Source organism: Triticum aestivum, chromosome 3B (genome assembly GCF_018294505.1).
Source record: "Triticum aestivum cultivar Chinese Spring chromosome 3B, IWGSC CS RefSeq v2.1, whole genome shotgun sequence".
NCBI classification, from domain to species: domain Eukaryota; kingdom Viridiplantae; phylum Streptophyta; class Magnoliopsida; order Poales; family Poaceae; genus Triticum; species Triticum aestivum.
The window spans coordinates 695,571,943-695,644,031 of record NC_057801.1 but is presented as its reverse complement, the minus strand read 5'-3'; the positions used below and the strand labels follow the sequence as shown (position 1 = coordinate 695,644,031).

General features: G+C 47.2%; 2 protein-coding genes and 1 pseudogene across 3 annotated transcripts; 1 reads left to right on the top strand and 2 right to left on the bottom strand.

The window, feature by feature from the left end:
• Positions 1 to 15,835: 15,835 nt before the first annotated feature.
• Positions 15,836 to 19,478, bottom strand: LOC123067713 (putative uncharacterized protein DDB_G0271606; annotated as a pseudogene).
• A 975-nt stretch (positions 19,479 to 20,453) lies between these two features.
• On the bottom strand, positions 20,454 to 23,331 carry LOC123066099 (26S proteasome non-ATPase regulatory subunit 8 homolog A). Its single transcript, XM_044489251.1, has 4 exons — positions 23,084 to 23,331; positions 22,856 to 22,934; positions 21,933 to 22,035; positions 20,454 to 21,291 (listed from the first exon to the last, which is right to left on the bottom strand). Exons 1-4 carry the CDS (start codon positions 23,186 to 23,188, stop codon positions 21,087 to 21,089), a joined length of 492 nt encoding a protein of 163 aa, XP_044345186.1. The 5' UTR covers positions 23,189 to 23,331; the 3' UTR covers positions 20,454 to 21,086.
• A 14,944-nt stretch (positions 23,332 to 38,275) lies between these two features.
• LOC123071821 (amino acid permease 3) lies at positions 38,276 to 41,132 on the top strand. 2 transcript variants are annotated; one of them, XM_044495401.1, is made up of 4 exons: positions 38,276 to 38,402; positions 39,108 to 39,248; positions 39,363 to 39,905; positions 40,000 to 41,132. In XM_044495401.1, the coding sequence occupies exons 1-4, from the start codon at positions 38,279 to 38,281 to the stop codon at positions 40,782 to 40,784; spliced, it is 1,593 nt and encodes a 530-aa protein (XP_044351336.1). In that variant the 5' UTR covers positions 38,276 to 38,278; the 3' UTR covers positions 40,785 to 41,132. The 2 variants fall into 2 exon arrangements, with proteins under 2 accessions (XP_044351336.1, XP_044351337.1); XM_044495402.1 differs by having other exon boundaries at positions 38,296 to 38,402; positions 39,105 to 39,248.
• The last annotated feature ends 30,957 nt before the right edge of the window (positions 41,133 to 72,089 follow it).

The window sequence follows — 72,089 nt, the reverse complement described above, 5'->3', positions numbered from 1 at the left end:
TTGACGCCATAGTTCGTCATGGCATGATTGGCAAGCGTCCGAAGACATCCTGCACTTTAGTCTTGTAGAGGATTATATGCACCCAAGTATACCTAGAGTAGTCATCAACAATGACGAAGCCATAGAGGCAAGCAGTAGCATTGAGAGTAGAGTAGTGAGTAGGGCCAAATAAGTCCATGTGTAGCATCTCGAAGGGTTGAGATGTAGTCATGATTGTCTTCGAGGGATGCCTGGCTCTTGTCATATTTCCAGCTTCGTAAGGACCACACACATAAACCTTCTTGAACTTGACGCCTTCGATGCCGACAACATGCTTCTTCTTCATGAGAGTGTGCAAGTTCCTCACGCCAGCATGCCCTAGCCTTCGGCCGATCTTTTCGATATACGGCCATCTGCGGTCCTGCTGAGAAATCTACCATATATAGATCATCTTTTCGATACCCTTCAAAGACTAGAGACTTGTCAGATTCCATCAGTACAAGGCAACGATATTTTCCAAATAGCACAATCATGTTTAAGTCACAAAGCAATGAGACAGACATTAAGTTGAAACCAAGGGAGCATCACTTTATCCATGTGTTGATCCCTTGATATTGCAACTCTACCTAGACCCAATACCTTGCTTTTACCAGTGTCAGCAAATGTGATGTGACTCTTGTCTGATGGACGTAGCGTTGAATCCATAAGAAGACTTCGATCGCCAGTCATGTGATTAGTGAATCCACTGTCCATAATCCATTCTGAAGTACGAGGTGTCGTAGCCTACAGTGCAGTTTGGGGGATAGGCTTCACCAAGCGAGTTGTGAAGCAGAAACATTTGACGAACAAGTGGAACATGGAAATTCAGTTCTTGGTTAGGATAGATAGGATGAGTGTCAAGGAATCCCGGAACGAAATACATAGTAAGACCATTTGGGCATTTTATCCTGCGCCCTACAAGATTTTTAAGGTCTCCAGCATTAGCTTTGGACGCCTTTGATTTTCGGCTAGAGACCTTTCCCTGCAAAAGAGAGTTAAGTTTTCTTAACCACCCACATTTTTAGGGGTGGCTTAGAAGCAATGAGTCTAAGTGCAGCATCTAAGAACTTCGGCTTTGGAGCCCTAGTAAATAGCCTTGCAGGAGGTGAATAATACTCATAGGAATAAGCAGAAAAGTTCTTAGTTCTATGAACATAGCGGTTTGATGAACCACGCTCATATTCATGGGTTTGAGTATGATTTCCCTACAAAACATTAATGTTAGGGTGACTCAGATGAGTCCTCAGTCTGTAAGAAGCTTTTGGACCATATGAAGCCTTTGATATGGGGTTTGTTTTCTTCACAGGTGGTGTCATGATGACATTCACTAGAAGATTTTCAGGATAGCTTTTGGGTACCCATATCTTCTTCATAGGTGGCCCATTCCTGCAGTTAGTACCAATATACCTGGCAAACACTTCGCCATTCTAATTCTTGAACAGTTTATAGTTTGCATCAAAGGATTCATCAATGATAATAGGGTTAGCACAAGTGAAGCCAGATAGGGTGGATGGATCTACTGAAGGTTCCTTTGCAGCAACCCATGTGGTTTTGGGGTACTGCTCAGGCTTCCAGTAAGACCCATCAAAATTCATTTTCCTCTCAAACCCAACACCCTCTTTCCTAGGGTTTCGGTTCAGAATCTGCTTCTCGAGGACATCACATAATGTCTGATGTCCTTTGAGACTTTTGTATATCCCTGTCTCAAGCAGTGTCTTCAACCTAGCATTCTCATCAGCAATAGTAGTGGTGTCCTCAGCAGAGAGGTTAGTTACCACATTAGTAGTTGAAGATATTGCAACAGGGGTAGTAGTAGAACATTCAGCAACAGAGGTAGCGTTATCACGCTCAATGCATTTTAAACATGGTGGTTCAAATCCTTCCTGAGCGGGATTAATCTGTTGAGCGCGGAGTGACTCGTTTTCCTTTTGAAGATCTTCATGAGCCGATCTCAATTTCTCAAGTTCCTGCTTCCTTTGAAGATAATCATAGGAAAGCTTTTCATGAGAGGTTGAGAGCAATTCATGTCGACCTTCAAGTTTCTGGTACTTAACATGAAGATTTTTTATGTCTTCAATTAAGGACTGAGTCTTAGTCATTTCCGCGTCCAACAGGTCATCGCTTTTGTCTAACAATTTTTGAATATGTTCCATAGCTTTTTGTTGTTCGGTTGAAATCTTAGCAAATGTTTTGTAACTAGGTTTGGATTCACCATCAGAGTCATCTTCACTTGATGTTTGAAAGTAAGCATCGCGTGAGTTTACCTTGGCACCACGTGCCATGAAGCAATAGGTGGGAGCCGAGTCGTCCTTGTCATTGTCATTAGTGTTGCTGACGGAGCCATTGTCTTCAGAGTTGAAGATGGACTTGGCGACGTAAGTTGTAGCTAGATCCAGACTCGCAACACCAGAATCGGACTCCTCCTCAGACTCCACCACCGCCTCCTCAGAAGCAGACCCCTCCTCTGAATCCATCTCCTTGCCAACAAAAGCACGAGCCTTGCCAGATGAGCTCTTCTTGTGTGATGAAGACTTGGAAGAAGACTTTGAGGATTTCTTCTTCTTCTTGTCATCGGAATCATATTCTTTGCTCTTCTTCTTCTTCTTCTTCTTTTCATTGTCCCACTGTGGACACTCAGAGATGTAGTGACCAGGTTTCTTGCACTTGTGATGGGTTCTCTTCTTGCTGTCATGGGTGGAAGCTTCATCATTTCTTGAGCTGGATCGTGAAGACTTTTTGAAGCCTTTCTTCTTGGTGAATTCTGGAACTTCTTCACAAGCATAGCAAGCTCCTTTCCAATGTCTTCAGGATCACCAGAACTGCAGTCAGATTCTTCTTCAGACGAGGAAACAGCCTTTGCCTTCAAAGCGCGAGTTAGGCCATAGTTGGGGCCATAGATATCTCATTTCTCAGATAGCTGAAACTCATGTGTGTTGAGCCTCTCAAGTATGTCAGACGGATCGAGAGTCTTGAAGTCAGGGCGTTCTTGTATCATCAGGGCTAAGGTGTCAAATGACGTGTCAAGTGATCTCAGTAGTGTCTTGACAATTTCATGCTTCGTGATCTCAGTGGCGCCGAGTGCTTGAAGCTCATTTGTGATATCAGTGAGGCGGTAAGATGTGAGATGGATGTTTTCATTGTCGTGTCGCTTGAAGCGGTTGAAGAGGTTGCGGAGGACAGTAATCCTTTGATCTCGCTGAGTTGAGACGCCTTCATTGACCTTGGAGAGCCAGTCCTAGACTAGCTTCGAGGTTTCTAGAGCACTCACACGACCATACTGTCCTTTGGTCAGATGACCACATATGATGTTCTTGGCGGTAGAGTCCAGTTGAATGAACCTCTTGACATCAGCAGGAGTGACACCTTCACCAGTCTTGGGAACGCCGTTCTTGACGACATACCACAGATCGACATCAATGGCTTCAAGATGCATGCGTATCTTATTCTTCCAGTAGGGATATTCAGTGCCATCAAAGAGGGGGCACGCAGCGGAGACTTTGATTATCCCTGCAGTCGACATAGCTAAAACTCCAGGTGGTTAAACTGAATCACACAGAACAAGGGAGTACCTTGATCCGATACCAATTGAAAGGGCTAGTTATCGACTAGAGGGGGTGAATAGGCGATTTTTATGAAAGTCTTCAAAACATGGGAGTTTCAAAGACAAACAATAGAAATGACACTATTCGTATGCAGCGGAAGGTAGACTACACTAGACAAGCCATAGTCAAGTATTCAAAAGCACGAAGACTATCAGCAGCTAGGTAGTAAGGATCAAGATGGAAGATATTATGAAGCCAATCAGACCAAGTAGTCATGCAGTGAAGTCAAACAGATAATGCAAGCAAGCAATGACTTCACGAAGACAAATTGTAAGTAAAGAGAAGTGAGAGATAGAACCAGTCGCTTGGAGGAGACAGAGATTTGTTCGACCAGTTCCAGTTGCTGTGACAATTGTACGTATGGTTAGGGAGGCTGAGATTCGACTCAGAAGATCGTGTCTTCACCTTATTCCCCGTGAGCTAAGGACACCCAGTCCCCACCCAATCACCCAGGTAAGTCTTCGAGGTAGACTTCCAAACCTTCACAGACTTCGTTCATTGGCAATCCACAATGACTCTTGGATGCTCAAAACGTGACGCCTAACCGGCTGGAGGATTCACAGTCCTCAAGTGTAACAAGTCTTCAGATCACGCGGACAGAAAGACTTCAGTGATGCCAAACACTCTTTGGGCTCTGGGTGGTTTGGGCTTTGTCCTCGCAAGGATTCTCTCTCACAAGCTTCGCAGGTGGGTTGCTCTCAAATGACAAAAGCCGTGCACTAACTCTGAGAAGCCACCAATTTATACTGTAGGGGGTGGGCTATTTATAGCCACTGGGCAACCCGACCTGATTTGTCCGAAATGACCCTGGGTCACTAAGGAACTAACACGTGTTCCAATGGTCAGATTTCAAACACACGCGACAACTTGACTTGGGCTACAAGTAAAGCCGACTCATCCGACTCTGGATAAGATTTGCTCTCATTGTCTTCGCTCGAAGACATAGAATTTGGTTGAGCATCACTTCAGTCACTCTGACTTTGTTCACTTGGACCCCACTTAATAGTGCGGTGGTTCCTATGACTCAACAAAGAAGAAAAGGAAACAATGAAACAGCTAAGTCTTCACGCTCCATAGTCTTCATGCGATGTCTTCTCATGTCATAGTCTTCAACGTGAATAGCTTCACAGACCACGATTGTCTTCAATGTCTTCACACATTTTTAGGGGTCATCTTCGGTAGGTAAACCGAATCAATGAGGGACTACTACCTGTGTTATCCTGCAAATCTCGCAAACACATTAGTCCCTCAACCAGGTTTGTCGTGAATACTCCAAAACCAACTAGGGGTGACACTAGATGCACTTAGAGTCGGCGTCCTCTCATTGTCTGCCGTGACCCATATGTCGGCCGGCCAACCACCGTTCGTGGTCATAGTAAATGTGCCCACCTACTTCGGGCCTGCTTAGCAGTGGGTGGAAGGGCCGCGTGCCCATCCTTTTACCGAAAAAGGATTTCACCCCGCTTTATAAATAAAGCAACCAACGAGGACAAAGTCCACAAGGTATCATCTGAAACACACACACACCCAGCGCCACTGCGCGAAGGTCTAACACAAATGCACGAAACACAACAGACAACACAGGTTCAGTTGTGGGCACAACACAACAAGCCCAACAAAGCAACAAGGAACGCACAGACAACAAACGGCGGCGGCGTCGATGACGAAGAAGAGCTAATCTGGCTTAGGCGGTGGTGGGGGGAGCGGTGGAGCCATCCGGAGAGCCATCGCGTGAAGCTTGGTGATGATAGAGGTGATGGCGTCTCTCTCCCTGGGGCGGTTAAGCGGCCGCCAAAGCTGCAAGTAACTAGACCATCTGAACAAAGCGTCAGTAGCACGACGAAGAGGGATACGCCGAATCACATGTTTATTCCTAACAGTCCACATCATCCAGGCAAGGACCGTAATGGTCAGCCACCTAATGTGGCGCAACGAGGGGGAGGGGGATCGCGTGGAGTTCGGCAAAGAGAGTAGGGAAGTTGGTATGGTCCCAGCTTCCGCCCACAATCTCGCGGAAACGGCTCCAGAGGAACTGCGCAGACACGTAGGTGAAGAAGATATGGTTCGAATATTCTTCAGGCCCACAGAGCGGGCAATGCCCATCACCAGGGCCATTGTGCTTCAGAACCTCAACGCTAGAAGGGAGGCGGTCGTGAATCCATTGCCACAGGAAGAGCCTAATTTTCAAGTGGAGGCGAATCTCCCAAATGGAGGAAAGAGCCTCATGGTCGAGCGAGGGGGCGATGGCCAGATAGAGAGATTTGGTGGAGAATTGACTGGATGGCTCAAAGCGCCACCTGGCGCGGTCATCGTCAGACGTGAGCTCTGGCTCATGGAGAGCAATACAGTCAAGCAACTCCTGCCAGTCCGCATTCTCAGCAGGACCAAAAGGCCTTCGGAACGCAAGCCGCCCTAAGTCCATAAGGGCGGTCGCCATGGAGATCTGAGGGGCAACCGCGATGGAGAACATGTCCGGGAAGCGGGCCGCCAGGGGCGTGTCACCAGTCCAGCGATCGAACCAGAACAGCGTGGCGGTGCTGGAACCAATCTCGATCGAGATCCCGATCCGGAGGACAGGGAGAAGCTGAATGATGCATTGCCAGAACTGGGAGCCCCCAGATCGCTGACAGAAGACAAGAGGCTAGCCTCAGAGGTATTTCTGCTGAATAATGCATATCCACAGGCCACCATCTCCGTTGCTAATCCTCCAGAGCCACCGAGTCAGAAGGGCAATATTCATGCGTTTGGAGGACATGATCCCAAGGCTGCCCTGGTCGCGAGGTTTGCAGATCTCGGACCACCTGACCATGTGGTATTTCTGCTTATCACCCTCGCCGGCCCAAAAGAAGCGCCCTTGAACGGTTGCAATCTCGTGATGAAGAGTCTCCGGAAGGTTGTATAAGCTCATGATGAATAATAGGAGGCTGGAGAGGGACGAGTTAATGAGCATCGTACGTGCTGCTTTCGAGAGTCACCGACCCTGCCAGGGCTCGACCAGGTGTTGGAGCTTCCCCATCGTGGGGCGTAGCTCGGCCACCATAAGCCTGGCGTCACTAATGGGTATCCCTAGATAAGTCGTGGGGAAGCATTCAAGCTGGCAGTTAAGCCGATCCGCTATGCTCTGTCGCTCGTCTTGGGCGTAGCCCAAGACCATAACCTCACTCTTGTCGAAGTTGATCCTAAGGCCGGACATCTGCTGGAAGCACAATAAGAGGAACTTGAGGTTCGAGATATCACTCTCAGAGCCCTCCACCATGATAATGGTGTCATCTGCATATTGGAGGAGGGAGATCCCGTTGCCTCCAACAAGCTGCAAGACAATCCCCTTAATGTGTCCCGCCGCCTTCCCCTTATTGAGTATGACCGCCAGCGCATCGACAACTATGTTGAACAGGAATGGGGAGAAGGGGTCGCCCTGGAGGACCACACAGAACATGGGGAAGAACGGGCCGATCTCCCCATTAATGTTCACCGCGGTGCAGCCAGAAGAGACCATCTGCATAACTCTGTTCACCCACCTATCATCAAAGCCCTTCCAAAGCAAACATTCCTGAAGGAAGGTCCAGCTGACCGTGTCATAAGCCTTGTGGAAGTCCAGTTTCAGGAAGACTGCCTTGAGGTGTTTGGAGTGCACCTCATGGAGAGCTTCGTGGAACACTAGGACTCCATCAAGGATATAGCGGCCTGGATGAAGGCCGACTGATCAGGGTGAGTGATCCGGTCAGCTATAGGGGCCACCCTAATGGCATACCCCTTGGCGAGGATGCGGAAGATGACGTTAATCACTGTAATTGGCCGAAATTGCCGGATGTCCGAGGCTCCCGTCACCTTAGGGATGAGAGTGATTACCCCATAATTCAGTCGGCCGAGGTCAATGGTCCCAACCATGAACTCGTAGAATAGGGCCATCACCTCAGGTTTGATCACCTCCCAGAAGGTCTGGAAGAACTTCACTGGGAGGCCATCCGGGCCTGGAGCCGAGGAGGGGTTCATGCCCTTAATAGCCGCCCAAACTTCCTCTTCCAAGAATGGGGCCGTGAGGGCCGCGTTATCTGCAGGCGAGACGCAGCAGTGGGCAGGCCAAATGTCTTGCGCAAGGGCATGACCTCCCTGAGGGGAGGTAGAGAATAGGTCTCTGTAGAAGCCATCAACATGCGCCCGGATGTCCTCCTGCCGCTGAAGGAGGGTCGGACCATCCCATAGGAGGGGGATGGAATTACGGAGCCTACGGCCATTAGCAATAGCCTGGAAGTAGGCAGTACTAGCGTCCCCCTTGAGGACCCAATTCTGCGTACCTCGCAAGTGCCAGTAGGCCTCCTCGTCAGTGTACATGACTGTGAGCTGATCTTCCAAGTCGTATCTAAGCATCCATTCGTCTGCCAAAAGACCAGCGGTGTCAGCCCACAGGTCGAGTGCCTGGATGCCCTCAAGGAGAGCCTTCTTCCGGTCACGAATGTCCTGACCCACGTTTGCACCCCACCCTTTCATGAATTGCCGCGACCACTTGGCGCAGAAATGCCAAGAATCGACGGCCGACAGAGCCCTATGGGGGGTGTCCCTTGCCTCACGCCACCTGGCGACCACCGCGACGGTGAAGCCTGGTTGATGCAACTAGAAGGTCTCAAAATGGAAGCATGGCAGCAGAGGGGGGCGCTCATTCTCCGAACAGAGGAGAAGGGGAACATGGTCGGAACCAATCCACGTAATCGCCCGCAGCGATGCTAGGGGACACCGAATGTCCCACTCAGGGGAGGCAAAAACTCGATCAAGGACCGAGCGAGTTGGATCAACTTGGCAGTTAGTCCAAGTGAACCTGGCCCCGACACGATCGAGTTCCCGCATCCCCATATCAGCGATGCAATCATTGAATAATTGCATCCGAGGAAAGTTCACTAGGTTATTGCTCTTGTCTTCTTCCGTCCGGATGAGGTTGAAATCACCGCCCACTACTACCGGAAGCTGGGCCGACGCAACCTTCCTCCGGAGCTCAGCGAGGAAGGTGTCCGACCTGCGGTGGTCGGCCGGACCATAAACCGCAATGATCTCCCATTTAAAACTGAAGGATCTTTCGAAGACCTCCATGCTAACAAAGAACTCGCCCCGGTCCATGCCCCGAACCTCAAGGGTGGCGTCCTTCACACCTAGGAGACGATGCCACCTGAGTGATCCGTACTCCCACTAGAAGGGAGCCAGTGCCAGGCGAACAGGTCAGAGCTCAGATACTCAAGTTCCGACAGGGAGAATTCAGTATGCATCATTTCTTGAATGGCTACAATGTCGATTCACATGTACTCAATGAGTTGGCGGCACCGACCATCTTGGCCGAAATCGTGGATGTTCCAGAATAAGGCTCGCATCACGCATCCATCGGGGGGCTGCTTGACCCCAACACACGTGAGGCGCTCTGGGTGCAGAGGGCGGCGGTACGGGAGCAAGTGCGGCCCTAGATCTCAGCCGGGGCAGCCGACGCACGGGGAGGGGCGCTCAGGGTGGTCCCGAGCGGCGCTCCAGCGGTGGGAGGAGGGCGTGCACGGGCCTCAAGGAGCCGACCATCAAGGATCTCCCGTGCACGGATGGCTTCTATCTGGACTAGCGGGAGGGCAACCTCCCTGCGGAACACTATGGCCGAGTCCGCTGCCACCTTAATGAGGTGGCCAAGCGGAGCCGACTCCAAAGCAGAAAAGGAGCATGTAGCAGAGGTGGTCGGGATGATCATGGTACCTGACTTGAAGTTCCGGGCAGCGGCCCGGAGGGCCGCCAGCTCGGGGATAGGAAGGGTCGAACCACTCGTCGGCCTGGCCGCCTCAATTCAAGCACTGCAGCGCGAAGAGGACACCGGGGTCGAGGTCGAACGACCCCTCCTGGAGTAGGCCGTAGTCCGAGGGGGAGGGGGAGGACCGGCCATCGGAGTGGTCACCACCACTGCTAGGCCCACGGAAGCAGAGCTCGAAGGCGCCAGGAGAGGAGCAGGGGTCGTCACGCAGGGAACGCCAGGGGAGGGAGGTGGGTCTGCAGGTGTCTCACCCACCACGGGCGGACTAACCGGTCGAGCCGGAGAGCTAGGTGCGACCTTCGGAGGCACCGGAAGAGGCGATGTCGGGTCTAGGGCCGAGACCCCCAGCGACGCCAACTGGAGATCGGGCGCGGGGGGGGGGGGGTCGGGTCGAGCAACACCGAGTCGGCCCTGGCTGGAGAGGAGGCGAAGAGTCGAGGGAGATGATGTCGGGGGAGTGGGGCGAAGAAGCCGGAAAGACCTGGAGGCTAGCATCAGAGGGGTCAAGTCCGTCATCGAGGGACGGGGAGCCGCCGCGTGGGTACGACCCGCCCCACCCCCACCCCTGGCGGCTGGCACAGGTGGCTGGTCATGGTGGGGGCTGTCCTCGGAGTCGTCATCATCGTCCGAGCCAGAGGGGTGGCCGTGGCGAGGGTCGCGGTCGCTGCGGTGGCCACCAGCACCACCCCCATCTAGGCCGCCCCCAGGAAGTTGTCGTCGGTGCGAGGGCGGCCAATGTGGTTGGGGGGCTCGGGGGAGACGCGGAGGTCAAATCCCTGGTCATTGAAGAACACTCGGATGGTGGCACGGAGCTTGGAGGAGTCGAGAGATTTGACCTTAACCCGGACCTCCTCCTCCTTGTGGAGGGAGAGCTCATCGACCACTACCACCTTGCCGAGGATGCGAGACATGTTCCGGATGATCCGCTCGGAGCAGGCGATGTCCGGGAGGACACCAATGAGGATACAGGTTGTGTCCAAGACCGCGACCGCCAAGGGGTCCCGCACCGGCACGGAGATGTCCACCACTAACTTGTTGAGAGCTAGGGTGATGTCTCCGCTGCGGGTGCCGTACCCGTGGTTGAACACGTCCAGGAAGACGACCGAGAACTGGCCTCCAAAGAGTAAGGTGACCTACCAATCCCAGGTGCAGTGGTAGAGGTGGTTGAGCACGGCCTCAATCATCTCCGGCGAGGCCACCCCATCCTTCACGGTAACAATGGCCAAGAGCGATGGTGAGGGGGCAGGGATGTCGGGCACCTCGATGTGGAAGTAGCCGAGGCCCTCAATCCCGTGCCCGTACATCATCAGCTCCTCCACCACCGGATGGTCAGGGCAAAGGAAGGCGGGATGGTCCGGGTCCGAGCAGAGGTAGCAACATTGAGGGCGGGTACATGCCACCTGAGAGTGACCAGAGAGGCCGCAGTTGAAGCACTTGACGAGGTCGGAGGAGCGGTCGTTGGGGAGGAGAGCGGTCATAGTCGAGGCGGCGAGATCCCGGGTGGCGCCTTGGCCGGGGCAGTGCCGTTTGCACGTCCAAGATCGCGCTTCTTCTTGCGCTTGCCACCGGGCCGGCCCCGTCCCGCCCCATTGCCGGTCGGGGGGAGACTCGGCTCACCCCAAGGTGGCTGCTAGCAGCGAATCGCGGCGGCAGTGGGAGGGGGGGCCTGCTGCCCATGGGAGCGGCCAGGGGAACAAGCGCGGCCGCCCCGGGCCAGGGAGCGGCTAGCATCCCAACGGTGCGGAGGGGAAGGTGACCAGCGTCGAGCCTCGCGCTGGTCCGCGGCTGGGGGAGGCGAGCGGGAGCGGGAGCGGCCACGGCGGTCCGCACGAGGAGGAGATCGGCGTGAGGGGAGCGGTGGTCGTCCCGGGCAGGAGACCGACACTCGCCGCGGGAGGAGAGCTGTCGGCGGAGCTCGGACTCATGGCGAACCGCGTCGGGGGATGGGTGGGAGGATTCGCACCGCTCCTCCGCACGGGAGGGTTCAGGGCGGCGATCGTCGGCGCACCGCTTGGGGCGCGTCCCAGCATCGTGCCACTCGCGGGTCATGGGGTCCGGCGGCGACGGGGGAGGAAGCGAGGTGTTGGCGGCGAGGGACAGGAGAGCGAGGGTTAGGGCACGGGAGGAATGGGATGGGGGGCGAGGGAAGCCCGCAGGCAGCCAAATAGGCCTGATGGTCGGGCAGGCCGGCCCACCAGGACCGCAACTAAGGCTGGGCCCGGAAGCGGAGCTTCCAGCACAAGCCCATGGCCCAAATCTAGGCCCAACACTAGGGCGGCCCACGACCGGGTGGCCCAGCCAGCGAGACAGGGCAGTAGCGACTAGGGTTTCCCCTAGTGCTGCGGCCACCGGCACGGCCGCGACCGGCGCCGGTGCAGGGGCTCCAGTGTCCATGGGGCGAGGATGAGGGTTGCTGGGCGAATAACGAAGTGAGGAGGTGCCAAAAGCCACAATGAACGGCCGAAACGGCGAGGAGCGGGCGACCACCGGTGGAGATGACGCCGCCGGGAAGGGGGCATGCCGAGAGCCAGAGGAAGCTGCCGCCGAGTGCCATGAGGATTGGGCACGACCCAGGTCGGACCGCCCCGCGACGCACCACGCCGGAGCGCGACGGCGGCGAGCGGTACACGACCGAGGGTCGGCCCTTTGGCCAGGCGTCGGGAGGACGGGGAGCGATATCGGCTGCGAGCATGGAGTGGGGAAGGGACTCCCCGAGTCGGCGCGTCGACCAGCATTGGGCGCAGCACAGCCCGGCGAGCCGGGGGTGTACGCCGGACGGTAGGACGGCCAGCGGCGGAGTCATCATCCTCCACCAAATCCGCCCAGCGCAACGGCATCGACTCCCCGTCGGGGGCGGCAGAGCACGGGGCGGGCGGCCCAGCAGCCAGCATCCGCGAGGCGTCGGGAGGCGGGGGCGTTAGAGATGCCTGGAGCACCACAGGGCGGCGGAGGCGTCGGCGCGGGCATGCCAGCCGCGGCTGGCGCGGTGCCGACAGGGTCGTGGGAGGAGACCACCAGAGCCATCGACTCGACCTATTTGATCGATGGGGTCCGCGCTCGTCCTTTTAATGGAAGCGTGCGAAGGGGCCGGCCTCATCCACTCCCATCGCCCGTCTCCATCTTGCATCGCCTGCTCCCTCGCCGGCGACCAGGAACCCTAGCCATCCATCCAGCAAGCCAACCATGAGGATCTTCAATGAGAAGGGGAAGGGCAAGTGCAGTGTCGACGCCAGCTCTTCCCGCGCGCCTCCTCCAACGCCGCCGCCGACTCTGTTGGGTAAGTTGCATAGAAAACAAAAGAAATCTACGCACATGCAAGATCTACCCATGGAGATGCATAGCTACAAGAGGAGCATCTACATACCCTTGTAGATTGCTAAGCGGAAGTGTTTATCAACGCGGTTGATGCAGTCGTACACCTTCACGATCCGTCCCGATCAAGTATCAAACGTACGGCACCTCCGCGTTCAGCACACGTTCAACTCGATGACGTCCTCACCTTCCGATCCAGCAAGAGAGGCAAAGTAGTATATGAGTTCCGGCAACACGACGGCGTACGTGATGACTGTGGTGGTGAAGAATAATCTTCGCAGGGCTTCGCCAAGCACAACGAAAACTATGACGGAGGATAAACTAGAAGGGGCGGGGTTGTCGACACACGACTTGGTGAATCTTGATGTGTTCCGGGGCTAGCCCTGCCCCTCCATTTATATGTTGAGTCCTGGGGTCGTTTCTTGGAGAAAGAGTCTCCTCAAAGTCGGTTTAGCCTGCAAGGCAAGAGTCCTTCCCGGACTCCAGGACCAGACGCCAGGGTCCTTGGCGTCTGGCCCCTTGCTTCCGCAAAACTGCCTTTTGCACCTTCCTAAAGCCATGTGGGCTTTACCCCATGGCCCAATTAAAGTTTAATCATACCCGAACATTTCGGGAAACATCTGAAACCCCTTCCGTTGAATTCCGGAACCATTCCATAGACCAAACACTATTATCCCATATATCAATATTTACCTCTAGACTATTCCGGAGCTCCTTGTCATGTCCGTGATCTCATCCAGGACTCCGAACAGCATTCAATCACCTCCACCCTGCACTGTGTCCGTTGCATGCCCGTCCATTGCCACAAGCACCACATTCGCATCTGCCGGCCTTCTGCTACTTGAGCGGCGATTTTGTTGTGCCTTATCTTCTAGGCGAACGTGATCGCTGAATCCACCTCCATCGCCGTCTATGGCAACTTCTTGTACGGGTCCATGCATCGGCGGCAACAGGAAATTGGGTGGAGAGCGGCAGGAGGGAAGAGGAGAGTGGTGGATTGTGTTGCGGAAATAGTGCAACTAACTATAAAAGCGCGGGCTCCGGCTTAGTTTTGGGTGGGCCTGGGGTGTCGGATTCATACAGGGCTGGTGTCTGGACTCTCCCAAAGCCACCTGGTTTGGTTCTAGTTTGTGGGAAAACGGCGGTCTGAGAGCAACACCAACGCGACGACCCATTCCATATGCGCGTGTCCGTTTGGGTCGCTGTTACGTCTCCAATGTATCTATAATTTTTTATTATTCCATGCTATTATAGTATCAATCATGGATGTTTTAATGCAACTTTATGCAATTATATATCAGTTTTTGAGACTAACCTATTAACTTAGTGCCTAGTGTTAGTTGTTGTTTTCTGCTTGTTTTTGGATTTTCAGGAAATCGATATCAAACAAAGTCTAGCCGAAGAAAAAACTATGGATTAATTTTTTCTGGACCAGAAGAGACCCTAGAAGGTTCGGGAGAAGATCTGACGAGCCACGAGGGAGCGACAAGCTCGGGAGTTGCACCCTAGGGAGGGCCCCCCGGGCTTGTGGGCCCCTCGTGGCGCCTCTTGACCTAATTCCACCTCTATAAATACTCAAATATTCCCCTGACATCAGAGAGCCACCCGAAATACTTTTTCCCCGCCGCAAATTTCTATCCCACCAGATCTCATATGGAGGCCTTCTCCGGTACTTTGTCGGAGGGGGAATCGGTCACAGAGGGGCTCTACATCAACCTTACTGCCCTTCTAATGATGTGTGAGTAGTTTACCACATACCTACGGGTCCATAGTTGATAGCTAGATGGCTTCTTCTCTTTCTTTAATCTTGAATACTTGGTGCAATTTCCTTGGCATAATGGCTCGCTGGTCTTCCACACGAAGGTTGGTTCGCAGCCGCTGCCGCCAAAGATTATTGCCACATGCCCGGCAGATAAGCTCTACAGCGGCTACCATCTTGAGGAATGCGACTCGCAGATCCTGCTTGTCGGGTATACCGACAGCTCCATGACACACATTTTGATCTACAAACACGAGGACCTCATCTTGTAGAGGTTTGTCCCGGTAACAACCATTGGAGACCGAGCCCTCTTCCTTGAGGATAGGAGCATGAGTGTCCCCTCTAAGGCCTTGTACAATGGGAGATGCTTAGAGGAGGTGCTTAGAGAAATAAACCAGGCTTTTCTTAAGCACCGGTGCTTATTTGTAGAGGATAGACGCTTAACTAAGCGTCTCTCCTGTAGAAATAGGCACCGGTGCTTCAAAAAAACTCGGTTTATTTTCGTAAGCACCTCTCTAAACACCTCTCATTGTACAAGGCCCAAGGCATTGCCAACCATCGTTGCTGCTTGCTGAGACAGTTGTGTATACATATCCAGACATCCAGTGAATGGCCGTTTTGCGCAATACTGTCTCAGTACCGGTGCTTGGTCTCAACCATTCGATGGATATAGTGATGGCTTTAACCCAGGTCCTTATAGCCTCATGCAACATGTCATTAGCTGCTGCATTCGCAATGTTTGGTATGCCAGAGGCCCTATTTTGTGTGTCATCACAATTGTTCCCTGGATCATCTTATTTATTTACTGTGCCATTCTTCTTGTGATCCTTTTAGGAACAAAGGGCTGGTATATTCTGAAAAGGAAACCAGAAAACCTGGATGGCTTTGCTGGAAGGTGAAGAGAAAGCTTCGCATTTGGGTAAATCTTACTCACAATTAATGCTCGGTCTTTTGTACTAACAACATGATAGTTTTAGTTACCACCTCTGCTTTTATTCTCTTATAGTTATAAATAACCAACCAGCCAGCTAGTCACAATAGTTTATGCCCTCGATCAAACCCCAACTGAAAAAGAAACCTCGACAGTCAGAACCGAGATTTTGAATCGTTTAAAATTTCAGGCTCCACGTAGCCAGCCCGGTAACCAAAAATCAACTCTTAGAACCGGAAATTGCCTAGGCAGGATATGTTTCGTACCGTGAAAACACCTGAGCTAATAATAACGTACAAATTACTTAAATCACATCAATTAGTAATTAGTATAAACCTCTTGCATCTACGATTGACAGGCACAGGCTGGTGAAGACAGATGAGATGGAAGACTTGCAAGTACAGCGACCGTACATTTTCATCAGCACAAGGATGGATGGTCTACTTGGGAGATGTGAGTTTGCTGGTGTCGCTGGACGAGTCCCCGCTCACCAGTTCATGGAACGCCTCCACTTTCACAGGTGGCACCCGCATGTCGTACGAGTTCCTACAACACAGCGCGGATCAAGGGATTGAAGCAGTTGATGGCGGCATAAAACCGGCAAAGAACTGGGGATACTTACATCGACTGCGGCGCTTGTTTGAACTGCTGCGCTAGCTGGACTTGGGCGCTCTGGTTTCCAGACATGCCCAGCTGCTGCTGCGCTAGCTGGACTTGGGCGCTCTGGTTTCCAGACATGCCCAGCTGCTGCTGCGCTAGCTGGGCTTCGGTGCTCTGGTTTCCGGACATGCCCAGATGCTGCTGAAGCTGCTGTTGCTGGTGGTGGTGGTGCTGCTGGAGCTGTTGCTGCTGCTGCTGGTGGTGCTGCTGGAGCTGTTGCTGCTGCTGGAGTTGTTATTGCTGCTGCTGCGGCTGGAGCGGCGGCTGCTGCTGCTGTTGCTGGTGGTGTTGTTGAAGCTGCAATACCTGCTGTTGCTGGAGCTGCTTCTGTTGCTGCTGCTGCAGTAGCTGCTGGTGCCTCAGCTACTGCATATGTTGTTGTTGTCTGGTGAGAGATCCGTACGGGCTATCAATTTGTGAATCCATGGTGTTCTCGAGCTTCACGTTTACCAGGGCCTGGGTTTTGTCCGACATCGTAAGAGCGCCGCGGGGGGGCATCATTTGGTTCCGCCTCATCCACTGTTGTTGCTGCAGCAGCTGGTGCTGCTGCTGTGCTGTCAGATTCTGGTTATGGATAGTCATTTGAGGAGTGTACTGCCTCTGGAGCTGCCAATTAAACATATTAACTGTGTGTTAATGTTAGGGGCAGCATGAGAAAATGATGTTATGGTTTCACAGAGAAGACATTTCCGAAAACAGTAATAGTTTCAAGTGTGTGCATAGATGATAAAAAGAATAGCATAGAACTCGCTAGGTCGCAGCGGCGCATCCTGGCTGACCAAGGTTCGAATCCCATCAGGAGCGAATTTGTGGTATCTCACCCGGGTGGGCTCTCTCTTAATATATTGTCCATGGGATCCTCCCCATTGGATCACAATAAAAAGAATAGCAACCATTTGACTAAAAAAATGCTTCAAACAGTGGCTAATCAAACAAACAAATGTAGCAGAAGCAAAATAGTTCCCATCACTGTGATTAGTGACCATTCAAAACCAGCCGGGTGTCACAAAACCAGCTGGTTCAGTGGGCGAATGTAGAGACTGAATTCTAGAACCACTCCCAGTTCAATGGGTAGCCAATCACAGTGAATGGCCATACATGAGTTCTAGGAGTTGGTTCCAAGTTGCAAGAGTTAGCAGAATTTTTCTTTATATGACTGAACAATTAGAAGAATACCCAAATCTCAAAGATACTTGCACTAATTATAATTTGTAAGTGCCTCTAAAAATAGAAGTATCAGCAAGATTACACAGCTGTCGCGATGACCAGCCAGAAACCAATATCCATTCTCATCAAGTGAATTTACTTGTGGGCAGCTTAGCCAAAGAGCTTGTTTACACTACAACACGTTAATAACACAAAACGTTCTGTTCAGGGCGTTTTTATAAACACTTCAGAATAGCATCTAAGAAGGTGTTCTATCAGGTTCGCCCCAAATCATCTCTAGCTTAAGGCATTTCTGGAAAACACTTCGGACTGGATGAAGCTGTCAGGGCATTTTATGCAAATCACCACAAAACACAGCTGTGGAGGCGTTTTCTGGAAGCCTCAAATAGAAAGAGATTTTGAGGCATTTGTAAGAAACGCTGTCAATGGAGGGGACATGCCCGTTTATGTATCAGTAAAAAGGGCATATGGATTTCTTGCCAATAACATTACCTTTCTTGGTCTGGTGGTAAGTGCGCCACAATGTTTTCCAGCCGATGCAGCGTTCGAATCATGCATGCCTCTCTATTTATACAGTTTTTTTTTCTCGCGCGAGGTTGTTTTAGTCCCATACTGCTTGGCGAGAAAGTGTTGGAGGTAGTTAAAAGGGTGCAAACATAAGCAGTGTTTCAGAAATGACAAGTACTGATGCCATTTCCCTCGCTAATGGGCTTGTCTAGTCAGATTTAATTTAAATTCTCAGCCTGGAAAGAAAGATAGATAGCCATTTGGGACAGAAAAGATAAAAAGAGACAAAGAGAAGAAGACCCCATGGTGTTTGTTAGTTCTGTTTTTCGATTTTGATCGAGAAGTTTAGAGCGCTTTAGGAAATTGCCCCGAAACCTCGTTTGTGGCGTCTGTAAAATGCCGCTGAATGCCACATCTTTCAAGGCGTTACTGGAAAACGTCTCAGTTGGCTTTCCCCTTCATGAGCTTCTCTAGCATTTTATAGAAATGCCACACAAAACAATCGGAGGCATTTTTACGTCTTCCAGAGGCGTTTTAGAATGCCGTTGTAATACTATAAATGTTGTGGTGTTAGTTGGTTGAATCCATCAACTTTGGACAATTGTGGGTACATGCTTTTTAAATATAGTAGGATAAACAACTAATCCTTCTGAGGAAGGAAAAATTATGACAGTAGTGTACAGAAATGGTAGAAAAAGAAGGTAAGCAATGTATACACAACATTTAGATACGTTATAACTGAGCATCTTTCCTCCTCTCTCAGGCTATTAGCATTTCTAGCCGTCCGATCAGCACTTTTAAGCGTTTTTAGTCGTCCGATTAAGGGTGAACACCACTTACACTCGGTTCGCTCGCTACGAACGAGCGCTATCGTGACGGCCGCTGCTCTGGCGACAATTTTGGGCGTCCGCTGTTAAATTGGGCCTAATGGGCCTGAGCTGTCTTTGTACATGCATCCAAAAAGCTGGACTCTCCACGGTCCACGCAACCCTCGTTCTGTTCGCAAGGTCCCAACCCTAGCGTGGCGGCGGACGATGGGACGATGCACTACTCCCGTGGCGACGGCGCTGGGCTCCGACGACACAAGGACCTCCTTCATGTCCGACCTCTCATGCCAAGACTATGGCACTCCCACCATTGGTGCCGCTGACCAAAACATCGAGCGACCTCCCAGCGAGATAGAGCTGGATCGGTCGGCCTATTATTGCAGAGGAAGGTCAACGAACTGATTTGAGACAGAGAACAGAGGTAATGGTTCGATCCAGCAAACGCGGGCGAAGTGGGGCCGGTCGGGTGATGCGCTCAGCGAGGCGAGGCGAGGCGAGGCGATGAGAAACTGCCTAATCATGCGGGTAAAGTGCAGTTGATGCAGCAAGGAGTGATGGAAAGCATCAAATACCGCTGTTGAGTAGAAATTTATTTCGATATGCGCCGGCGTGGAAACTGAAGCATCAGTTCTCGGTACCCATTCATGGCAGCTAATGCGCACCTCCCGCCATCTCTTGATATATGTTTGCATCTAATTGGCTTCCAATGATACGGGTGTGCGCATCCCTCCCAACCTCTCCCATCCCCTCCCCCTGCCTATCTACCCATCAACCTTTGAAGATATGTCCACCGGTAGCGGCGAAGACAGTGTGCCAGCGTAAACAACATTACCGATGTTACTCTTGTGGCAGACCTGCTCTTCCTCGCCAGGGCGATGTGCACCATCCAAGTCAGCTGCCGCACAATTCTGCCCACCACCATGGAGAGAATATGGGCTTCCCCCAACCCTGCGATTGCTTGATATATAGGTAAGAGTCAGGCTTGTTTGACTGATAAACAGAGCTGATGCTGGTTTGCTTATCATCTGTATTTTTGCTGATATACGGATCATCATTTCCTACTTGCTGTGACTGTGAACCTGCAAGCTACACATTTTCATATTCCCGGAAATTTGGTCTGTTTTGTGTGATGTATGTCATTGGAGTATTGATGCATGCTGTTTCGTGTTATTTTCAGGGACGGTTATGCTTGTGAGGAGTACACAACTTTGCTTGGCTTGTATCTTCTCTCAACGAAGTATATACTGTTAGTGAGGTTTGTTGCCCCTCTATGGTTTGGCCAATTTTCTATTGTTTATCGCATACATTATCCTTTTCAGTTTGTCCATGTCTTGTTGTAGGTTGCTGATTATACAGACTCAATCACTGATCCTCCAGGTTAAACATATTGGGGGTCTGTGCGATGTAGGACACACAATGGTCGTCTTTGTCTACTACATACATCAAACAATCTGATTCTGTTCAGATGTTGATCCATAGTTCAATCGCTTTGGATTATTTCGATAAGTAATTCATCTTTTGAATTATTCATGTTTGCAGGCTCTGCAGCATAGAGCTTTTGTTATTCCCTGCGAAGTTACATTCACTATTTGTGAAAAGGAAAAGATGAACCGAGAGGTGCAGTCCGTTACTGGGAACATGTGTACATACCAAGTCAAAATGATTCATATGCAGTCTAGCTGTAGGTTACATTGTGATCAGAACTTTCTCTTAGTGCATTTGTATATAAATTGAACCATATATGAGTAGATATATTCTAAAAAAACACTGAGTCTGTGGTATATAGCTCTAGCTTTTATCTGCTCACATTCACACGATGATGATTATAAGGCCTCTATTTTTATCATGTATCTTCTCTCAAATGTAACGTTCTCCCTTTATCAATTACCAACAACATATGCATTTATTTAGCATGTATGATAATTTCTATGTTTGTCCTTGTAGTTATGGAATTCTTATCATTCTATCGCAAAAATAGATGGGCGCGGCAATGCGCGCCAGTAATGGTCTAGTAAAGTATGGTAACCAGCAGCAGTTGCTAACCTGTTGGGCTTGAAGGAGATTATTTTGATTTTGTACTTGTGCATCTTGATGAACTGGGTGGCTAGAACTCCCCATCTTTGTAATCTCCATTAAGGGTCCAATGTTACTAAATGTTACATAAAAAACGAAATCATGAGCTCAACAGTGAGCAGCCTTTCTCATCTTTGGCAATATTTGTCCTAAAACATAGTTGCACTACAAAGAGCAGCAGAACCTAATCTATTGCATCTTTTAAAGTTCCTATGGAAGATCCAATTTCTACAAATCCATCTTTATAAGTAAAGTTCTCGGCCACCCAATATGCTTCGTCCCATACATAGAAAAACTTACAAAAGGCTCCTAACTCTTCAGCACTTAGCAACAGACTGCATAAGGAGTAAATCGGCAGATCACACACGAAGGGGTAGCGACACAAGCCCACTTACCTAACTACTCTTTCGGCTAGAAGGTCCATGAAGTATACATAACTTTCATGCGGCACAGCTTGTCAAGCACTCAGCACGCGGTTGTAAGCGCCCTCCATAAGAGACTGCTCGAGCTCAACCGCGTGCTTGATGCAAGGATTCTCCAGCGCTTTGGTGGGCAGAGGCTCCAGCTCAGTGTGGAACTCCGCAATTCTATTCTGGACCAACAGCCTCAGAAGGTTAAGCCCCATAATTGGGTACTCAACCGGTGATGGAGGAATTATGCCACTGCAAGTATCAGCATGATTTAGTATGATATAGCATAATATCAATCGACATGTTGCAAAAGAGGAAGTGCTAGATGTTTTTAGATAAAATATCAATTGACGTGTCCAGACATTTTGCAACATGTTCTGGACCTGACGAAGCAAACATCTATTGCCGAATAAGATGTGAAAATAAAATAGTCGACACAAAACAATTGCCAGTTTGACAAGGGTATTGCGGCTCACCAGCAGGCGAGAACCTAAAAATTCCATACAAACCCAATCTACATGTATAACTTGGCTTACAGATAATAATTTCCAAGTTCGACTACCCAACTGAACCCAGCAAAATTAGCACCACATAACTCATGCAGGACTAACCCAAAAAACACTTCTGGTTTAACTCATTTAGCAACTTATACCCAAAGAAAACCAATAACACTTTATTTCTTTTGACCTTCCCATGATAATCCAATGGAAGATGAAAACTCATTTAGCAACTTATACCCAAAGAAAACCAATAACACTTTATTTCTTTTGACCTTCCCAATGATAATCCAATGGAAGATGAAAGAGAACAGAGAACGATACATGCATTAGAATGACAGCCTACACAATGCAAAGACAGAGAAAACAATTGCAAAGTGGTAAGAAGAAACTAACCATGTGTCCATGTAATAAGGCTTGAGGTGGCAGAAGTCCCTTTCAAATGCATCTTGATCTTCTGTTTTCACACTGAGAAGAACTGCATGCTCATAAATGTCCCCTGAAAGGTTTCAGATTGATTTAGTAGTTGCTCTGTCAAGGAAAGGATAATTGGAAGGCCAGAGTATAATTCTAATTAGCTGGATCATAACAACATAGACACACATTTTCCTCAAAAATCAGGACACAGGTTACCACAATCGACATAAGAGTTCATGCACAACATAATAGTACTATCAAAATGAACAAATCTTATCATCAAATACAAACATCCAATGCAAAGTCCGAGGTCAAGTCGAGAAAGCACAATTTTTTTCCCAGAGTTCACATTATCACAAGTTCACAACTGACAAGCATCACTAGCGTCAGTCCTAGGATGGGATCATATTCAAAGCATCTATAAATTGATATGGCAGCAACCAGTCAATTGAAACTCCTAAAGGTAAAACTGCATGACCAAGGCAAATCAGATCCAGTGTTAGGCCCATAAAGATCTCCAGTCACATCCTCAAGGTAGTATTACCAAGAAACCAAACGTATCAACTAGTATTACAGATCGATTACACATGGATTGCAGTTAACTGAAGTACTGAACCAAGTTTCAGCTGAGCCAAGGTTAGAGTTGCTGAACGAGTCATATCACGACACAATCTGAGACAGCATTACAGAAACCAGACAACCACAGCATATATCAACCAGAGACTGATCAACAAGATGCAAAGCATCACCGATAGACAAAATCTTCCTGTACCTAAACCATAACATAGCAGCCTACCAAGAAAAATTCCCAACACTTGCACCCTGCTCACACCGTCACACGGATAGAAAGCATCATCGCAACCCCAATGTCTGACCAACTCAACAGAGCAAAGTTATCTTACTCGCAAGTTTGAGCTCCTCCACGGCATTGGGCGTCTGCTGAAACAACGGAGGTAGGCTGGGGAACTTGGTGAGGAGGGCCTGCAAAAGGAGGAAGCTTCACGTGTCAATTCAACCAAAAAGTAATAAAACCTAGAAAATAAAGATTTCGAACCCTCCCGGTCCCGGTTGAAAGAAACATAAGGAAGGGAAAGGAGAAGATTCGAGGCAGCAGGCAAGGGCGGGCGCACCTTGAGCTGCGAGAGGAAGTTGGAGCAGACGTCGAGATCGCTGCGGAGGTAGGCCGCCTTGAAGCGGGCGAACAGCTGCATGACCTCCACCAGCTTTGGATCCATCGGCGGCGGCGGGGGCGGCTAAGCTCGTGCGTCTTCCTGTACCGCGGATTCGAGTCGAGGCCTCGAGGGAGCCGACGATTTGATGGGATTCTAGCGCTCAACGAACTATTTTTTGTTCGCACCGTCAGCCGCCGCCCCGCGAGCGTAACGCGCGTTCCTATACGAGAGCTCAGCCGGATTGCAACATGCCCGTGTGGCCGTGTTGCAGTTGTAAAGGACGGAGAGCTATTCGCAAAATAAAAGAAAGAAAAAAAGACGGAGAGCTTTTCGCAAAGGACACGACTAATGTCCACCCAGTCGGACGTTAAGCAAAAGATGCGGACGATCACATATGCATGCGAGCTTATTAGCTAGCAAATCCCGTGCGTTGCTGGCGAGGAAACACATGCACCCAACCTTGTTAATGATTCTATGCATGCATGCAAACTAAAAGATAAAGCAGATGATGTCAGCAAAGATTTTTCATATTTTGAAACTTCAAAATGTTTTGTGGCTCAAACCATTGGTCAGCTTGATAAACTGTATTCACATAAAAGATTCGCCGCGACGAGACCTCCGGAACTAGATCTCATGTTGGTATGTTTCGATGACTATTTTTTTCGGGTGAAAAGTTATCAGGCTTAGCCTAATAAGTTATCACCTATGTGGTACGCTAGTTACCATTATATTTGCATGGAAATTACCGGGGCATAAAAATGGCTCCTCCAACATTCTCTCCACATGCAAAAACAGTAGAGCACAGGAAACCTGATGTCATTGTAAATTCTCGCTAATTTGAAGATGTAAAATATTTTATAGCTCATACTGTCGTTTTTATTGAAAAATTGTTTTCACATAAAAAAATCATCACGATGAGAACTTCAAAACTAGATCTCATATTGATATGTTTTGATCACTTTTTTGGTCAAAGGTTACTGTAAAGTTATCAGTTAGGTTATATGTATATTAACATGTTATTTATAAAGAAGTGGCCGGAGACGTGTTTTCAACGACTTCTTTTCCCCGGGTCAAATTTACCGTGGTATTTATATCTAAGTTATCAGCTCCAGATGCATACATTACCGTGCTATTTGCAAGAAGTAACCGGGTTATGTTTCAATAACTTTTTTTCGGGTCTAAAGTTACCTCGTTGTTTATACATATGTTATGAGGTCTATAATGTGTGAGTTGCCATGATATTGACAAAAAAGTTACAAGAGGTATATTTCATCAACAACCCTCCCCCACCCCTCACCACTGTCGCCAAAGTTATCAGGATTGGGGCACATAAGTTATCAGGTCTGTCATGTGTGAGTTATCATGTTATTCACATAAAAAGTTGCCAAGGGTATATTTCATCAACCACCCTTCCCTTACCAGGTCACCAAATTTACCAAAAAGACTGGGGTACATTAGTTATCAAGACTATGATGTGTGATCATTTACCGTGCTATTCACATAAAAGTTATCGGGGGTACATATTATTAACCCCCCCCCCCCCCCCCGCCAAAGTTTTCTGGTCCGGGTACAAATTATCAGCCTGCGATGTGTGAGTTATCATACTATTCATATAAAAGTTACCAGGGGAATATTTCATCACCCCCCCCCCCCCCCGGCCAAAGTTATCAGGACCGGGTCACATAAGTTATCAGATCTACGATGTGTGAGTTACCATGCTATTCACACAATAGTTAACGGGTGATATATTTCGTCAACCCCCCTCACCCCATGTCAAAATTATCAGGACCGGGGTACATAATTATCAGGTGTGTGATGTGTGAATACCATGCTATTCACAAAAAAATACTGGCATAAACCCCCACCCCCACCCCCCGCGTGACAAAATTACCACAGTGTGATCAAGTTGAGATGAGTTGATAAAAATCTTCATGGAACTAGATATCATGATGATTGTATGTGAGTTATCAGAGAAATTCAAGAAAAGAACTAGAAAAACTTCCATTTTTTTGCTTATATAGTAATAAAAAGGTTCAAATACCTTGTTGCTTTCTTTCAAACAACAACTAATAGTTGGTGAGATGGTAAGGGTGATGGGTATAAACTTTGGAGGTGCTGGGTTCGATTCCCACACCAAGCACTTATATTTTTCGCACCAAGATTTTCAAGAGGAAAAAAAAGTAGGCGGATTACGGTAGTTAAGTCGGGAAAGTCCCAGTCATGATTGGGAAGTCAACTAATCATGCGGGATTGGATTACAACCAGTCGGGAAAGTCCCAGTCACGATTGGAAACTCAACTAATCATGCGGGATTACAGCGATTAAGTCGGGAAAGTGCAACGTGATCGCCAGCACCGTTTGATCGAGAATGGACGTGATCCACATCGTGCGGATCTGTTGCAAATTTACAGTCGGCAGAAATTTAGCTTTGTCGTTTCGCAAAATAAAAGAAAGGAAAAAAGACGGAGAGCAGCAGAGGAACACAGACTACGAAATCACTAATTAAGGAGTACTCCTTGCGGAGATCACTCCAATTTCCCCAGGGTGCGACAAGTGGCGCGCTGCATGTGCGCCACTTGTCGCAACCTGGGAGTTTTTCCTTTTTTCGTAGATCCGTTTATTCAAAATGTTTTATCTCTTAAACCGTGCGTCCAAATCTCGAACCGCTTTCGTCATTGGATTCCTCGCGTGGAGATCTTCAAAACTAGATCCCATGTTGATAGGTTTTGACGAACTTTTTTTTCAGAAAAAACCGGATAAAAAAACCGACGAGAAAACTGAACCGGGAACAAGGGTTTTTTTCCTTTCCGAAAGAGGCACACCCGTGCCTCTGACGAAATCACAACCGTGCTTCTCGTGGAAACAAAACCGTGTCTCTCACGAAAGAAAAAAAAACAGAAAACGCGTTTTTTTTCTTTTCCGAAAGAGGCACGCCCGTGCCTCTGGCGGAAGCAACATCGTGCCTCTCGCAGAAGTAAAACCGTGCCTCTCGCAAAAAAAATAGAAAACACATTTTTTTTCGTTTTAAAGAGGCACTCGCGAAAGCACAACCGTGCCTCTTGTGAAAACAAAATCGTGACTCTCGCGAAAAAAAATGCATTTTTTTGCGCAAAAAAAAATCTGTTGAAAAGCTAGGGAAGACCGGTAAAAACCAAAACGTAAAAAAAAAACCCCCAAAAAAACCTTTTAAAAAGCCGAAAACGCATGCTTAAAAATAGAAAAAAAAACAAAATCCATAGGGAGCGTCCAGAGGGCGACACGTGGCGAATGGCTGTAAGCGCGCCAAATGGCGCTGATCGTTGCGAGGCTCCCGAAGGAGCGCTCGTTAATTAGTTGCTCCCCACAGACGACGTTGCAACGAAAATATTTTGTTTTTTCATGTGAACCATTGAAAACGGTCCGTCGGAGCGCAACACGACTCGTGTTCCAACGCCCCGAATGTAAAAGAGCCATGTTGTGAACTGCTGGGCGTACATCTCATGCGAACAACCATTTCTCATCGATCTGAGTGATATCCTTTACAACGAGCGACCCATAACTATTTTTTTGCGGGTATCTAGCGACCCAACCAACCCCGCACCACAACATCAAATTGTACGACTATGTTAGGCCAAAGAAATACTTTGTCAAATGTGGAGGTAAGTAGATGGTTGGCTCAATGGATTTCTAAGGTTGATGATGAACAGAGAGAAATGATGATGCATAGAGTTTATGGGCCTTGGCTTGCGAGGAATAATGCAAGGGATGCCAAGAAGATTCAATCTCCACATGAAATATCCTATTCGGTCTCAAAGCTTTTGGATGAGTGGTATGAGGTTGTGCAACGAAAATCAAGAACTGTTGTGCGACCACCACTTGAGAAATGGACACCACCTGAACAAGGGTGGATTCTAGCGAATGTTGATGGAACGGTGTCAAAGAATGGATGTGAGGGAGGAGAAGGGGTGGTCTTGCGTGACCATGATGGTACCTTTCGGGGTGCTGCAACTCAATTCTTTTCGTATGATTCAAAACCGGAGTTTGTAGAATTGAAGGCATGTAGAAAAGCGCTCCAATTTGGGCGTGATTTGAGCATCTCAAAGATTCAAGTTGAAATGGATTGCAACCAGGCTGCGAGGATGATAAAAAGTGTTTGCAAAAATTTCTCGGCGGCTGGGCCATGTTGAGGATATTAAGTGTCTGATGCACGGATGGCAGTGTTGTAAAATTTCATGGAGAAGAAGAACTGCAAATCAAACTGCACATATTTTTGCTAAGTTAGCTGTTAGTGAACAAGTATCTCATGAATGGCGTGTTGTGACTCCTGAGTGTATTCTGCATGTACTAGGGGCGGAGATTCCGAAAGCTTTTTAATTAATGAAGTTTGTTATTCTCAAAAAAAAAAACTTTGTCGACCACACCTATGAGAAGCAACACTGGCACACATCATCCACACGACATGTCGGTATTGAAAGGGATGCAAATCTTCATCGATTTCTACGGCACGACATGACATTGACACTTTGTCACCACAAAGGGACACTTCCAAGCGATGTGTCATCCTCGTCAGGCCGCCGCAATGCCGTAGCCGATACTTCATCACCAAAGTCTTTGTCAACGTGATCTTCACCAATATCTTCGTCAACACACCTATGCCACCTCTTCCACATGATGTCACCTTCGACGTCCTCTGATAGACTCTTTTGCAAGACGCATCATCCGCAACGACATTTATCGCCTCAATAATGGCATCGACTGCTTCCTCTACGACGACACGACTGTATTGACATAACATCACCCTAGTGGTGACCTTCACGGCCATACGGTCCTGAAACTACTGTATGCTCAATGGATTTTCTTCCATGGCAAAATCGGTGGTCTCATCACGAACAATACCCTCTAACATCTTCAAGGGATATCGCACGACTGCAACTCCGTCATAGCGCTTTTTCGCGCCTCCGACTTTGTGTGGCTTTATCATCCATGGTGACTGAGGGAGTCCCAGATTAGGGGGTGTCCGGATGGCCGGACTATGACCTTTGGCCGGACTCCCGGACTATGAAGATACAAGATTGAAGACTTCGTCCCGTGTCCGGATGAGACTTTTCTTGGCGTGGAAGGCAAGCTTGGCGATACGGATATGTAGATCTCCTCCCATTGTAACCGACTCTGTGTAACCCTAACCCTCTCTGGTGTCTATATAAACCGGAGGGTTTTAGTCCGTAGGACGAACAACAATCATACCATAGGCTAGCTTCTAGGGTTTAGCCTCTCTGATCTCGTGGTAGATCTACTCTTGTACTACCCATATCATCAATATTAATCAAGCAGGAGTAGGGTTTTACCTCCATCAAGAGGGCCCGAACCTGGGTAAAAACATCGTGTCCCTCGTCTCATGTTACCATCCGCCTAGACGCACAGTTCGGGACCCCCTACCCGAGATCCGCCGGTTTTGACACCGACATTGGTGCTTTCATTGAGAGTTCCTCCGTGTCGTCACCTTTAGGCCCGATGGCTCCTTCGATCATCAACAACGATGCGGGCTAGGGCGAGACTTTTCTCCCCGGACAGATCTTCGTATCCGGCGGCTTTGCACTGCGGGCCAATTCATTTGGCCATCTGGAGCAGATCGAAAGCTACGCCCCTGGCCATCAGGTCAGATTTGGAAGTTTGAACTACACGACTGACATCTGCGGAGACCTGATCTTCGACGTATTCGAGCCACAGCCGAGCGCGCCGCACTGTCACGACGGGCATGATCTAGCTCTGCCGCCGGACAGTGCCCAGAAGGCCGCTCAGGTGTCCGCTCCGACCCTTAGTTCGGAGCCGACTGCGCCGATCGAGGACGGGTGGCTGGACACCGCCTCGGGGGCTGCAATCTCTACGGCGATCAAGCCAAACACCAGCCTTGTCCTTTGCGAAGCTTGTGACTCCAAGGTGCCGGACTCCTCTTCAGACTCCGGATCTTCCGCACCCCTTCCGATCGAACCCAATTGGGCTCCGATCATGGAGTTCACCGCCGCGGACATATTTCAGCACTCGTCCTTCAGCGACATCCCGAGTTCACTAAAGTCTCTCTCTTTATCAGGAGAGCCCTGGCCGGGCTATGGTCAGCAAAGTTGGGATGCGGACAATGAAGAAATTCGAAACCCACCCACCATCCACTTCGTAGCCACTATCGATGATTTAACCGACATGCTCGACTTCGACTCCGAAGACATCGACAGTATGGACGCCGATGAAGGAGACGACCAAGAACCAGCGTCTATAGGGCACTGGACAACCACCTCATCCCACGATGTATGCATGGTGGACACACCTAAAAGAAACGACGACGAGGATCAAAAGGGCGCAACGAGGGATCGTTCCCTCGAAAAGCAATCAAAACGGCGGCGTAAGCACCGCACCAAACCCCACCTCGACGGAGACCTAGCCATAGAGCAGGGAGAACCGGCGGACGACGAACATGCCGTCGAGAAACCGTCCGAACAGGGCAACTTGGATAAACAAACCGAACAACCCGTCCCCGGCGAAGATAATAGTCCGGACGACCTCACGCCGGACAAGTTGCTGGAGCAGAAGAACCTCCACCAAAGGCTCGTCGCCACTACGCGTAGCCTGAAAAAGCAGAAGCCGAAGCTCAAAACAGCGGAAGATGCACTCAGAATCAAATGGGGCAAAGTACTCAACACCTCACACAAGTACGGCGACAGTCACCACACAAAGAGCTATCCGAAGCGAAAATTACTACCGGAATTTGATGAGGAGGCCTTAGAGTCCCCACAGTCAAAAAACAAGGAAGCCACCAGGTCGGATAGACGACCCCATGACCGACATAGAGCGGCAAAGGGCGCCGCACTCAATCCGGCACGCGATCCGCACAAGGATTCGCATCAAAAAGACGGCCCAACCAGATCTATCTACGGGCCAAGAAAGCAAGCTCTAGTAAGCAATGCAACGCAACAAATATCCGAACATCGCGGCACACCCAAATACAGGGGCGCCGCACATCCCCTATGTTTCACCGATGAGGTGCTGGACCATGAATTTCCAGCGGGATTCAAGCCCGTAAACATAGAGGCATACGACGGAACAACAGACCCTGGAGTCTGGATTGAGGATTATATCCTCCACATACACATGGCTAGAGGAGATGACCTCCACGCCATAAAATACTTACCCCTCAAGCTCAAAGGGCCAGCCCGGCATTGGCTTAAAAGCCTTCCCGAAAACACCATAGGAAGTTGGGAAGAGCTCGAGGATGCTTTTCGGGCAAATTTTCAAGGGACCTATGTCCGACCTCCGGATGCAGACGATCTAAGTCATATAACTCAACAACCCGGAGAGTCAGCCCGGAAACTCTGGAACAGATTTCTTACTAAAAAGAATCAGATAGTCGACTGTCCGGACGCCGAAGCCCTAGCAGCTTTCAAACATAGCGTTCGAGACGAATGGCTCGCCAGACACCTCGGCCAAGAAAAGCCAAGAACAATGGCCGCATTGACAAGCCTCATGACCCGCTTTTGCGCAGGAGAGGATAGCTGGTTGGCAAGAAGCAGCACCAGCGACCCAAGTACATCCGAAGTCAGAGATGGAAACGGGAAACCGCGCCGTAGCAAGGAACACGCCGGATCAAGGATAACAGCCCGAAGAGCACGACAGTCAACGCCGGATTCAAAAGCTCTCGGCAGAATCAGAAAAAGCCGCCCCCCAAAGATAATAGGGACGAGCTATCTAACCTCAACAAAATCTTGGACAAAATATGCCAAATCCACAGTACTCCCGGGAGGCCTGCAAACCACACCCACAGAGATTGTTGGGTCTTCAAGCAATCCGGCAAACTCAACGCCGAACACAAGGGGCTCGACATACCAAGCGAGGATGACGACGAACCCCACAAGCAGAGCACCGGAGAACAAAAGAAGTTCCCGCAAGAAGTCAAAACAGTAAATTCACTTCATGTGACAAAAGGGAAAAACAGAGTGGCGCCTATGGAGATACGCGCCATACGGCCTGTCCCAGAGGAGTCCCGCCACTGGTTGTTACAACCAATCACCTTCGATCATCAGGATTACTCTAGAGGTATCCGGAACGCAGGCTGGACTGCCTTGGTCTTAGATCCGATAATTGACGGACTCCACTTTACACAAGTCCTAATGGACGGCGGCAGTGATCTAAACCTGCTATATCAGGACACAATCCGCAAAATGGGGATAAACCCAGCAATAATTCGCCATGGCAACACTTCCTTTCAAGGGGTCACGCCAGGCCCAGATACCCATTGTATGGGTTCCCTCTTGTTAGAAGTTATGTTCGGCTCCCCCGACAACTTCCGAAGCGAAAAGCTAACCTTCCACATCGCCCCATTCATAAGTAGCTATCAAGCACTACTGGGACGCGAAGCTTTCGCCCGCTTTAACGCAATACCGCATTATGCATCCCTTACACTCAAAATGCCCGGTCCACGAGGCATCATCTCATTAAAGGGAAATATCGAGTGTTCCTCGAGCGCGGACGATGGTGCGGCTGCCTTGACAGCCGCACACTAAACCAGCTTTACTAGTTAGAGCACCTAAACAGGTCGTTCAAGACCCCGGACATGGCTCGACGAGTCCGGCGTAAACATACAAAGGCTTAATAGCCGCATACCCCTGTACAAGGGGCTCCGCGCGTTTACACCAAGAGACAATAAAGCTCAATTCTACCCATTTTCTGTATTATACTTTGTTTATTTTAACATAGATTTCTCGCACGATTGTTTTCAACTAAGTTCCTCTCTTTTACAGACGAACACCGTGCTACACCCGTCCAGGATACGGCACAACGGAGACACAGGCGCAGACGTGCAGTAGGGACCCGTTTCAAGGATTCTTTTCAGATTAAGACCCTGCGTAAACCTTTTTTACTGTCTCTTGTTGATAACATCCCCCGGTTTTTTGCTATAACCGAGGAGGAGGCTGGCGTCTTGGCATGTGGCCACGCCAGAATTTTGCGCGTACCTGGACACCAGGGGCTTCTTACCAAGGGCTTTTGTTCAGCCCGTTTTCATAAAGACCGAATACCTTAGGGAGTGTTCGGCGTCGCGAGTTTGGCCTTATATGCATCAGCTCCGAATCATGTCTTTGGTCAAATGTTGGGTTTGCCCGGCTCCTGTGTTTTGCTGCCTTACGTTCCGCTCTATCGGCTAAGGCGGCACCAGGAGAACTACTGCGATTGTGCCCCGGTTCGGCCAGGCGAGCACCTCAGTAGAGAAAGCCGAAAACTGACTGTCATGATATAGCGAGAGACTGGTCAACCACTCGATGACTTGCCGGAATCTTTAGGATTCCTCCGCATTAACGAAGGGCCGTTTCCCGGTCAGGCACACACGCGCCCCGAATTCGGGCGAGCGCGGTGCCCCTAGGGGCTATTCAGTAGCCCCACTGTCAAACTCCTATGGCTAAGTGAAAGTGATAAAGCATTATAGTCCGGTTGCCTAGTTCGCTGCGCTATCACCTCCTTTATAGGACCAAGACGTTGGATCAAGTGTGAAAATGCGCCTTCTGCGAACACCCCCGCATTATATGCGCGGGGGCTGAAGCCAACGACTGCCATCTTTCAGGTTATATACACATATGCATTAACGGCCGCATAGGAGGTATTCTAATTCTTGAAAGCACAAGTATAAAAAGCTTTTATATTCCATCAAAACATTGTTTTACAATAATACACGTTATTCGAACATAACATCCTTCGAGCACTGCGTCTCTATTAAACGAGCGCCCTGCAGAACTTCCTCAAAATAGTGCTCGGCAGGTACTCGGCTTTCGTCCGAATCTTGGCAGGTACTTCGAGCACTGGCCTTCATCTCCGCCCAGTATGTCTTGACACGGATAAGAGACATCTGTGCATCCTCTATGCACGCTGACCTCTTCATTACATCAATGTGCGGCACCGCACCAAGGAACTGCTGCACCAAGCTAAAATAACTCTTCGGCTCGGGCCCTTTCGGCCACAGATGACTCACGACATGCTTCATGGCGAGTCTGGATAACCTGTTCAGCTCCGCCCACACGGCCAAACGATCGGATACCGAAAGTGGGCGCTCTGGATTGTGGAACTGCGACCAAAAAAGTTCTTCCAATTCGTGGTCATTTAGACCCCGGAAGTGTTCGTTCGCGTCCGCGGCACTCGCCGCCACATCCAGATAAGTGTTCGCCGCACTCCACTTCCGGTCCAACGGAGCATACTTAGGATCCCCGAACTTCATCCGCAGCATATAGGGCTTTCCAACCATGATATCTCCGGCCTGACGTAGCTCCTCCTTCATAGCTCTCATTGCAGAGCGAGTGTCCTTGGCCTCGGCAGTGACCTTTTCTAGGTCCTTCTGTGCCACCTATCTTCTTTTTCAAGAAGCTTGCAACGGTCGGCAGCATTCTTCAATTTTACAGCCATCTCGGCCATTTCCTTCTTGCTCTGGCAGTGAGCATCCTGTTCGGCTTTTAGCTCTTCAGTCGCCTTTAAGGTAGCCGCATCGCTTTTTCTGGCTTGCTCCTTGGCTCGGGCAAGTTCCGCCCGAAGGTTCTCCATGGCAACGGCACCATCTGCATTAAGCACACATGTTATAAGGTACGAGCATCAAGCTCCTCTTACCAGATGTCTTCGGAGACATTACATACCTTGTGCCTCGTCCAGCCGCTCGTTGACAAGCGCGATGTCGGCATCTGCCACGTCAAGTTGCCGCTTTAGCTCAGCAAATTCAATAGTCCGGCTAGCCACCGAACTCTCAGCCACCTACATAGGAAAGGCGACATATTATACCTGGGATTATGATCCTTCGTGCGCCATCATTTTTTACAACGCACAGAGTCTCAGGGGCTACTATCTATACAGGGCGCATTTTATATATGCGGATCTGTCAAAAGGTACATCATTTTGCGTACCTCAAAACCTGTCAGTAAACTCCTGGCGGCCTCGTACAATCCGCTTTCCGCGGATGAAATCCTTCTAATCACCATATTCATCAACACATGGTGTTCTTCTGAGATAGACGCTCGCTCGAGCAGACCCTTCAGCTCCTCCGACCGTGCACCAGACGGTGTCGGACTCGTCCGAAGACCTTTTTCGAAGGCCAGATTCGAAAAAACCCTCCGAGACGACACCTCGGGGTCGCCCGCCTCGCAAGACGGTACAGCTGGGGGAGGTGTTCCACTCTCCATCATCTCCGGACGAAGATTCCCTGAAGATGAGCTCTGCTGAGAAGGGTTGAGATCTGAACTACAAGGTAAAATTTCGGTTATCTTCCTTAGAAATAAAACAGGGATGTCTCTCATTTTAAAACCCCTCTCTTTACTTACAGCTCGGTGGAGAGCTGATCCCCTTGGGGGCGCAATGCGGCCGGGGCACCCTCCGACGCCGGACCCTCTGACGAAGATTTCTTCCCCCGCTTTGAGGCCATCGCCTCCGGGTCTTCATAGGCGGTCCTCTTCTTTCCCTGAATAGAGGAATTCTTGATTCCTCCTTTCCTGACAGCCTCCTTCACGGAGGCGGTAGCTTCCTTGTTCCCCTCTTCGCCTTCTTCCAAAGGTGCAATCTCCAGCATCCTGGTCAACACGGGACTCGGCGTGGTCTCAGGGAGGGGGGCCGGACACCTGATAAGCTTTGCTTTCGCTATCCACTCCTGTTTAAAGGATAGCTCTTTTAAGGGTAGTTTTATGATAAATGTACGGATAGCGTGTCCAGGTACAGGGCTACTTACTTGAGTATCCGGGCAATTGCAGCTCAGACCTGCATCCTCGGACAAGTCCGGACACATTGCTTGTGATCCGAAGAACAATTTGTACATCTCCATGGTCGTCGTGCCCATAAAATTTTGGAGAGCTCGTGGTCCTTACGGATTAAACTCCCACAGACGGAGGGGACGATGTTTGCAGGGCAGGATGCGGCGAATCAACATAACCTGCGTCACTACAGCCAAATTGATATCTCTTTCTAGGAGATCTCGAATGCGGCCCTGCAACAAGGGTGCGTCCTTGGACGGCCCCCAGTTAAACCCTTTATTGACCCATGACGCTAGCCGTGGTGGGGGACCCGAGCGAAAAGCAGGTGGCGCCACCCATGTGGTGCCCTTGGGAGCTGTGATGTAAAACCACTCTCGTTGCCATAAGCCGAACTCCTCTTGAAAAGAGCCTTCGGGCCATGGAGCGTCGGCAATCTTGCTTATAATAGCACCTCCGCACTCAGCGTGCTGCCCCTCGATCATCTTCGGTTCTACCTTGAAGGTCTTAAGCCACAGTCCGAAGTGAGGAGTAATATGGAGGAAGGCCTCACACACGACAATGAACGATGAGATTTGGAGGATGGACTCCGGAGCTAAGTCGTGAAATTCCAGCCCGTAATAAAACATGAGCCCCCTCACGAAGGGATCAATCGGGAAGCCTAGCCCCCGAAGGAAGTGAGATGTGAACACCACGCTCTCACCGGGCTGGGGAGTGGGAATAGCCTGCCCTTGAGCAGGCAGCCTATGCGAGATTTCGCCGGTTAGATACCTGGCATCTCTCAGCTTTCGCACGTCTTCTTCCGTAACGGAGGAAGGCATCCACCGGCCTTGGAGGTCGGAGCCGGACATCATCGAAGGTCCGAAGCGCCTGAATCTGGAGCTTTGGGTGTTGGAACTCGAGGCGAGAGGCGGATTTGATTGGATTGAAAGAAAGGAGTCGAGCCTTGGTCTCTTTATAAAGAGGTTGAATACCAAGAGCCCTCCCCGTGACCGTTTGGGACTCACTTTCAATTAAGAAGTCATACCAATGGCACGGTTGGGTTACCCACGCCCGTATTGATGAGAATCCCGGAATAAGGGGACACGATCTCTGCTTTGACAAGACGTGCCAAGGGAAACCGCCTCGCTAAACGCGCTGAGGTGGGACAGTAAAACGATTCGAATAAAGGCTTGGCCGTGGCATGATGTCACGCTACGGAATACGTCAGCAGATTAGATTTGTGTAAATATTATTCTCTCTACGGTGGTATGTGGAACTTATTTTGCAGAGCCGGACACTATCCTTGTGTTCAAACATCTTCTATGAAGTATTCGGAGGAGGAACCCGCCTTGCAATGCCGAAGACAATTTGCGCGCCGGACTCGTCGTCATTGAAGCCTGGTTCAGGGGCTACTGAGGGAGTCCTGGATTAGGGGGTGTCCGGATGGCCGGACTATGACCTTTGGCCGGACTCCCGGACTATGAAGATACAAGATTGAAGACTTCGTCCCGTGTCCGGATGGGACTTTCCTTGGCGTGGAAGGCAAGCTTGGCGATACGGATATGTAGATCTCCTCCCATTGTAACCGACTCTGTGTAACCCTAACCCTCTCCGGTGTCTATATAAACCGGAGGATTTTAGTCCGTAGGACGAACAACAATCATACCATAGGCTAGCTTCTAGGGTTTAGCCTCTGTGATCTCGTGGTAGATCTACTCTTGTACTACCCATATCATCAATATTAATCAAGCAGGAGTAGGGTTTTACCTCCATCGAGAGGGCCCGAACCTGGGTAAAAACATCGTGTCCCTCGTCTCCTGTTACCATCCGCCTAGACGCACAGTTCGGGACCCCCTACCCGAGATCCCCCGGTTTTGACACCGACAGTGACTACTACATCACCATGATCAGTTACGTTGACATCAACATCAAGGACTACGTCTACAACTACTCATCGGAACCAACTCTACTCAACAGCGTCCACATTATCAGTGGCATGTACGATACCCTGTCATGAACGCGGAAGGGGATAAGAGAGAGAGAGAGAGAGAGAGAGAGAGAGAGAGAGAGAGAGAGAGAGAGTGAAGACACTACAAGGGGACTCAATCACCGTTCTAGGTGCCGACCCATCAAGCATTAGAGATGTAGTTGATGATGACGAAGTGGAGAAAATAACAGAAGTACAAGACTTCAAAAAAAAATATTCAGCCTCATTCGTCCCCTTGGCTCCCTCTATGACTGAGGTGGTTGTTAGGAGTATAATTGGATTTGCATATAGAGATAAGTGGATTTTTTTTTTTTTTTGAAAACAAGGGTTGCCCCCGGCCTCTGCATCAAGCGATGCACACATATAAGTGGATAGAGATAAAATTAAGTTTTAAGTACACACGACTTGTCTTGTACTTCAAGTCTTTATATATACCCTCACGAGGGTCGGATCAATAACATGGGAAAATATTTAGGCTTGTATAATTTTCCCCAAAACATTCCTTGGCATGTGATCCTGTGATGCACACACCCAAGCTTACAAATAAATCAGAACGAAGGTTAGCTTGCCTAGCCTTCGCTAGTGGGTTTTAAAAATACAAACTCTACGATGTACAGCCGATCACCGAACTATAGTTAATTTGGCCTTCACACTTTGACAGATCTAGCAGACCGCCCAACCCTCGCTCGTGGATAACCAAAAATACAAGCTAGCAAGCCGCTCCCTGGACTAGTTAATTTAGCCTTCACAGAGCATGTCCAGTTTTGTTATCTTGAAATATAGTCATGCCACTCGAGTACAGCTATACGGGCACAAATGCTGGTCAGGACAAAAAGAGGCCCGGCCAGGGACAGTTCCAGCCGCTGCTCTTCTTTCTCTGAACCAAAAGTCATTGTCGACCCACACACGATTAGATGATACTGAACTAATTTAAACGCTGCTTGTCTGGCCATCATCATATCACGCGATTCCTAGACCGAGCAACCGCTCATGTTAACTACGAGTAGTATTTAGTCTAGAAAATGTGTAGCATGTTCACGTTCAAACGGGGATTAGCTAATTAATTCATACACACGCGAACCTCTGCCGCGAAAAGGAACGGCTCTCCGGGCCTCCGTCGCAAAGGAAATGTTCGTCGCCTGTCGTCCACAGGTTCTGGTTGCTTTGTAATACAAAGGGAGGGGAGACCCTTTTTCGTAAAAACCGGACGCAGTGAGTGATTCCACGAACCGGGCATCAACTTCGAGCACTGAAAAATCATGGTACTGCAGTCATAAAGAATTCGTGATACGACGACGCAGAGCCATCCAACGGACCTTCGCCGGACCACTTTGGGATCTATGCGATGCGAGTGGGCGGACAAAGGAAGAGATGCCCAAGGGAAAAGGATGGACCCGAAATGCTGGCGCCGCACGTACAGCCTCTCCCCTATAAAACACCCAGCCGTCGATGCAGACGGAGCACCACCACCGCAGCAGCAACGAGCGATCAGCTCTCGCCGAGCCCTCTCGACCGGCCGTGCTCGCCTCCGGTGCTGCGCCCTGCTTGGTCGAGCAGTTCCCTGCAGAGAAAGGTAACTGATTTAACTCGAAATGTATTCGCCAGGGTCGAGCGAGCTAGCCAGTTAGTTGCTCGCACTGCTGCGATCTTATCATCACTTATCATATCTAGCGATCGTTCGTGCATCGTGCTAGAGCACTGTGGAGAGGTAGGTATACTCTGTTTCACCATTGACTGGCTGAAAAAGTTACGGGTGGTGGGCTTAGGTATGATCGTCAGTCGGCTGTGAGCAATTAGCATGTGCCTGCTCTGTTGACTGCTGTGCCGACGAGGTAGGGCAAAAGGTGATGGTTGGCTCCTTCTCGGAAGACTACCCTGTCATGTGATCATGTCCACCACCACCACCATGCTTAGCAAATGCTTAGGTTACGACGTCAACTCTAGTTTTCAAAGAGGGTTTGGATTTCCAGCCCGCGCACTAGCAGCAGCTTCCCGCGTCCACCGGGCAGCGGCGGCCCCAGGTCGAGCCCGGCAGCCGGCACCCACTTTGCTCAGTGCGCAGGCTCCTCCTATAAATTGCACCGGTACCCCGGGCACCCAGAGGCAGGCCAGGCACTCACCACCACCTCGCGCTCTCCATTTACTCGTTCTCTGCAGCAGATCACGCTGCACAAGATCGGATCTCTAGCGCGCAGAGTGCACTGCACTTACTGTGGTCTGGCCTCCTCCTAATTAGTTCTCACCTGCACGCCTACTCTCTCTGTTCTGTTGGCAGCAGTTAACCCTAGAGAGAGGTCGATGGGGATGGCGGACAACGTCGTGGCCACCTACTACTACCCGCCGATGGAGGTAGCCGCCGCCGAGCTCGGCCAGACCGCCGGGTCCAAGCTCGACGACGATGGTCGCAACAAGCGCACTGGTATGTAGTAAAACCCTGCCTCATCTCATGGCGTACGTGCGTACAGCGTACAGTACTTGATTCATTGTTGGTCCCTCACTCTGACGGAGTATGTACCGACGCCGATGTGTGCAGGCACGATGTGGACGGCGAGCTCGCACATCATCACGGCGGTGATCGGCTCCGGGGTGCTGTCGCTGGGCTGGGCCATTGCGCAGCTCGGCTGGGTGGCCGGCCCCGCCGTCATGCTCCTCTTCTCCCTCGTCACCTACTTCACCTCCTCACTGCTCGCCGACTGCTACCGCTCCGGCGACCAGAGCACCGGCAAGCGCAACTACACCTACATGGACGCCGTCAACGCCAACCTCAGCGGCATCAAGGTGCAGATCTGCGGGGTGCTTCAGTATGCTAACATCGTCGGGGTGTCCATCGGCTACACCATCGCCGCCTCAATCAGCATGCTCGCCATCAAGAGGGCTAACTGCTTCCACGGCAACGGCCACGCCGACCCCTGCAAGGTCTCCAGCGTGCCCTACATGATCATCTTCGGCGTGGCTCAGGTCTTCTTCTCCCAGATCCCCGACTTCGACCAGATCTCCTGGCTCTCCATGCTCGCCGCAGCCATGTCCTTCACCTACTCCTCCATCGGCCTCGGCCTCGGCATCGTCCAAGTCATAGGTAGGGGACTCTTATACACATTGATAGATCAACGAAAGCAATCCCTAGATCATGTTGAGCAATGTGTTAACCAATGATGTCTGCATGCATGCAGCAAACGGAGGCGTGAAGGGCAGCCTGACCGGCATCAGCATCGGCACGGTGACGCCGATGCAGAAGGTGTGGCGCAGCACGCAGGCGTTTGGGGACATTGCGTTCGCCTACTCCTACTCGCTCATCCTCATCGAAATCCAGGACACCATCCGGGCGCCGCCACCGTCGGAGTCGACGGTCATGAAGCGCGCCACCATGGTCAGCGTCGCGGTGACCACGGTCTTCTACATGCTCTGCGGCTGCATGGGCTACGCGGCCTTCGGCGACGCCGCGCCGGGGAACCTCCTCACGGGGTTCGGGTTCTACGAGCCATTCTGGCTCCTCGACGTGGCCAATGCCGCCATCGTCGTCCACCTCGTCGGCGCGTACCAGGTGTACTGCCAGCCCCTGTTTGCCTTCGTCGAGAAATGGGCGGCGAAGAGGTGGCCGGATTCCACGTTTGTCACCAGCGAGGTCGAGGTCCCGCTCTTCAGGACGTACAAGGTGAACATGTTCCGGGCGACGTGGCGGACGGCGTTCGTGGTGGCGACGACGGTGGTGTCCATGATGCTGCCCTTCTTCAACGACGTGGTGGGGTTCTTGGGCGCGCTGGGGTTCTGGCCGCTCACCGTCTACTTTCCGGTGGAGATGTACGTGGTCCAGAAGAAGGTGCCCAAGTGGAGCACGCAGTGGGTGTGCCTCCAGATGCTCAGCCTAGGATGCCTCGCCATCTCCCTTGCCGCCGCCGCAGGGTCCATCGCCGGCGTCAAGTCCGACCTCAAGGTGTACCACCCATTCAAGACATAATTGACATTTCAGATCGTGCACGCACAAACAATACCTCAAGGGGTAGGATTCAAGAAAAGGAAGTTATTGGCCTTTCAAACAAATCAAAGAAGATACATCCTGGATGGAGTGTGGTACTTCATGAAGTAGATTCCGAAACAGTGTATGATAAGACTAACTAGTCTTTCTTTACAATTTGTATTTCAGAAAATAATAATTCCTGATAGGTATATTATCTGGGTGATGCAGACTGTAACTTCTGGTAAAGTAGCTGTAATGGTCAATGACCACATGTAAGAAAAAATGGTCAATGACCACGTGTCAATTAAAAAATGGACAATGACCAGATAGGTCCTTTTTTCCCTACTACAACCGGATATGACAAATATGGCCCTCAAACGCTCGGGGATACGCCCGGACGCGTCCGTGGACAGTGAACGAGCACTCCTCAAATCAATATAATTGCATCCGGACATCTCATACTAGATTCTTAAATCCATACAAAAGCATGCAAACTTAAAAACCTACGTATTACGTAGGTACTCCTCGTCGGAGATGTCGACAATCTCCGTGCCCGGCTCCGGGTACATGGGCCTCCTCCTCCTCTATCTCTGCGTCGAGTTCGGCGAAGAGCACGTCGGCCGCCGCCTATTCCTACCGGAGGAACTGCCAGTTGGCCTCCACATAGGCCTCATCCTGGATATAATCCAGGATGGCCTGCTGCTTCGCCATCTCCGCGGCTTGGGCGACGGCGAACTCCGCCTCTGCCTCCGCCAAGGTGGACCCCCCGTAGCAGGCTGCTTTGCTTCCTCCTACTCCGGATCCGCCACCTCCATCGGCTCCGGCAGCAGCTCTCCCTCCTCCTCCTCCTCCAGCTGCTGCTCCTCGTCCTCCTCCGGCTCCGGCAAGTCCGAAGGCAGCCCGACAGCGATGCGGGCGGCGCGTCTTGCCTGGATCTTCTCCGCGATCTACCTCCGGCGCTCCAGCATGAGTATAGCGTACGTGGTGATCAGCCACCGGACCATGGCGATGCCGGAGAGCATGGGAGAGCGGGGGAGAGGACGCGGATGGGCTCGGGTGGTGGCGCAGAGAGGGGGGAGGTGGATGGGCTAGGGTTGGGGACGCCGGCCGGCTTAAATAGCCGACTTTGGCCTCGAGCGGCAAGTCAGAGCGACGCCATGCCGCGTTCACACCATGACAACGAAGGGGGCGTCCATCGGACCATCGGGTTTTCAGGCATTTCCGCGTGGGACCCCGTCATCAGTCCTACGTGGCGGGCGCCCGGGCACCCCTCCATATTTGGGCTGGATGAGGGGCACCAGTCATCTCAGGCGTTTGAGACCCGTTCGAGGCACCCGTCCGGGTCACATTTTCGTGACCGGTCAGTGATCGGGGGGGGGGGGGGGGGGCGCCCGGGCGTTTGAGGCCTGGTTGGGGCGACCGGCTGTAGATGCTCTAATAAAGGTCTTAGACATGGGGATCCATTATGGCCTATATTGTTCAATATAGTCATAAATATGCTGAAGGTTTTATTAGATAAAGCTCAAGAAGCTGGATTAATTATTGGTTTCCAAACCTGGTAGAGGGTGGCATATGTATGCTACAGTATGCAAATGATACAGATCTTTCTGTTCCAAGAAGATCTGAAAAGGACGTGAAATCTAAAGTTTATATTATGTTTGTTTCAACAATTTTTTGGATTATAAGTGAACTTTCATAAGGGTGAAGTGATGTGTTCTGGTGCAGCTAGAGATAAACAAATAGAATATGCTACAATCAGTACTTGTATTGTGGTTTTTTTAAGAAAGGAAGCCATCGCTCGGCTTTATAAATTAATAAAGCCATTACAACGACCGTTACAACACTACAACAACAACAACAACAACAACAACAACAACAACAACAATGACGACGATGATGACAATGACGACAACAACAACAACGACGATGACAACAAAATGGTAAGATACAATGGTGTTAAGGACCAGTAACAGAACCTCAGAAGACTACACGAAAACATGGGTGGGACAATGAAGCACTGCTTGAAGTCAGCAAGGCCCTCATCCGCAATCAAGCAATTGGGGTAAGAACAAGGCTAACTCGAGAAGTGGACTAGTCGTCAAGGAAAGCCATGTCATCGCTATCACCTAGGCACCAAGCAACAACCCCATCCAGCTACATCACCGAAAGGAGGTCACCTGCCCCTCGCCCTAGCTCGAAGGGCCCCATACCGGATGAGGCCGCCCACCTAGCTTCTGGATGGACACTAACATTGGGACCACATGGGAGGATTCCGAGCACAACCGCTCGACGAACTAACACGCCTGGAGATCGCCATCACAGAGACCACAACCCCATCAATGCGAAGAGGATATTGCCGTCTACGAACACACCAACGCTACTGGAAACAGAGAATTTGCCATCAGTCAGCTCTTTGCCGTCTGCTAGCGGACGAAAAAGAAGGCCTTTCTCGTCAGCTTATAAAAAACGGACGACAGAGAACTGGCTGACGACAAAGATCCTATTTGCCATAAGCCAACTCTTTGCCGTCTGCTGGCGGACGACAAAGAATCTTTGGCGTCCGCTAGCAGACGGCAAAGAGGTGGGTGGGGTCTAGTGAAGGCCTAAACCCTAACGACCCACCGGCCCCACCTCTTTGCCGTCTGCTAGCGGACGACAAAGAATCTTTGCCGTCTGCCAGCAGACGACAAAGAATTGAGTATGTAACGGTCGTTGCCCCCGCCTCCTCTGTTTCTGTTCTCTCTCTCCCTAACCCCCGCACCCGAGCCCAACCGCCGCCGGCCACCGCGCCCCTGACCCCCACCGTGCCCCCGACCACACCACGCCGCCTCGCACCCTGCCGCCGCCCCCAATCGCATCCCACCCCCGCCCCTGACCACACGCGGCCCCAGCCCGCCGCCCATTGCTACCACCGCTCCCCCCTCCACTCCTGCACGCTGACCGGCCCCTCTGATGTTCCGCCGCCTTGGGCTGCCCGACCTCCCTGATGCCCCCCCCGCCCGCCGCCCGGCCTCCCTGCCGCCCCCCGCTCGAGCCGCCGGCGTCGGCCTCCTCCACCTCCTCCACTCCGATGAGCCCCCTCCTCCTCTTTTTTCTACTGTTTAGTGTAGTTTAGATTTAGTTTAGTTTTTTTCCTGTTTTTTTAGGTTTAGTTTTTTTCTTCTGTTTTTTAGGTTTAGGTTTATATTTAGTTTAGTTTAGGTTTTTTTCTTATGTTTTTTTGGTTTAGGTTTATATTTAGTTTAGTTTAGGTTTAGTTAAGAAGAAAGATGAAAGATGAAAAAAAAGAAAAGAAGAAGAAGAAGAAGAAGAGGAAGAAGAAGATGAGGAAGAAGAAGAAGTAGAAGAAGAAGAGGAGGAGGAGGAGGAGGAGGAGGAGGAGGAGGAGGAGGAGGAGGAGGAGGAGGAAGAAGAAGAAGAAGAAGAAGAAGAAGAAGAACAAGAAGAAGAAGAAGAAGAAGAAGAAGAAGAAGAAGAAGAAGAAGAAGAAGAAGAAGAAGAAGAAGAAGAAGAAGAAGAAGAAGAAGAAGAAGGAGGAGGAGGAGGAGGAGGAGGAGGAGGAGAAGAAGAAGAATAAGAAGAAGAAGAAGGAAAAAAGGAGAAGAGGAGAAGAATAAGAGGAAAAAAGGAAAACCGGGTTGAGGATCGCCAATGGGGTGCGTCCACGCCGACTGGTCCGCTTCTTCTTCTTCTTCTTCTTCTTCTTCTTCTGTTTCTTTTCATTCTTCTTCTTCTTCTCGGTCGAGGGGTCGAGGGTCTAGGGGTTGATGGTCAAGGATCTTCCGGTCCGAGTGCTGACCGACGGGTGTCGTAGCTTAAGATGAGAACGTCCCTGAGCTGAAGGTCATGAGCGTGGGTGAACTGATTCCATCCGTGCGCGAAGAACAGATGGAAGCAGTTTCCCGCGCTGATGACCTTCAACTCGGGCATGTCCGCATCTTAAGCTACGACAACAGCCGCCCAATGCTCAGAATGAAGGGGTCGAAGGTCGCCAGGGGTCGACGATTGCCGAGGGGTTCCTAAGTTTTGTTGTACTTGATGATGATACACTAGCTAGTACTAATATACGCATATTATTATTCATGTCGGTATTAAAAAAATTATGTTGTACTAATTTCATTTACTCTATGTCATGGCATGTGTTGAAAGATGGTGGGCACGGGTAAGGAGCGCTCCGAGGATCGTACTTCGTCGGCGCATTGTGGGATCGGTACTTCCATTCCACCCCAGACTCCCCGGAGAGTGTTGGACGAGAGTATGAAGACACCGGTGGGCGCTTCTTCATCGGTGTCATTGCCCACCGGGGGAGGACGTCGGGGAGGGAAGAAGAGAGGAGCAGGCCAGGGAAGACGTCGTCGTGGGAGAGGTAGGCAGGCTCCTACGCCTTCCTCGCCACCATCCCTAGTTGATTCACCCGAGCATAGGACTGCTAGGGTGAACACGTCTGAGGAGGATGCTACGTGGACTCCGATCCACGAGCCTCGGGTCGATGGGCCTTTGGCCCATGAGACTTGGCACTACGAGACTTCATCCCCGGAGACGTCCGGATGGGGTACCTGGACGGGTCCGCCTGAGGGGACGAGTGGCCATGCTGATGGTTGCGGGGATCCGACTGATAGCGAGGGCGAGGTGGTTGAGGAGGCCACCGTCTACTGGTGTGGTTGTACACGGCTCCCGTCCGTGCCGGCGACCCGCGAGCAGAGGTGGTTGATTCCCTGATGGGGAGAAGTAAGTGCATATTTACTCTTTTTGTACCATTTGCCTTCACGTTTCTTCATATATCTAATGCATTGGCCTTGTCATACTGCAGGGTTTGGCACCACCCTGATGATTGATACGTCTCCGTCATATCTACTTTTCCAAACACTTTTGCCCTTGTTTTGGACTTTAACTTGTATGATTTGAATGGAACTAACCCGGACTGACGCTATTTTCAGCAGAATTGCCATGGTGTTGTTTTATGTGCAGAAAATAAAAGTTCTCGGAACGACCTGAAACTCCACGGAATATCTTAGGATAATTAATAAAAAATCCTCGCCAAAGATGAAGACCAGGGGGCCCACACCCTGTCCATGAGGGTGGGCCCCCCTCAGGCGCGCCCCCCTACCTCGTGGCCCCCCTGGTGGCCCTCCGACGCCAACTCCAACTCCATATATTGGCTTTCGGGGAGAAAAAATCAAGGAGAAGAAATCATCATGTTTTACGATACGGAGCCGCCACCAAGCCCTAATCTCTCTCGGGAGGGCTGATCTGGAGTCCGTTCGGGGCTCCGGAGAGGGGGATTCGTCGCCGTCGTCATCATCAACCATCCTCCATCACCAATTTCATGATGCTCACCGCTGTGCGTGAGTAATTCCATCGTAGGCTTGCTGGACGGTGATGGGTTGGATGAGATTTATCATGTAATCGAGTTAGTTTTGTTAGGGTTTGATCCATAGTATCCACTATGTTCTGAGATTGATGTTGCTATGACTTTGCTATGCTTAATGCTTGTCACTAGGGCCCGAGTGCCATGATTTCAGATCTGAACCTATTATGTTTTCATGAATATATGTGAGTTCTTGATCTTATCTTGCAAGTCTATAGTCACCTACTATGTGTTATGATCCGGCAACCCCGAAGTGACAATAATCGGAACCACTCCCAGTGATGACCTTAGTTTGAGGAGTTCATGTATTCACTATGTGCTAATGCTTTGTTCCGGTTCTCTATTAAAAGGAGGGCTTAATATCCCTTAGTTTCCAATAGGACCCCGCTGCCACGGGAGGGTAGGACAAAAGATGTCATGCAAGTTCTTTTCCATAAGCACGTATGACTATATTCGGAATACATGCCTACATTACATTGATGAACTGGAGCTAATTCTGTGTCACCCTATGTTATGACTGTTACATGATGAACCACATCTGGCATAATTATACATCATTGATCCGGTGCCTATGAGTTTTCCATATACTGGTTCTCGCTTATTTACTTTTCCGTTGTTACTGTTACAATCACTACAAAAATACCAAAAACATTACTTTTGCTGTCTTTACTTTTTTTACCGTTACCACCACTATCATATTACTTTGCTACTAAACACTTTGCTGCAGATACTAAGTTTCCAGGTGTGGTTGAATTGACAACTCAGTTGCTAATACTTGAGAATATTCTTTGGCTCCCATTGTGTCGAATCAATAAATTTGGGTTGAATACTCTACCCTCGAAAACTGTTGCGATCCCCTATACTTGTGGGTTATCAATACCTTTTTCTGGCACCGTTGCCGTGGAGCATAGCTTTATTCTTTGAGTCACTTGGGATTTATATCTGCTGGACACTATGAAGAACTTAAAAGATGCTAAGACCAAGATTTTGCCCTCAACTATGAGGGGAGGTAAGGAACTCCCATCTAGCCTTGCACTAGATTCTCCTTCTGTTATAAGTAAGCTTGCGACACCTAAACCTGCTACTGATATGAATTCTGATATGTCGCATGTTATTGATGATGCCACTTCTGCTATGCATGATACTTATGATGAAACTACTTCTATGCTTGATACTACTGTGCCCCTTGCTGAATTTCTTGATGAGCAAATTGCTAGGTCTAGAGAAAGAGAAATTATTACACCTGAATACAATGATGAGAGTGATGATGAAAATATGCCTCCTATTCCTGAAGGTTATCTTTTTGATGCAGAATCTTCTGCCGCTATTTTTGCTTGCCAGGATAGATATGAACTTAAGAGGTTGCTAGTTAAATGGAGTAAAGAATCTTTTAGAGATAGAATGAGACCCGACCCTGCTTTTGCTACTTCATCTATTTGTGTTGCCGATAAGGATTATTATGATTTTTCTGTTGATCCAGATATAATTACTTTGGTTGAATCTGATCCTTTCTATGGCTATGAATCTGAAACTGTTGTGGCACATCTTACTAAGTTGAATGATATAGCTGCCCTATTTACTAATAATGAGAGATCACGCTACCTTTATTTACTCAAAATATTTCCATTCTCATTAAAGGGTGATGCTAAGATATGGTTTAATTCTCTTGATCCTGGTTGTGTGCAAAGTCCCTATGATTTATTACTTCTCTGCTAAATATTTCCCTGCTCATAAGAAACAAGCAGCCTTGAGGGAAATATATAACTTTGTGCAAATTGAAGAAGAGAGTCTCCCACAAGCTTGGGGGAGGCTTCTCAAGTTACTTAATGCTTTGCCTGATCATCCTCTTAAGAAACCTGAAACACTTGACATCTTTTATAATGGACTAACTGATGCTTCCAGAGATTACCTGGATAGTTGTGCTGGTTCTCTTTTCAGGTAAAGAACACCGGATGAAGCTAAAATTCTATTGAACAATATGTTGACAAATGAAAATAATTGGGCACCTCCTTGGCCAGCTCCTGAGCCAATTTCTGAGCCAATTATTGAGCCTATTCCTAAACCAACTCCGAAGAAGAGAGGTGTTCTATTTCTCAGTCCTGAAGATATGCAAGAGGCAAGAAATGTATGAAAGAAAAAGGTATTAAAGCTGAAGATGTTAAGAATTTACCCCTATTGAAGAAATACACGGTCTTAATTTACCGCCTGTTGAAGAAGTATATGATCTCAATTACTTATTTACTGAAGAACCTCCCGATATCCCGACACAGGTAGTAAAGGTAAATTCTCTCTATACCTACTAAAATTGCTAGTCAGTGCTTGGATGAGTTTGATAACTTTATGTTTAAGCAAGATGACTTTAATGCTTATTTTGGTAGACAATTAAAACAAGATGCATATATGATTAAACGCTTGGGTGATTATATGGCTGATATTAGAGGTGAACTTAAACTTGTTAGCAAACATGCTTCTATGGTTACCACTCAAGTAGAACAAGTACTTAAAGCTCAAAAAGAAGCACTTGATGAAATGAATAGTAAGAAAAATGATTATGCTGTTAGAGTGGCTACTAGAACCGGTAGAATGACTCAGGAACCTTTGTATCCTGAAGGCCACCCTAAGAGAATCGAGCAAGATTCTCAGAGAAATGATATTGATGTACCTAGTTCTTCTAAAAGGAAGAAAAATAAAAATGATAGGACTTTGCAAACTTCTAGTGAACCTATTGCTGAGCCACCTGAGAATCCAAATGATATTTCTATTTCTGATCCTGAAACACAATCAGGTGATGAACATGAACCTAGTGATAATGTTAATGATAATGTTCATGTTGATGCTCAACCTAGTAATGATAATGATGTAGAAGCTAAACCTGCTGTTGATCTTGATAACCCACAATCAAGGAATCAATGTTATGATAAAAGAGACTTCGTTGCTAGGAAACATGGTAAAGAAAGGGAACCATGGGTTCAGAAACCCATGCCTTTTCCTCTGAAACCATCCAAGAAAAAGGATGATGAGGATTTTGAGCACTTTGCTGAAATGATTAGACCTATCTTTTTGCGTATGCGATTAACTCATGTGCTCAAAACAAATCCTTATTCTAAGTATATGAAGGATATTATTACTAATAAAAGAAAGATACCTGAAGCTGAAATTTCCACCATGCTTGCTAATTATACTTTTAAAGGTGGAATACCAAAGAAACTTGGAGATCCCGGAGTACCTACTATACCATGCTCCATTAAGAGAAATTATGTTAAAATTGCTTTATGTGATCTTGGAGCCGGTGTTAGTGTTATGCCTCTCTCTTTATATCATAGGCTTGACTTGAATAAGTTGACACCTACTAAAATATCTTTGCAAATGGCTGATAAATCAACTGCTATACCTGTCGGTATTTGTGAGGATGTGCCTGTTGTGGTTGCAAACGTTACTATTTTAATGGACTTTGTTATTCTTGATATTCCTGAGGATGATAGTATGTCTATTATTCTTGGAAGACCTTTCCTTAATACTGCAGGGGCTGTTATTGATTGCAACAAAGGCAATGTCACTTTTCATATGAATGGCAATGAGCACACGGTACACTTTCCAAGGAAACAACCTCAGGCTCACAGTATCAACTCTATTGGAAAAAATCCATTGGTTATATTCGGAGGTTTTGAATTTCCTCTCTCTACTGTCAAGAAAAAGTATGATATTCTTATTGTTGGGGATTTTCTTATCCCCGTTGAGGTAACTTAGTGCTATTCAAAATTTCTCCGGTTCCGTGTTAATCGGAATGAGCTCGTTAACAAGACTTGATCAACCTTGTCAGTGGATTCTTTTTGATGAACATGAGATGGATGAAACTAGAAGCACAACCTTCTGTACCCTCTTTATATTTTCTGTTATTTAGTAGAAATAAAGTAAAATAGTATTTTTCTGTCTGTTTCCTGACTTATCCGTGCAATATAAAAATATCCCGAAAATAAAAGTTGTCAGAATGCCATGCCAATTTAATATGATTTTTTCGGGAATATTTAAGAATTTACTGTGCAAAAATCACCGCGGGGGGAGCTACAACCTGGTCACGAGGGTGGAGGGCGCGCCCTACCCCCCGGGCGCGCCCCCTGCCTCGTGGGCCCATGGTGGCCCTCCTCCACTTATCCCTACACACTTCTTCTTCCTCTGTCTCACACAAACACGAAAAACCAAGCACGAGTTCCAGCCCCCGTTGCTGTGATTTTCGATCTCCTTGCTCAAGCACCTCTCGCAAAACTGCTTGGGGAGATTGTCCCTTGGTATGTGACTCCTCCATTGGTCCAATTAGTTTTTGTTCTAGTGCTTTATTCATTGCAAATTTGTGCTGCATAGGTGACCATGTTCTTGAGCTTGCATGTCAAATTTATATGGTTCCAAGTAGTTCCAATGCTTTATATAGGCTCTAGGCACTTGTAGGAGTTGTTGCTATCAATTTCATTGAAGTTGGTTCACTTTTATTTAAACAACAACAACAACAAAGCCTTTAGTCCCAAACAAGTTGGGGTAGGCTAGAGGTGAAACCCATAAGATCTCGCAACCAACTCATGGCTCTGGCACATGGATAACAAGCTTCCATGCACCCCTGTCCATAGCTAGCTCTTTGTCGATACTCCAATCCTTCAGGTCTCTCTTAACGGACTCCTCCCATGTCAAATTCGATCGACCCCTCCCTCTCTTGACATTCTCTGCACGCTTTAGCCATCCTCTATGCACTGGAGCTTCTGGAGGCCTGCGCTGAATATGCCCAAACCATCTCAAACGATGTTGGACAAGCTTCTCCTCAATTGGTGCTACCCCAACTCTATCTCGTATATCATCATTTTGGACTCGATCCTTCCTCGTGTGGCCACACATCCATCTCAACATACGCATCTCCGCCACACCTAACTGTTGAACATGTCGCCTTTTAGTCGGCCAACACTCCGCGCCATACAACATTGCGGGTCGAACCGCCGTCGTGTAGAACTTGCCTTTTAGCTTTTGTGGCACTCTCTTGTCACAGAGAATGCCAAAAGCTTGGCGCCACTTCATCCATCCGTCTTTGATTCGATGGTTCACATCTTCATCAATACCCCCATCCTCCTGCAACATTGACCCCAAATACCGAAAGGTGTCCTTTCGAGGTACCACCTGGCCATCAAGGCTAACCTCCTCCTCCTCACACCTAGTAGTACTGAAACCGCACATCATGTACTCGGTTTTAGTTCTACTAAGCCTAAACCCTTTCGATTCCAAGGTTTGCCTCCATAACTCTAACTTCCTATTTACCCCCGTCCGACTATCGTCAACTAGCACCACATCATCCGCAAAGAGCATACACCATCGGATATCTCCTTGTATACCCCTTGTGACCTCATCCATCACCAATGCAAAAAGATAAGGGCTCAAAGCTGACCCCTGATGCAGTCCTATCTTAATCGGGAAGTCATCGGTGTCGACATCACTTGTTCGAACACTTGTCACAACATTATTGTACATGTCCTTGATGAGGGTAATGTACTTTGCTGGGACTTTGTGTTTCTCCAAGGCCCACCACATGACATTCCGTGGTATCTTATCGTAGGCCTTCTCCAAGTCAATGAACACCATATGCAAGTCCTTCTTTTGCTCCCTATATCTCTCCATAAGTTGTCGTACCAAGAAAATGGCTTCCATGGTCGACCTCCCAGGCATGAAACCAAACTGATTTTTGGTCACGCTTGTCATTCTTCTTAAGCGGTGCTCAATGACTCTCTCCCATAGCTTCATTGTATGGCTCATCAACTTAATTCCATGGTAATTAGTACAACTCTGAACATCCCCCTTGTTCTTGAAGATTGGTACTAATATACTCTGTCTCCATTCTTCTGGCATCTTGTTTGCCCGAAAAATGAGGTTGAAAAGCTTGGTTAGCCATACTATCACTATGTCCCCGAGACCTTTCCACACCTCAATGGGGATACAATCAGGGCCCGTCGCCTTGCCTCCTTTCATCCTTTTTAAAGCCTCCTTCACCTCAGACTCCTGGATGCGCCACACAAAACGCATGCTGGTCTCATCAAAGGAGTCGTCCAGTTCAATGGTAGAACTCTCATTCTCCCCATTGAACAGCTTGTCGAAGTACTCCCGCCATCTATGCTTAATCTCTTCGTCCTTTACCAAGAGTTGGCCTGCTCCGTCCTTGATGCATTTGACTTGGCCAATATCCCTCGTCTTCCTCTCCCGGATCTTAGCCATCTTATAGATGTCCCTTTCACCTTCCTTCGTGCCTAACCGTTGGTAGAGGTCCTCATATGCCCGACCCCTTGCTTCACCAACAGCTCGCTTTGCGGCCTTCTTCGCCATCTTGTACTTCTCTATGTTGTCTGCACTCCTATCCAGGTATAGGCGTCTGAAGCAATCTTTCTTCTCTTTAATCGCCTTCTGGACATCATCATTCCACCACCAGGTATCCTTATCTTCGCTTCTCCTTCCCCTGGACACTCCAAACTCCTCCGAGGCCACCTTACGAATGCAAGTCACCATCTTCATCCACACATTGTCCGCATCCCCTCCTTCCTCCCAAGGGCCCTCCTTAATTACCCTCTCCTTGAACACCTGAGCTACCTCCCCCTTGAGCTTCCACCACTTCGTTCTAGCGACCTTGGCACGCTTATCCCGCTGGACACGAATCCGAAAGCAGAAGTCAGCAACTACCAGCTTATGCTGGGGTACAACACTCTCCCCAGGTATCACCTTACAGTCTAGGCACGCACGCCTATCTTCTCTTCTCGAGAGGATAAAATCAATCTGGCTAGAGTGTTGGCCACTACTAAAAGTCACCAGATGTGATTCTCTCTTTCTAAAGAGGGTGTTAGCTACAATCATGTTGTAGGCTAGAGCAAACCTTAACACATCTTCTCCTTCTTGATTCCTGATGCCATAGCCAAAGCCCCCATGCGCCCCTTCAAAACTTGTGTTAGATGTACCCACGTGGCCGTTGAGGTCTCCTCCTATGAAGAGCTTCTCACCAATCGGTACACTCCTAACCATGTATTCCAAGCCTTCACTTTTATTTGAAGTTACTAAAAATTTCAGATTGTTTCAGAAAATAATGAAGAGACTTTTGATGGGCTCGTCGAGCCGAAGCTCTAAGGAAAAACAAAAGGGAGAAGAACAGAAGCCCAAATTTAATTTGCCTCGCACCGCAGAGGTCCGGCCGTGTGAATGGCCTTCCGATGACTTCTTGAGGAGAGCCGGGATTTATGAAGATTTCTATTTATTAATTGAGAATGTTGGCCTCACCGACTTCCTCCGCGACCAACGTCATCAGTATCTCTTACTCACAAATACTTTTGTGCAAAATTTCTAGTTTTTCCCTAAGAGTTCACCTCCATCGGTAGAATTTCATTTATATGACGTTGTTAAGAGGATGCCATTAGCTGAATTTTGCGAGGTTTGCAAAATACCTTTTGAGGGCACCTTGGATGAACCACACCGTAATGAAGTAGAAGCTTTTATTAACACTATCACGGTGGGAGAAACCAGGAAGGTTTCTGATGCAAGAATCACTAGCATACATTTTCCTGTTTTACGCTACTTTGCCTTATTTGCTAGTCGTTGCTTGATAGGTCGCGGAAACTGTGGAAACCTTAGTATCCCTGATGTGATCATTTTGTTCCATGGTTATACCGAAATAACTTTGTTAGTATGGGTGGAATTGTTGCTAGACGGTTAAGTCTGAACCGTACTAAAGGCTCCATCTTTGGAGGCATTTATGCCTCATGCGTAGCTGAACATTTTGAAATACCTATTAGGCATGAGGAGAAAGAGGAAACATTGTTGCCCCGTGCTTATTTAGATTATAGGTGTATGATAGCACATGACTTTCTTGTTAAAAGCCGCGAAGGGGAGCTCAAATATAAATTGTACTTTGATAAACATCACCCTGAGACTATTAATTTGCCTGCTCCCTCTTTGTTTAACTTGTCTGCAGGTCCCCATACCGTTCCATGGGCGGCCATTCAAGCCTATCGAAATCCTGCACCCGCCCCGGAACCGGACCCACAGGATGAGCCTCCACGACTATCTGTTTATTCTTGGGATCCAGAGGAGGTTGACAGCCAGTGGCAGCCGGAGCCTTCTTCGTCACAGTATGACCCCAGCTTCACTTACGAGTATCCGCCGGGCCATCCCTCGCAATAGACCAACTTAGGCCAAAAGCCTAAGCTTGGGGGAGTACGTATTTCCCACCGACATTACATTTATGTTCACACACACTCATTGCCAGATGTCGATGTTCATACTCTTTCACTGTAATATCCATGCTAGATTATTTTCTTTTTTCTGCTTTCTTCTTGTGTGTTTAATAAACATTAAGAAAACAAAAAAAAATTAGTAGTAGTTTATTTCTTTGCTGTAGTAATTAAAAAGGAAAACCCAAAAATATTTCCCGTTCTTATTTTGCTTGTTGGGAGCTTTCCCGTGTAAATAGTTTTTCTTTTCCTTTCTTTGGTGGTCGAGAAGACCATATTGAAAATGCTAAGTGGCTCTTATATGCATGATTGTTTATTTAACTTAGAGCCCATATTACTTGTCTTCTCTCTTGAGTTGAATGCTTGCAGATTCCAGCTTAGTCCAATACACGTGCACTCTTACTATTATACACTTTGTTCGGTCGTGCAAGTGAAAGGCAATAATGATGATATATGATGGACTTATTGGGATGAGAAAAGCTGGTATGAACTCGACCTCTCTTGTTTTTGTAAATATGATGATTCATCATTCCTGAGTTAGCTATTATGAAGTAAGCATATTTGCAATGACATTTAGAGATTATAGTTGCTTGTGCCATGCTTGATTAGCTATGAGTTATAATGGTTTACCTTGCGTGCTAACATGCTATTAGAATGATCATGATGTGGTATGATGGGATGGTATCCTCCTTTAAATGAATTGAGTGACTAGACTTGGCACATGTTCACGCATGTAGTTGAATCAAATCAACATAGCCTTCATGATATTTATGTTCATGGTAGATTATATCCTACTCATGCTTGTATTCGGTGTAAATTAATTTTAATGCATGTTTACGACTGTTGTCGCTCTCCCAGTTGGTCGCTTCCCAGTCTTTTGCTAGCCTTCACCTGTACTAAGCGGGAATACTGCTTGTGCATCCAAACTCCTTTAAACCCCAAAGTTGTTCCATATGAGTCCACTATACCTTCCTATATGCGGTATTTACCTGCCGTTCCAAGTAAATTTGTATGTGCCAAACTCCAAACCTTCAAATGAAATTCTGTTTTATATACTCGAGCAGCTCATGTTCCAACTAGGGATGTCCTTATCTTCCATGTTAGACGGTTATTCTCAAGAGGAGTGGACCCCGTTCCTCATTCACGAGAAAATGGCTAGTCACGGGATGCCAGTCCCATGCTTTATGCAAACTAAATCAAAATAATTGCAAACAAAACTCCCCTTGGGACCCGTTGAATGTTGGAGGCACTCGTTGTTTCGAGCAAGCCATGGATTGATGCTTGTGGAGGAGGGGGAGTATAAACTTTACCATTCTGTTTGGGAACCGCCTATAATTTGTTTAGCATGGAAGATATCGTCATCTCATAGTTGTTGCGTTGACAGCAAAAGTATGCCGCTCAAAATGTTATTCAATCTCTATTTTATAACCGAGCTTTGGCACCTCTACAAATCCCTGCTTTCCTCTACGAAGGGCTTATCTATTTACTTTTATGTTGAGTCATTACCCTTCTTATTAAAAAGCACCCGCTGGAGAGCACACTGTCGTTTGCATTCATTGTTATTGGTTTATATTGGGTATGACTTGAGTGGATCTCTTTTACCATGAATTACAATGTTTAGTCAGTCCTTGATCTTTGAAGGTACTCTGCATTTATGTTTTGCGGTCTCAGAAAGGGCTAGCGAGATACCATTTCGTTATATCATGCTATGATTATTTTGAGAAAGTGTTGTCATCCGAGTTTTGTTATTATAGCTCGCTAGCTGATTATGGTATTGATATGAGTAATTGTGAGACCTTTGTGTTATTGTTAGTATGGTTAGTCCATAATATTTACTGAAACTTGAATGCTGGCTTTTCATGTTTGTAAAAGTTTTTCTTTTTCTCTTTTAGTTTGTCAACTGAATTGCTTGAGGACAAGCAAGGGTTTAAGCTTGGGGGAGTTGATACGTCTCCGTCGTATCTACTTTTCTAAACACTTTTGCCCTTGTTTTGGACTCTAACTTGTATGATTTGAATGGAACTAACCCGGACTGACGCTGTTTTCAGCATAATTGCCATGGTGTTGTTTTATGTGCAGAAAATAAAAGTTCTTGGAACGACCTGAAACTCCACGGAATATCTTAGGATAATTAATAAAAAATCCTCGCCAAAGATGAAGACTAGGGGGCCCACACCCTGTCCACGAGGGTGGGGGCACGCCCCCCTGGGCGCGCCCCCTACCTCGTGGGCCCCCTGGTGGCCCTCCGACGCCAACTCCAACTCCATATATTGGCTTTCGGAGAGAAAAAGGTCAGGGAGAAGAAATCATCGTGTTTTACGATACGGAGCCGCCGCCAAGCCCTAATCTCTCTCGGGAGGGCTGATCTGGAGTCCGTTCGGGGCTCCGGAGAGGGGGATTCGTCGTTGTCGTCATCATCAACCATCCTCCATCACCAATTTCATGATGCTCACCGCCGTGCGTGAGTAATTCCATCATAGGCTTGCTGGATGATGATGGATTGGATGAGATTTATCATGTAATCGAGTTAGTTTTGTTAGGGTTTGATTCCTAGTATCCACTATGTTCTGAGATTGATGTTGCTATGACTTTGCTATGCTTAATGCTTGTCACTAGGGCCTGAGTGCCATGATTTCAGAACTGAACCTATTATGTTTTCATGAATATATGTGAGTTCTTGCAAGTCTATAGTCACCTACTATGTGTTATGATCCGACAACCCCGAAGTGACAATAATCGGAACCACTCCCGGTGATAACCTTAGTTTGAGGAGTTCATGTATTCACTATGTGCTAATGCTTTGTTCCGGTTCTCTATTAAAAGGAGGCCTTAATGTCCCTTAGTTTCCAATAGGACCCCGCTGCCACGGGAGGGTAGGACAAAAGATGTCATGCAAGTTCTTTTCCATAAGCACGTATGACTATATTCGGAATACATGCCTACATTACATTGATGAACTGGAGCTAGTTCTGTGTCACCCTATGTTATGACTGTTACATGATGAACCACATCCGACATAATTATCCATCATTGATCCGGTGCCTACGAGTTTTCCATATACTGGTTCTCGCTTATTTACTTTTCTGTTGTTACTGTTACAATCACTACAAAAATACCAAAAACATTACTTTTGCTGTCTTTACTTTTGTTACCGTTACCACCACTATCATATTACTTTGCTACTAAACACTTTGCTGCAGATACTAAGTTTCCAGGTGTGGTTGAATTGACAACTCAGCTGCTAATACTTGAGAATATTCTTTGGCTCCCCTTGTGTCGAATCAATAAATTTGGGTTGAATACTCTACCCTCGAAAACTGTTGCGATCCCCTATACTTGTGGGTTATCAATGATGTGCGCAGGCCCAACTCCGTCCTTAGTGTGCTTTTCCGGCAAAACTTCTCGGGTTTTGTCACGTTGCCCTGTGAGGGTCAGGTTCCGGAGCTAGGATTGAGCTGGGAGCACTAGTTGGTTGCTCCGGCCCCATCGCTGGTGATGATCGACGGTGTCTTGTGCCACACGAGGGTAGAGATGGTGATCAGAAGCTTTTGGGTAATTTCTCCTTTACACAATTAAAATTCTTAAAATAGCTAGTTATTGTACTAATCAATTTTGTCTCATTTGATTGCAGACCTTCTACAGGTGTGACAAGGGATGCGAGGAGGCCGCGGCAAAGGTTATCGACACCGAGTGCAGGCGCATACTATAGAACTTACGGCACGAGGCTCGGGTGCAGGCTATTCGAGACTACTACGCTTTGCGTGGTATTAAGAATCCCAAGCTGGCGTGCCGTGAGAAGTTTCTGTAGAAGGAGCAGTACATGACGGTAATTACCTATTCTTAAGGCCTTGTACTTAGTTTCCTTGATTTGATTCGTAGGCGTAGCGCTCAAGTTTCTCTTTACTAACTTAGGTGCCCCCGAGATGGTGTGCGGATCAGATGGACTGTTGGGAGCTGTTGGCCACTGAGTGGTGCTCAAAGGAATGGCTCGCCCAGCACAACAATGCCAAGGACAAGAGTGCCCAAATGGTAGGTGTGCCACACCATCAAGGCAGCACCAACTTATTTTAGTTTGGCGGAACTGGGTATGTGGTTTCCTTCATAATGCATGCAATTCATTCTGCATGCTAGCTTGAGACCTTTAATTACAAATTTACTCCATTTCTCTCTTTCAGGCAAAACACAATAAGGCGTAGGTGCCAGAGGTGTTCGACCTCTATGCCATGGCCCATACTGGGCCATACAAGAAGGCCAAGGCATTCGAGCCATCTGACCTCGATAATCCAAAGAACTTCACCAACATCTCCTCCCACAACAAACTCGGGAAGTACAGAGATGAGGGGAAGGCGAGGAAAGGGGGGGACTTTAACCCAAGCGGGCACTTTGATCCGGAGCTGGTGATGATATCTGGTGGCTGGAGGTCCCGTGGCTCGATCGCCATTGGAGCTGGACTTATCCGTTGTCCTCACACTCTCCCGAAGATAAAGGCGCGCAAGGCGAGCTCCGCTCCTGATATGAGGCCTCATTAATGGCTAGTCGAGCTCGCCTTCCAGGTCAGTTATATAGACTTAGCTATCTTTTCTCCATTACATTGTGTGTGCGGCCATCGATGATTACAATGCTAACGAGGAGTGGTGTTGCAGGTTACTCTTCAGAGTGAGAGAGAAAGAACCCAGGCGCTTCTAGCGGAGAGGGGCCAGGAGGCCTAGGAGAAGCAGTGGGAGTTGGAGGAGAAGACTATAAGGCTAATGGAGGAGGAGAGGGCACAGAATGACATGCAGAACCGGGCCATGTACGAGCTCCTTGTGGTAAGTTTCTTCTGCATATTAGCCCAATCATTCACGTAATGTTCCTTTCATTACTAACTAGTATGACTGACCCATCAAAACCAAATGTGCAGTATGTGTGCCAGAAGGCTGGCCAGACTCCTCCGCCGATGCCAGAGATTGCTCCGGGGACCACGGTGAGTTTAATTTGAATGGTCATTAGTTACTAGTATTAATATTTGAGTGTCGTCATGCTAACGAGACATTGCAAATGATCTTTGGTGTAGCGTGCCTCCAGACAAGCATCACACAATCCCTCTCCACGTGGTGGTACCGACACGAGCCACGCCGGTGCTTCACCTCTGTGATGATGGTAATTTTTCTCTAGTGTTTTGCTTAAGAAATTCATAAAGACCTAGACTTAGCTTTATTTCCTCCAAAATGCTTACCATAATGACCTAGACTTAGCTTATTTTCCTCCAAAATGACATAATTAGCTTACTTAGCTCCAAAATGATCTATACTTAGCTTTGTTTCCTCCAAAATGACATAAGTTAGCTCTAATATGCTAAGTTATCTCTAATATGCTTAGTTACCTAGGTTCGCTCAATAACGACATACACTTAGCTTACTGATACGTCTCCAACGTATCTATAATTTTTGATTGTTCCATCCTGTTATGTTACCATTCTTGGATGTTTTACAATCATTTTATAGTCATTTTATATCATTTTTTGGTACTAACCTATTGACATAGTGCCTAGTGCCAGTTGCTGTTTTCTGCTTGTTTTTTACATCGTAGGAAATCAATACCAAACGGAGCCCAAACGTAGCGAAACTTTTTGTGGATTTTTTGGACCAGAAGACATCCAGTGGGCCAAGAAAGTACTTGAGGGGAGCTCTGAGGTGAGCACAACCCACTTGTGCCCACCTTGTTGGCCTCCCGCACCGCCTCTTTGCTCTATAAATACCCCAATATTCCACAAACCCTCGGGTAGTCGACGAAAATCAATTCCATCCGCCGCAAGTTCCAGAAACACTAGATCCAATCTAGACACCATCACGGAGGGGTTCATCATGTCCATTGGTGCCTCTCCGATGATGTGTGAGTAGTTCTTTATAGACCTACGAGTCCGTAGTTAGTAGCTAGATGGCTTCCTCTCTCGCTCTCTTGATTCTCAATACAATGGTCTCTTGGATATCCATATGATGTAAGTCTTTTTGCGGTGTGTTTGTTGGGATCCGATGAACTTTAAGTTTATGATCAGATCTATGTTTTTATCCATGAAAGTTATTTGAGTCTTCTTTGATCTCTTATATGCATGATTGATTATAGCCTCGTATTTCTTCTCTGATATTTGGGTTTTGTTTTGCCAACTTGATCTATTTATCTTGCAATGGGAAGAGGTGATTTGTGATGGTTCGATCTTACGGTGCTTGATCCCAGTGACAGAAGGGGAAACGACACATATGTATCGTTGCTATTAAGGATAACAAGATGGGATCTATTTCTACATAAATAGATCTTGTCTACATCATGTCATCGTTCTTATTGCATTACTCCATTTTTCCATGAACTTAATACACTAGATGCATGCTCGATAGCGGTTGATGTGTGGAGTAATAGTAGTAGATGCAGGCAGGAGTCGGTCTACCAATCTTGGACGTGATGCCTATATAATGATCATTGCCTGGATATCGTCATGATTATTTGAAGTTCTATCAATTGCCCAACAGTTATTGTTTTCCCACCATTTGCTCATTTTCTCGAGAGAAGCCACTAGTGGAACCTACGGCCCCGGGGTCTCTTTTCATCATATTTGCCTTTGCGATCTATTTTTCTTTGCTTTTATTTTTAGATCTATTAAACCAAAAATACAAAAATACCTTTCTGCACTCTATTTATTTTGTGATCTATTTATCCTATCTATCACAACTTTATCACGTCTTCTCACCAATTTGAGGCACCGTTACCCAAAAGGGATTGACAACCCCTTTAACATGTCGGGTTGCGAGTATTTGTTATTTGTGTGTAGGGGCTGTTTACGTTGTGTTGCTTGGTTCTCCTACTGGTTCGATAACCTTGGTCTCATCACTGAGGGAAATACCTACCGTCGTTGTGCTGCATCATCCCTTCCTCTTTGGGGAAATACCAACATAGTTCAAGCAGGAATCAAAATGAATTTCCGAGGTGTTGCCGGGGAGGATCATCAACATCAACCAGGTTCCTAATCACAAATCTCATCTCCTCGCAATTTACATTATTTTCCATTTGCCTCTCGTTTTCCTCTCCCCCACTTCACAAAAAATTGCCATTTTGTTCGCCCTCTTTTTTGTTCGCCGTTTTCTCGTTAGATCTGTTTTTGAGTGCAATCTTGTTGTGAAGTCACCATGAGTGATTTGTTTTGTGAGTGGAATCTTGTTGTGAAGTCACCATGAGTGATTTTGGTATGGTATAAACTGATGATGGCCTAACTCCTAAAATGGAGCGTACGGGTAATCTGGATGCCAAAACTTTTGTCTTGGTGCAAGGGAATTTTATGGGAAAAGAACATATCCAGGAATTTTTCAATTTTGTCGAAAAATTAAGTCTTGATGATATTCCTATACTTAAAAGGACTAAATCTTATGCGGAAGCTATTTCAGCACTTATTTTGAAACTTGAAACTAGATTGATCTGTACTCATCCTACCTTGCAAAGATTGTTCTATGAGTTGCTCATTATAAAGAATCCTAAAGCTAAAACGTTAGCCACCCTTGTCCTCATGAATTAATTTGACTACATAATACGGGAAGCTAGGGAAATCTTTGATTTTTATAGTATGAATCATGGAAAACCCGTGATTGATGAAATTCTTTATAATAGTGATTATGCATTGAGACATTTTCTTGGAGATAACCAAATCTTTGATGAGAATCTTAAAAAGCAAGTCCTTGTTTTAGACATGAGCCAACAAGTTTTCAATGATGTTAATCAACACTATTCTTGGATTACTGCCGGAAATCAAAAGGGTTATGATAAAAAGTAGCTTGATAGTGCTAAGGTTTCCATGGATAATGTGTTTTATGTTCTATTTGCAAAACCACCGGACTCAAATACCTCCAAGGAAAACAAGAACAAAGATGACAACACTTAGATCCTACGCGTTATGCCTAGCTAGGGGCGTAAAACGATAGCACAGTTGGGAGGCAACCCAACTTGTATCTTTTTGCTTTTTGGTTTTCTTGCTGTTTTCAATAAAATACACAATTATGCCTCTGATTAGATTTGTTTTGTGGTTTAAATTAGTGTTTGTGCCAAGCAAGGCCTTTGGAATGATTTGGGTGAGAGTTGATTTGATCTTGCTGAAATACATAAACTTTTGTGCTCACGAAATTAATTTTAGTTTTTATCTTAAGAGTGATTTTGAGTTGATTCTTTTTGCATAAGATTAATAAACAAATTATTCACGTCGTACTAATTTTTCATAATTTTTGGAGTTACGGAAGTATTCAAAGTAGTCAGATTGCTACACACTGTTCTCTTTTTGACAGATTCTGTTTTCTTTGCGTTGTCTGCTTGTTTTGATGATTCTATGGTTTTCTTTGAAGAGTTTTTGCAATATAAAAGTTGGAATACAATAGATATAATGCAAAAATAAAATATGAATGGGTTTGCAATAGTACTTATATTAGTGGTTTGCTTTCTTATACTAACGGATCTCACGAAGGTTTTGTTGAGTTTTGTGTAATTAAAGTTTTCAAGTTTTGGGTGATCTTACGATGGATGAAGGAATAAGGATTAGTAAAAGGCTAAGCTTGGGGATGCCCGAGGCACCCCAAGATAATATTCAAGAAGTAGCAAGCAACTAAGCTTGGGGGTGCCCCCGAGTGGCATCCCCTCTTTCTTCTAACAACCATCAGTATTTTACTTGTAATTATATTTTTATTTGTCACATATTATGAGTTTTTCTTGGAGCGTATTGTATGATATGAGTCTTTGCTTGTTTTGCTTTGTGTTTTAAGTCTTGAGCCTAGCTGGACACACCTTTTTGGGAGAGCCAAAAAATTATTCTATGCTTGCTCCTATGCTTCACTTAAATTTTTAGAGCGATGGAATTACTCTAGTGCTTCACTTATATATTTTTTAGCATGGTGTGCTTTGTTATTTTTGAAGAAATGCTCTCATTGAAGGAAATATGCCCTAGAGGCAATAATAAAGTTATTATTTATTTCCTTATTTCATGATAAACGTTTATTATTCATGCTAGAATTGTATTAACCAGAAAATTTGTACATGTGTGAATACATAGACAAACAGAGTGTCACTAGTATGCCTCTACTTGACTAGCTCGTTGAATCAAAGATGGTTAAGTTTCCTAGCCATAGACATGAGTTGTCATTTGATTAACGGGATCACATCATTAGAGAATGATGTGATTGACTTGACCCATTCCATTAGCTTAGCACTTGATCGTTTAGTATATTGCTATTGCTTTCTTCATGACGTATACATGTTCCTATGACTATGAGATTATGCAACTCCCGAATACCGGAGGAACACTTTGTGTGCTACCAAACGCCACAATGTAACTGGGTGATTATAAAGGTGCTCTACAAGTGTCTCCGATGGTACTTGTTGAGTTGGCATAGATCGAGATTAGGATTTGTCACTCCGATTGTTGGAGAGGTATCTCTGGGCCCTCTCGGTAATGCACATCACTATAAGCCTTGCAAGCAATGTGATTAATGAGTTAGTTGTGGGATTATGCATTACGGAACGAGTAAAGAGACTTGCCTGTAACGAGATTGAACTAGGTATTGAGATATCGACGATCGAATCTTGGGCAAGTAACATACCGATGACAAAGGGAACAACGTATGTTGTTATGCGGTTTGACCGATAAAGATATTCATAGAATATGTAGGAGCCAATATGAGCATCCAGGTTCCGCTGTTGGTTATTGACCGGAGACGTGTCTCGGTCATGTCTACATAGTTCTCGAACCCATAGGGTCCGCACGCTTAACGTTCAGTGACGATCGGTATTATGAGTTTATGTGTCTTGATGTACCGAAGATAGTTCGGAGTCCCGGATATGATCACAGACATGACGAGGAATCTCGAAATGGTCGAGACATAAAGACTGATATATTGGATGACTATGTTTGGACTTCGGAAGGGTTCCGGGCAAGTTCGGACATATACCGGAGTACCGGGGGGTTACCGGAACCCCCCGGGGAGTGTAATGGGCCTGTTGGGCCTTGGTGGAGAAGAGGAGGGGTGGCCAAGGCAGGCCGCGCACCCCTCCCCCTCTAGTCTGAATTGGACAAGGAGGGGGGCGGCACCACCCTTTCCTTCCTCCTTTCTCCTTCCCTTCCCCCTTCTCCTACTCCTACTAGGAAAGAAGGAGTCCTACTCCCGGTGGGAGTAGGACTCCCCCCTTGGCGCGCCCTCCTCCTTGGCCGTCCGCCTCCCCCCTAGATCCTTTATATACGGGGGTAGGGGGGCACCCCAAGACACACAAGTTGATCATTGATCTTTAGCCGTGTGCGGTGCCCCCTCCACCATAATCCACCTCGGTCATATCGTAGTGGTGCTTAGGCAAAACCCTGCGTCGGTAGCTTCATCAACACCGTCATCATGCCGTCGTGCTGACAGAACTCTCCCTCGAAGCTCTACTGAATTGTGAGTTCATGGGACGTCACCGAGCTGAACGTGTGCAGATCGCGGAGGTGTCGTACGTTCAGTACTAGGATTGGTCGATCGTGAAGACGTACGACTACATCAACCGCGTTGTCATAATGCTTCCGCTTATGGTCTACGAGGGTACGTGTATGACACTCTCCCCTCTTGTTGCTATGCATCATCATCATCTTGCGTGTGCGTAGGAAATTTTTGAAATTACCGCGTTCCCCAAGAGTGGCATCAGAGCCAGGTTTATGCGTAGATGTTATATGCACGAGTAGAACACAAGTAAGTTGTGGGTGATAATAGTCCTACTGCTTACCAGCATGTCATACTTTGATTCGGCGGTATTGTTGGATGAAGCGGCCCAGACCGACATTACGCGTACGCTTACGCGAGACTGGTTCTACCGACGTGCTTCACACATAGGTGGCTGGCGGGTGTCAGTTTCTCCAACTTTAGTTGAATCGAGTGTGGCTACGCCCGGTCCTTGTTGAAGGTTAAAACAACACATACTTGACGAAAAATCATTGAGGTTTTGATGCGTAGGTAAGAACGGTTCTTGCTCAGCCCATAGCAGCCACGTAAAACTTGCAACAATAAAGTAGAGGACGTCTAACTTGTTTTTGTAGGGCATGTTGTGATGTGATACGGTCAAGACGTGATGAGATATAAATTTTTGTATGAGATAATCATGTTTTGTTCAAGTTATCGACAACAGGCAGGAGCCTTATGGTTGTCTCTTTATTGCATAAGATGAAAGCGCCATGTGATTGCTTTACTTTATCGCTATGCGATAGCAATAGTTGCAAAAGCAATAGTTGGCGAGACGACCATGTGACGACACATTGATAAAGATCAAGATGATGGAGATCATCGTATCATGCCAGTGACAATGGAGACCATAACGGTACTTTGTAGATGGAGATCAAATGCACAAGATGATGATGGCCATATCATGTCACATAATTGGATTGCATGTGATGTTTATCTTTTATACATCTTATTTTGCTTAGTTCGGCGGTAGCTTTATAAGATGATACCTTAATAAAAATTTCAAGGTATAAGTGTTCTCCCTGAGTATAAACCGTTGTGACAGTTCTTCGTGCCGAGACACCACGTGATGATCGGGTGTGATAAGCTCTACATTCACATACAACGGGTGCAAGACAGTTTCGCACACGCAGAATACTCGGGTTAAACTTGACGAGCCTAGCATATGCAGATATGGCCTCGGAACACTGGAGACCGAAAGGTCGAGCGTGAATCATATAGTAGATATGATCAACATAGTGATGTTCACTATTGAAAACTACTCCATCTCACGTGATGATCGGACATGGTTTAGTTGATTTGGATCACGTGATCACTTATATGATTAGAGGGATGTCTATCTAAGTTGGAGTGCTTAAGTAATCTCATTGAACTTTAATTTATCATGAACTTAGTCCTGATAGTATTTGCATAACTATGTTGTAGATCAATAGCTCGTGCTGTTGCTTCCCTATGTTTTTATATGTGTTCCTAGAGAAAACTAAGTTCGAAGATGATAGTAGCAATGATGTGGACTTGGTCCATGATCTGAGGTTTATCCTCATTGCTGCACAGAAGAATTATGTCCTTAATGCACCACTAGGTGACAAACCTATGGCAGGAGCATATGCAGACGTTATGAACGTTTGGCTAGCTCAATATGATGACTACTTGATAGTTTAGTGCACCATGCTTTACGGCTTAGAACCGGGAATTCAAAGACGTTTTGAACATCATGCACCATATGAGATGTTCCAAGAGTTGAAGTTAATATTTCAAGCAAATACCCGAGTTGAGAGATATGAAGTATCCAACAAGTTCTATAGCTAAAATATGGAGGAGAATAGCTCAAGCAGTGAGGATGTGCTTAGATTGTCTGGGTACTACAATCGCTTGAATCAAGTGGGAGTTAATCTTCCAGATAAGATAGTGATCGACAGAGTTCTCTAGTCACCATCACCAAGTTACTGGAACTTTGTGATGAACTATAGTATGCAAGGGATGACGAAAACGATTCCCGAGCTCTTCGTGATGCTGACATCGACGGAGGTAGAAATAAAAAAACAACATCAAGTGTTGATGATTGACAAGCCCACTAGTTTCAAGAAAAGGGCAAAGGGAAAGAAAGGGAACTTCAAGCAGAATGGCAAGCAAGTCGTCACTCCCGTGAAGGAGCCCAAAGCTGGACCAAAGCCTGAAACTGAGTGCTTCTACTGCAAAGGAAATGGTCACTAGAAGCGGAAATACCCTGAATATTTGGTAGATAAGAAGGATGGCAAAGTGAACAAGGGTATATTTGATATACATGTTATTGATGTGTACCTTACTAGTGTTTAGGGTAACCCCTGGGTATTTGATACTTGTTCGGTTGCTAAGATTAGTAACTCAAAACAGGAGTTATAGAATAAACAGAGACTAGTTGAGGGTGAAGTGACGATGTGTGTTGGAAGTGGTTCGAAGATTGATATGATCATCATCACACACTCCCTATATTTTCGAGATTAGTGTTGAACCTAAATAAATGTTATTTTGTGTTTGCGTTGAGCATAAATATGATTAGATCATGTTTATTGCGATACGATTATTCATCTAAGGCAGAGAATAAATTGTTATTCTATTTACATGAATAAAACCTTCTATGGTCATACACCCAATGTTGATGGTTTATTGAATCTTGATCATAGTGATACACATATTCATAATATTGATGTCAAAAGATGCAAAGTTGATAATGATAGTGCAACATATTTTTGGCACTACCGTTTGGGTCATATCGGTGTAAAGCGCATGAAGAAACTCCATAAAGATGGACTTTTGGAATCACTTGATTATAAATCATTTGATGCTCGCGAACCGTGCCTTATGGGCAAGATGACTAAAACTCCGTTCTCCGGAACAATGGAACGAGCTACTGACTTATTGGAAATAATGCATACCGATGTATGCGATCCAATGAGTGTTGATGCTCGTGGCGAGTATCGTTATTTTCTAACCTTCACACATGATTTGAGAAGATATGGGTATATCTACTTAATGAAACACAAGTCTGAAACATTTGAAAAGTTCAAAGAATTCCAGAGTGAAGTGGAGAATCATCGTAACAAGAAAATAAAGTTTCTACGATCTGATCGTGGAGGAGAATATTTGAGTTACGAGTTTGGCCTTCATATAAAACAATGTGAAATAGTTTCACATCTCACGCCACCTGAAACACCACAGCGTTATGGTCAGGCATGGATTCAAGGGGGGCGAGGGGGGGTGAGACCCCCCCTAACGATCGCGTCGCATGTTAGTAGCGGTAAGTTAATCGCTAATTTTTTTGTCCCCGCAGTTGTTTGTGGCTTGCTTCGCCCCCCTGTGCCTCTCATAGCCCAGAGCCCATATGTTTTTTTAGAAACGCCCAGAGCCCATATGTTGTTGAACAAGTGATTGCAGCATAAAGACCCAAATCCATGGAAAAGAAAATAGGAAGTCGCCCATCATGAAAGCAAAGGGGCCAGGCTATGAAGCATTACGCGCACAGTTCAGGTCTACTGTAATCCCTTCGTTTCAACCCTACTGAAAAAACTGCTCCTGCAATCGACCACGCCGCCAGCCGCCGGATGCCTGCTAGATCTTCATATAATCTCTCCGGGAAGGGGACACAAAAGTGTTGTTGTATCGATCCAACGACGCATTCTGGCCGGCCAGCCATACATGTGAGCTACCAAACGAGGAAAAGAGGTTAGTGTGTTTTTTCACCATTAGATCTTGAGTCGGAGGTAGTAGCTCACACAATTTGGTCCCGAATTCCCAATATCACGGCCGCCCGCTAGTTTCCATCAGCCACCGTCAGGAATCATTGTTGTTTATAAACTTGAGAAAATGGTGATTCTGCGATGGCCGCCGCTAATTTCTGCTGTCGGTGGTAGATCGTTTCTCTAGCTATAAACATATTATTAATATGGTCTGATACGCTAATCCTAGTTAGTAACATTTCTGCCATTGTACTCACATGTATTTACTCGATGTTAGATAGAGATCTAATATATTGTTCATCTTTGTTTAGCTGTACTTCTCTCACAAAAAAAGAAAAACAAAGAACAGAACATATCTTTGCACCGAAAATACAAATTCAACTTGCTAATTTTATGATCATATAGGTAATGGTAGGGCTAAATTTACACCCACAATTGCAAAACATGTGTTATTTTCTCATACAGAAATTATGTGCAACTATTGCAAAATATACATTGCGGATTTACGTGAGACTTGATATACATATTATGTGTGTGATAGTTATCTCTTTCGCCCCCCCTATGTTTAAATCCTAGCTCCGTCCCTGGTTATGGTGTGTCCGAATGTCGTAACCGCACTTTATTGGATATGGTGCGATCTATGATGTCTCTTATCGGTTTACCACTATCGTTTTGGGGTTATGCATTAGAGACAGTTGCATTCACTTTAAACAGGGCTCCATCAAAATCCATTGAGACGACGCCTTATGAACTATGGTTTGGTAAGAAAACAAAGTTATCGTATATTAAAGTTTGGGGCTGCAATGATTATGTGAAAAAGCTTCAACCTGATAAGCTTGAACCCAAATCGAAGAAATGCGTCTTCATAGGATACCTAAAGGAAACTGTTGGGTACACCTTCTGTCACAGATCCAAAGGCAAGATATTCGTTGCTAAGAATGGATCCTTTCTAGAGAAGGAGTTTCTCTTGAAAGAAGTGAGTGGGAGGAAAGTAGAACTTGATGAGGTAATTTTACCTTCTGCCGAAGTGGAAAGTAGTTCATCACAGAAATCAGTTCCAGTGATTCCTACACCAATGAGTGAGGAAGCTAATGGTGATGATCATGCAACTTCAGATCAAGTTACTAAAGAACCTCGTAGGTCTCCCAGAGTACGGTCCGCGCCAGAGCAGTACGGTAATCCTATTCTGGAAGTCATGTTACTAGACCATGATGAACCTATGAACTATGAGGAAGCGACGATGAGCCCAGATTCCACGAAATGGCTTGAGGCCACAAAATCTGAGATGGGATCCATGTATGAGAACAAAGTGTGGACTTTGGTGGACTTACCCGATGATCGGTAAGCCATATTAAATAAATGGATCTTCAAGAGGAACACGGACACTGATAGTAGTGTTACTATATACAAAGCTCGACTTGTCGCAAAAAGGTTTTTGACAAGTTCAAGGTGTTGACTACAATGAGATTTTCTCAACTATAGGCATGCTTAAATCCGTCTGAATCATGTTAGTAGTTGCCATATTTTATAAAACTTGGCAAATGGATGTCAAAAACTGCATTTGTTAAATGGATATTTCTTAAAGAAGAGTTGTATATGATGCAACCAGAAGGTTTTGTCGATCCTAAAGGTACTAACAAGGTGTGCAAGCTCTAGCGATCCATCTATTGACTGGTGCAAGCATCTCGGAGTTGGAATATACGCTTTGATGAGTTGATCAAAGCATATGGTTTTATACAGACTTTTGGAGAAGCCTGTATTTACAAGAAAGTGAGTGGGAGCTCTGTAGCATTTCTAATATTATATGTGGATGACATATTGTTGATTGGAAATGATATAGAATTTCTGGATAGCATAAAGGGATATTTGAAAGAAGTTTTTCAAACAAAGACCTCGGTGAAGCTGCTTACATATTGAGAATCAAGATCTATAGAGATAGATCAAGACACTTGATAAGTTTTTTCAATGAGTACATACCTTGACAAGATTTTGAAGTAGTTCAAAATGGAACAGCCAAAGAAGAAGTTCTTACCTGTGTTGCTAGGTGTAAAGTTGAGTAAGACTCAAAACCCGACCACGACAGAAAATAGAAAGAGAATGAAAAGTTATTCCCTATGCCTCCGCAGTAGGTTCTATGAAGTATGCCATGCTATGTACCAGACCTATTGTATATCCTGCCCGGACTTTGGCAAGGGAGTACAATAGTGATCTAGGAGTAGATCACTGGACAGCGGTCAAAATTATCCTTAGTAGAATAAGGAAATATTTCTCAGTTATGGAGCTGACAAAGAGTTCATCGTAAAGAGTTATGTTAATGCAAGATTTGGCACCGATCTGGATGATTCTCAGTCTCGATCTAGATACATATTGAAAGTGGGAGCAATTACATACGGCTTTGAATGTGACAGACATGTTGACTCTCACAAGCAAAACATGATCACACCTTAGTACTCTTTGGGTGTTAATCACATAGCAATGTGAAATAGATTATTGACTCTAGTAAATCCTTTGGGAGTTGGTCACATGACAGTGTGAGCTATGGGTGTTAATCACATACATATGTGAATATTTGTGTTAAATCACATGGTGATGTGAACTAGATTATTGACTCTAGTGCAAGCGGGAGACTGAAGGAAATATGCCCTAGAGGCTTATTATTTATTTCCTTATTTCATGATAAATATTTATTATTCATGCTAGAATTGTATTAGCGGGAAAATTAGTACATGTGTGAATACATAGACAAACAGAATGTCACTAGTATGCCTCTACTTGACTAGCTCGTTGAATCAAAGATGGTTAAGTTTCCTAGACATAGACATGAGTTGTCATTTTATTAACGGGATCACATTAGTAGAGAATGATGTGATTGACTTGACCCATTCCATTAGCTTAGCACTTGATCGTTTAGTATATTGCTATTGCTTTCTTCATGACTTATACATGTTCCTATGACTATGAGATTATGCAACTCCTGAATACCGGAGGAACACTTTGTGTGCTACCAAATGTCACAATGTAACTGGGTGATTATAAAGGTGCTCTACATGTGTATCCGATGGTACTTGTTGAGTTGGCATAGATCGAGATTAGGATTTGTCACTCCGATTGTTGGAGAGGTGTCTTTGGGCCCTCTCGGTAATGCACATCACTATAAGCCTTGCAATCGATGTGACTAATGAGTTTGTTGCGGGATGATGCATTACGGAACGAGTAAAGAGACTTGCCGGTAACAAGATTGAACTAGGTGTTGAGATACCGACGATCGCGTCTCGGGCAAGTAACATACCGATGACAAAGGGAACAACGTATGTTGTTATGCGGTTTGACCGATAAAGATCTTCGTAGAATATGTAGGAGCCAATATGAGCATCCAGGTTCCGATGTTGGTTATTGACCGGAGACGTGTCTCGGTCATGTCTACATTGTTCTCGAACTCGTAGGGTCCGCACGCTTAACGTTCAGTGACGATCGGTATTATGAGTTTATGTGTT

Excerpts from the sequence above, each read along its gene's own strand:
- LOC123066099 (XM_044489251.1), bottom strand. The coding sequence starts at position 23,188 with ATGGATCCAAAGCTGGTGGAGGTCATGCAGCTGTTCGCCCGCTTCAAG. Across the intron at positions 22,036-22,855 it reads GGAGGAGCTCAAACTTGCGA|GGGACATTTATGAGCATGCA; the intron begins GTAAGATAACTT and ends GAAACCTTTCAG. Across the intron at positions 21,292-21,932 it reads CCTTATTACATGGACACATG|TGGCATAATTCCTCCATCAC; the intron begins GTTAGTTTCTTC and ends TGATACTTGCAG.
- LOC123071821 (XM_044495401.1), top strand. The coding sequence starts at position 38,279 with ATGCAGACGGAGCACCACCACCGCAGCAGCAACGAGCGATCAGCTCTC. Across the intron at positions 38,403-39,107 it reads GCAGTTCCCTGCAGAGAAAG|TTAACCCTAGAGAGAGGTCG; the intron begins GTAACTGATTTA and ends TGTTGGCAGCAG. Across the intron at positions 39,906-39,999 it reads CGGCATCGTCCAAGTCATAG|CAAACGGAGGCGTGAAGGGC; the intron begins GTAGGGGACTCT and ends GCATGCATGCAG.